The sequence below is a fragment of the Mesocricetus auratus genome, unplaced genomic scaffold, assembly GCF_017639785.1.
Source record: "Mesocricetus auratus isolate SY011 unplaced genomic scaffold, BCM_Maur_2.0 Super-Scaffold_100038, whole genome shotgun sequence".
NCBI lineage: Eukaryota > Metazoa > Chordata > Mammalia > Rodentia > Cricetidae > Mesocricetus > Mesocricetus auratus.
This window is the reverse complement of record NW_024429216.1, coordinates 3,964,976-4,037,064: the sequence shown is the minus strand read 5'-3', so window position 1 is coordinate 4,037,064 and position 72,089 is coordinate 3,964,976. Positions and strand designations below refer to the sequence as shown.

At 41.8% G+C, this 72,089-nt stretch overlaps 1 pseudogene; it reads left to right on the top strand.

The window, feature by feature from the left end:
* Nucleotides 1–11,767: 11,767 nt before the first annotated feature.
* Nucleotides 11,768–48,127, top strand: LOC101832854 (annotated as a pseudogene).
* The last annotated feature ends 23,962 nt before the right edge of the window (nucleotides 48,128–72,089 follow it).

The window sequence follows — 72,089 nt, the reverse complement described above, 5'->3', positions numbered from 1 at the left end:
GGATAGAGAAAATGTGGTACATCTACACAATGGAGTACTATTCAGCAGAAAAAAATAATGGAATCATGAGATTCGCAGGCAAATGGATGACACTAGAAGAAACCATCCTGAGTGAGGTAACCCAGTCACAAAAAGAGAAACATGGCATGTACTCTCTCATATATGGATTTTAGACATAGATCTGGGGAGTGCCAGCCTACAATCCTATTGCCAGAGAGTCTGGGAAACAGAAACTTCATTTACTGGCTGGTTAAGTACTGAGCTGAACTCAAGAAAGCCAGTATCAGAGAGGGAGGACTGATGATCAAAGGGATTAAGACTGGGCTGGTTGAACCCCCAGAAACAGCTGACCAGACAAAGGTTAACTCTTGAATCCCAGGCATCAGCCTGGGAATCCAGCATGGGACTGATCAAGACCCCCTGAATCTGGGTGTCAGTGAGGAGGCCTAGGTAATCTATTGAGCCTTGGACAGCAGATCAGTACCCATCCCAAGTATACACACGGTCTCTGGACTCCCATAGAACAATGTGAGGTGCACTCTCACCCTGAACTCTTGGGGAAGGGTCTAGGCCCTGCCCTATATGAAATGACAGACTATGGACACCCCCATGGAGGGCCTCACCCTCCCTGGGGGAATGAGGGGATAACGGGGGGGGGATGGGGGGAGGGCACAGGAGGAGGGGAGGGAAAGGGAGAGGGACCTCGTACTGACTTGTGAAGCAACCTTGTTTCTTATCTAAATTTAAAATGGAAAATAAAAAAAAATATTAATATAAAAAAAATAAAAATAAAAATGAAAAAAAAAAAAAAAAAAAAAAGATCATCCACGATGACCTAGTGAGCTTCTTCACAGAGATCCAAGGATGGCTCAAATACAAAAATCTGTCCATGTAATCCCTCAGATAAACAAACTAAAAACAAAAACAACAACAACATAATCCATCTATTAAAAGCTGAAAAGGCTTTTAACAAATCTAACTCTCCTTCATGATAAAAGTCTTGATAAGATCAGGGATACATTAGTTTTCTTATTGTTTTGTGAATATATAGATTCCATGAGCATGGCAACTCTTATAAAGGAAAACCATTTAGTCTGGTGTCCTACATTTTTAGGGCTTTAGTCCAGTATCATCATGGTGCAAACTTGTTTCATTATAGTGCTGGTGTAGGAGCTGGCAGTCCTTCTATTTTGATGGAAAAGCAACAGGAAATCATCTGTCTCACTGGACATGGCTTGAGCATATATGAGACCTCAAAGCTGACCTCCACAGTGGCACACATTCTCCAACAACAGCACACCAACTCCAACTAGGCCACATTGTGAAGTCTCGTGGAGGTGGTGGAGTTTGGAGAAGAAGGAATTCAGTAAAGGAAAGATGCATGGAGAGTACTTGGGGGGAGACAAATGTAATCTGGGGGCACCTCTCAAAGGAGCTAGAAACGTAGTGTAGTGGAAACTCACTGGAATGTACAGAGGTAATTCTAGCTAAAACTAACAGTAGGGATGTAGAACCTGAATAGGCTATCTCTTGTATCCTGGCAAGACTTCCAGTAGAGGGAATGAGACACCTACACATACAATGAACAATTTATACTTTCTAGTAGACATGCTGTGTAGAGTAGCCATAGAAAGTGTGAGAGTGGACAACTAATGACGGGATGAAACTAATGTTTTTATTATATTGTTTTGCTCAGTCTTGACAGTGTCTGTGGTGGAAGTCAGTGTTCCTGAACTCAGGATCTAGGAAGTGAGAAAAGTAAATCCCTGGTTGCATGTCTTTGAGCTGTGCGCTGGCTCTCAAGGTCCCTCTGTGTGGGACAGTGGAGACATGAACATGTGATGAGCACAGCAAAGAGGGGCACACACTTGAAGAATAGGGAACTCCCTTTGAAATCTCCCTGTGGAAGAAGAGGACTAGGAGATTGAATCAGTTTTTGACTTATCACTAGCTGTCATTTCCACACAGTCCAATGTAAACTGGGTGAAAAAAAAAGAAGTCTCAACAAATTAACTACTTAACTCCATTTATCAGATCAGACTATACATGTCTATAAGAGAATGTCTTAATTAATGGGTGTGGGCACATGCCACTGTGTACAACACCATCCCTAGGCAGATGGTCTTGGTTGTATAAGAAACTGTCTAGCCATGAGTCTGATATTGCCAGGGAGTGGTCCTGTAAACATCATGTTTTCTGCCTTGACTTCCTTCAGTGCTACATTTTGATACAGCCCCAGAAGGAAATGCACCCTTACTCTTTTTTCCTCAATATATGTTTGTATTTAAATTAGAAACATGAATGCTTCACATGTCAATCCTAGCTCACTCTCCCACCCCTCCTTCCTTGTCCCCCCACCATCCCCTCCCAGCCCCCACCCCATATCATTCCCCAGGGAGAGTAAGGCCCTCCTTGGGGGGATCTCCAGAATCTGTCATTTCATCCAGGGCAGGACCTAGGCCCTTCCCCATGTGTCCAGGCTGAGAGAGCATCCCTCTATTTGAAATGGGCACCCAAAGATCATTCATACACCATGGTAAACACTGATCTACTACACATGGCCCCAGTGATTTCTGTGGCTTGCTTACTGACACTACGCTGACAGAGCATGGATCAGTTCCCTGTTGGCTTTTCAGGCATCAGTCTGGGATTCAAGAGCCCCCCCTTATCCGGTCAGTTGTCTTTGTGCATTTCACCATCATGCTCTTGACCCTTTTGTTCATCACTCTTCCATCTCTGTCACTAGGTTCCAGGAGTTCAGTTAGGTTTTTAGTTGTGAGTATCTGTCTCTGCTTCCCTCAGTCACTGGATGAAAGTTCTAGGATGGCATATTAGGTAGTCATCAACCTTATCATCAAGGAGGGACTATGAATGTAGTCTATCCACTATTGCTTAGTTTGCCAGTTGGTGGTATCCTTGTAGATCTCTGGAGATCTCACTAGTGTCAGCTCTCTGCTCAAGCCTACGATAACTCGATCTATTAAGTTATCTCTCATCCTGATCTCTATTCTTATCTCAACTCAACCTTCCTGCTCCCCCATGACTTCTTCTCCGCTCCTCTTTTACCCCTCTCTTTTTCCTGGTTCCCTCTCCCCTCCCCTGTTCCCAATCTGCTCAGGAGATCTTGCTTCATTCCAGTCTCTGGGGTATCATGCATCACTCTTGGGAACCTGCCTGTTTCCCAGACTCACTGGCACTGGGATTCTAGGTTGACACTTCCATGATTCATATTTAAAATCCATATATGAGCCGGGCAGTGGTGGCGCACACCTTTAATCCCAGCACTCAGGAGGCAGAGGCAGGCGGATCTCTGTGACTTCGAGGCTGGGCTAGACCGATAGCCTCCAAAACAATACAGAGAAACCCTGTCTCGAAAAACCAAAAAAAATCCATATATGAGTGAGTACATACCATGTTTGTCTTTTTGTGTCTGGGTTACCTCGCTCATTCGCTCATGATAGTTTCCTCTAGTGCCATCCATTTGCCTGCAAATTTCAAAATTCCATTGTTTTTTGTTCCACTGAGTAGTACTCCATTGTGTAAATGTACCACATTTTCTCTATCAACTCTTCAGTTGTGGGGCATCTAGGTTGCTTCCAGGAGCTAGCTATTACATACAATGCTGCTATGAACATAGTGGAATACGCATCCTTGTTGTGTGAATGGGCATCTTTTGGGTATATGCCTGAGAGTGGAATTGCCGGGTCTTGTGGTAGACTGAGTCCCATTTTCCTGAGGAATCTCCATACTGATTTCCATAGTGGCTGTATGAGTTGGCACGCCCACCAGCAGCGGAGGAGTGTTCCCCTTTCTCCACATCCTCTCCAACACAAACTATCATTGGTGTTTTTTATTTTAGTCATTCTGACATGAGAAAGATGATATTTCAGAGTTGCTTTGATTTGCATTTCCCTAATGGATAATGATTTTGAGCACTTTCTCAAATGTCTCTCAGTCATTTTACAGTCCTCTATTGAGAGTTTTCTATTTATTTAAGTCTCCCACTTTTTAATTGGATCCTTTGGTGATATGGAGACTTGTTTCTTGAGTTCTTTGTAAATTTTGGAGAACACTCCGCTGTCAGGTATGGGATTAGTGAATATCTTTTCCCATTCTGTGGGCTGCCTTTTTGTCATGTTGACTGTGTCCTTTGCCTTACAGAAGCTTCTCAATTTCAGGAGGTCCCATTTACTTATTGCCGACCTCAGTGTTTGTGTTACTGGTGTTATGTTCAGGAAGCGGTCTCCTGTACCAATTCATTCAAGGGTACCTCCCACTTTCTCTTCTAACAGGTTCAGTGTGGATGGATTTATGTTGAGGTGTTTGATCCATTTAGCCTTAAGTTTTGTGCATGGATCTATCTGCAGTCTTCTACATCCCAATATCCAGTTAGGCCAGCACCATTTGTTGAAGATGCTATCATTTTTCCATTATATAATTTTAGCTTCTTTGTCTAAAATCAGGTGTTCATAGTTTTGTGGATTAATCTCAGGGTTTTCAATTTGATTCCATTGATCTACCTGTCTATTTTTGTAACAATACCAAGCTGTTTTCAGGGCTATAGCTCTATAATAAAGCTTGAATTCAGGGAAAGTGATGCCACCAGACATTGCTTTGTTGAGCAGGGTTGTCTTGGCTATCCTGGATTTTTAGCTTTTCCATATAAAGCTGAGAATTGTTCTTTCAAGGTCTGTGAAGAATTGTGCTGGGATTTTGATGGGAATTGCACTGAGTCTGTAGATTGCTTTTGGCACTATTGCCATTTTTACTACATTGATCCTACCTATCCAAGAGCATAGGAGATCTTTCCATTTCCTGGTGTCTTCTTTAATTTCTTTCTTTAAAATCAAGGAATTTAATGACAGAGAGGGAGGACTGATGACCAAAGGGGTTAAGACTGGGCTGGTTTAACCCCCAGAAAGAGCCAACCTGAAAAGGGTTAGCTCTTGAATCCCGTTCTGATGGCAGGGAACTGATCAAGACCGCCTGAACATGGGTGCCAGTGAGGATGCTTAGGTAATCTATTGGCCTCGGGTAGTAGATCAGTATTTATCCCAGGTATACAAATGGACACTGGGCACCCATCCAACAATGAGAGATGCACTCTCACCCTGACTCTTGGGGGAGGGTCTAGGCCCTGCCCTGGATGGAATGACAGACTATGGACAGCCCCATGTAGGGCCTCACACTCCCTAGGGATATGAGGGGATATTGGAGGGGTTGGTGGGAGGGCACGGAAGGAGGGGAGGGAAAGGGAGAGGGACCTGGAATTGACATGTGAAGCAACCTTGTTTCTAATTTAAATTTAAAAATAAGTGTTTATCCCTGGCATACAAACAGATGTCGTATGCCCATAACAGAAAGAGGGATGCTCTCTCAGCCTGGACTCTTAGGGGAGTGCCTGGAACCTACCCTGAGTGAAATGACAGACTCTGGATATCCCCTATGTGGAAGGAAGTGGGGATAGGGTGGGAGGCTGGGGGGATCGTGGAGGGAAAGGGAACTGGGATTGACATATTAAGCAATCTATTTAAAATTAAAGTAATAAAAAATAACAAATGGACTTTGGGTGCCCATCACACAATGAGGGATACTCTCTCAGCCTGGAATCTTGGGGGAAAGTCTAGGCCCTGCCCTAAAAGAAATGACAGACTCTTAATAATCCTCATGGAGTACCTCACCCTCCCTGGGGAATGCAATGGGGATTGGGTGGGAGGTTGTGGTTTTGGATGGGTTGGGGAGGTTGGGAGGAGGTGTGGGAGAGGGGAGGGAGTGAAAGCTGGGATTGACATGTGAAGCAACCTTGTTTCCAATTTAAATTTAAAAATCTAAAAAATATATACAATATGTATATAAAAAAGAGGTAGGCTTCTATCTAGTCTGGCTATTGCTCTCTATTCAATCCCCAGTCAGAACAAACTATTGTGTTACTCACATTAAATTGAAAAGTTACAAGAAGCCAGCTACAGTGGTTTCTGGAAAGAACAAAATCAAGAACAGTACCTTGGAGCCTAGAGTTTATTTGCTATAGCATGTTCATTATTATTTTGTGTAAAAGTTACTTAATTTACAAAAAATGGAATGTATGTTTATGAATTAACTTATTGTTTTTTCTACTTTAAGGCCTTTAATAAAGGTATAAACATTTTAAAAAACTCAACTTTATTTTGATACAGGTCTTTCACTTGTTTGGTTAGCGTTCCCTGCAGGTATTTTATGTTGTTTGTGGCAATTGTAAAGGATGATGATTCTCTGATTTCTTTCTTGGCCTTTTTATCATCTGTATACAGTAGAGCTACAGATTTTCTTGAGTTGATCTTGTATCCTGCCACTTTGCTGAACATGATTATCAACTGTAAGTGTTCCCTGGTAGAGTTTTTTGAGTCACTTATGTGAACTATCATATCATCTGCAAATAGTGAAATTTTGAATTATTTCTTTCCAACTTGTATCCCCTTGATCTCCATTTGTAGTCTTATTGCTTTAGTTAGAACTTTGAGTACAATATTGAAGATGTATGGGAAGAGGGGACAGCCTTGTGTTGTTCCTGCCTTGAGTTTCTCTCCATTCAGTTTGATTTTGGCTGTTGGTTTGCTGTATATAGCTTTTATGATGTTTAGGTATGTTCCTATTATCCTGGATCTCTCCAAGACCTTTATCATGAAGGGGTGTTGGATTTTATCAAAGGCTTTTTCAGCATCTAGTGAGATGATCATGTGATTTTTGTTTGTCAGTTTGTTTATATGATGGACTACATTGATGGATTATCGCATGTTTCGCCATCCCTGCATCCCTGCAATGAAGCCTACTTGATCATGGTGGATGAATTTTCTCATGTGTTCTTGGATCTGACTTGCCAGTATTTTATTGAGTATTTTTGCATCAATGTTCATGAGGGATATTGGTCTGAAATTCTCTTTCTTAGTTCTGTCTTTGTGTGGCTTGGGTATCAATATTATTGAATCCTCTTAATAAGTGTTTGGCAAAGGCCCTTCTGCTTCTATTGCATGGAATTCTTTGAAGAGAATTGGTATAATCTGTTCTTTAAATTTCTGGTAGAATTCTGCACTGAATCCATCTGGCCCTGGGCTTTTCTTTGGTTGGGAGACTTTTGATGACTGCTTCTATTTCTTTAGGTATTAAATGACTATTTAAATTGTTTATCTGTTCTTGATTCAATTTTGATATGATATATTTATCCAAAAATTGTCCATTTCCTTTAAATTTTCAAATTTTGTGGAGTACAGCTTTTCAAAATATTACCTGATAATTCTCTAGATTTCCTCTCTGTCCATTGTTATTGTCTCCCTTTTCATTTCTGATTTTCTTAATCTGCATGTTCATACTCTGCCATTTGGTAAGTTTGGTTAAAGGTTTGTCTATCTTGTTGATTTTCTCAAAGAACCAACTCTTGGTTACATTGATTCTTTGTATTTTTCCTAGTTTCTACTTTATTGATTTCAGGCCTCAATTTTATTATTTCTTAGTGTCTGTTCCTCTGGAGTGAGTTTTCTTCCTTTTGTTCTAGAGCTTTCAGTTATGCTGCTAACTCTCTAGTGTGACTATTCTCAAGTTTCTACATGTGGGCATTTAGTGCTATGAACTTTCCTGTTAGCACTGCTTTCAAACTGTCCCATAATTTTGGGAATGTTGTGATGTCATTCTCATTGAATTCTAGGAAGTCTTTAATTTCTTTTTTATTTCTTCTTTGATGCAGGAGTGGTGCAATTGTGTATTATTCAATTTCCATGAGTTTGCAGGGTTTCTGCAATTTGTGTTATTGTTGAATTCTAACTTTAAGGAATGATGGTCTGATAAGATACAAGGAGTTATTCCAATTTTTTGTACCTGTTGAGGTTTGCTATGTTGCCAAGTATGTGGTCAATTTTTGAGAAGGGTCCATGTGGTGGTGAGAAGGTATATTCTTTTGTATTTGGATGGGGTGTTCTTAGATGTCTGTTAAACTCTATTGCATTATAACTTCTATTAGGTCCTCTGTATCCTTGTTAAGTTTCTGTCTTGTGGTCCTGTCTAACAGTGAGTGTTGAAGTCTCCCACTACAAGTGTGTGAGGTTTTATATGTGCTTTGAGTTTTAGTAATGTTTCTTTTATGAACATGGATGGCTTTGTATTTGGGGCATACATTTTCAGAATTGAGACATCATCTTGTATGATTTCTCCTGTGATGAGTGTGAAGGGACCTCCTTCATCTCCTCTGATTGATTTTAGTTTAAAGTCTAGTTTATTAGATATTAGTATTGCTATCCCCACTTGTTTCTTGTGTCCATTTGATTGGAAAATCTTTTCCCAACCCTTAACTCTGAAATAACATCTGTCTTTGAAGCTGAGGTGTGTTTCAGCAGAAGGATGGATCCTGTTTTCGAATCCATTCTGTTAACCTGTGACTTTTTATGGGTGAGTTAAGACCATTAATATTAAGGGAAATTAGTGACCACTGACAGCTCATTCTTGTTTGGTTTGGAATGGTTGTTGGTGGTGGAATTGTATGTGGAATTTCACCACTTTTTCTTTTGCCTGTTTGTAAAGTGGGATTATCTATTGCCTATGTTTTTCTGGTAATAGTTAACTTCCTTGGGTTGGAGTTTTCCTTCCAGAATTTTCTGTAGGGCTGAGTTAGTGGATATGTATTGTTTAAATCTGGCTTTGTCATGGAATATTTTGTTTTCTCCATCTATATTGATTGAAACCTTTGCTGGGTATAGAAGTCTTGGCTAGCATCCGTGGTCTGTTAATGTTGATAGTTTCCATGGCGAAGTCAGGTGTAATTCTGATAGGTTTGCCTTTATATGTAACTTGGCCCTTTTCCCTAGCTTCTCTTAATATTCTTTATTTATTCTGTATGTTTGGGGTCTTGATTATTATGTGTCAAGGGGATTTTTGGGGGTCCACTCTATTTGGTATTCTGTAAGCTTCTTGTACCTTCATTGGCATTAATTTCTTTAGGCTAGCAAAGTTTTCTTCTATTATTTTGTTTAATATATTTTCTGGCCCTTTGAGGTATTTTTATTCACCTTCTTCTAAACCTATTATTTTTAAGTTCGGTCTTTTCACAGTGTCCCATATTTCCTAGATAATTTGTGTTAGGGATTTGTTGGACTTAAAATTTTCTGTGGTCGATCAATCTAGTTCTCCTAATGTATCTTCAACACATGAGTTCTCTCTTCCATCTCTTGGATTCTGTTGGTTATGCTTGCATCTCTAGTACCTGACCATTTTCCCATCTTTTCTATTTCCAGCATTCCTTAACACTGTGTTTTTATTGTTTCTATTTCATATTTCAGCTCTTGCACTGTTTGAATTGTTTCTTGTAATTTTTGTTTTGTCTTTGCTCCATTTCTTGCATTTTTTGGATTGCTTTTTCTTCCATCTCTTTAAGGGATTTTCTTATATCCTCTTTGAGGGCCTCTATCATTTCCATGAAGTTGTTTTTTATGTCATTGTCTTCTGGTTCATTTGTGTTGGGGTGTTCCTATCTTGTTGGTGTAGGGTCTCTGGACTCTGGCAGTGTCATATTGGTTTTTCTGTTGCTCCTTGCATTTTTATATTGTCTCCTTCCCATCTGTTCTTACAGTGGGTTCCAGAGGGTGCTCTTCATCTCCTGGTGGGTGTGGGACTAGGGTTCCCTTCTGGTGGTTATAGGCAAGTCCACTGTTCTGGTAGCTCTCCATTTCCTGGTCTCATGGGTGGAGAAATGGACTAGGATGCTGGGGTATTTTGGATCCCCCAGTGGTATACTCAAGGCACAGGAGTGTGGCCTGGAGACAGGCCCTTTTAGTCTTAGTCACATGGGTGGTGCAGGAGACTAGGATGCTGGGGCGAGTGTGCTCCTGTCTCTGAGATGGAAGCCACCATGGCAGTTCCCAAACACCGGCAGCTGGTCTAGTCCTAGTTCCATGGGTGGAGCAGGAAACTACAGTACCTTGGCTCCTGCTGCCACCACCAGGATGGAAGCCTCAATGGCAGAGCCCAGGCCCAGGCAGGTGACCCGAAAATGGGCTCTCGTTTAACTGGACCTCCACTGGGTGGAGCAGTGTTGGCTCCTGCTGCTGGGATGGAAGATGCAGAGGTAGACCCCAAGCACAGGCAGCCTGTCTAGTCCTAGTTCTGTGGGTGGAGCAGGTAACTATGGTGCATTGGTTCCCGCGGTTGGCATGGAAGACACAGTGGTAGACCCCAAACACAGGCACCCAGCCTAGTCCCATGGGTGGAGCTAGAGATTAGGCTGTTGGGGTGCCTTGCCTCCTGACTCTCGCACCCTTACTCCTTAGTAAGCATTTTCCCCCTCAGGTTATTTTTTTTCAATCAGAGTGAGAGAAATATAGAATAGGGTATAGAGAAGTGAAGATGACACATCCATTTGAATCACTGTTCCCTGTACTCATGAACAGAACCTCTCAGTACACAATAGTCAGAGAGAAGGAATGATTCAGACACAAGTGATTGTCCAGAAGTGCATATGCAGGCCCTCCATTAGTACATTAGTGCCTTCTCTTATTTTTCAAGAATGGGTTTCTCTGAGTAATAGTTATCTGTCCTGGAACTTGCTTTGTAGACTAGGCTAGCCTTTAACTCACAAAGATCCACCTGCTTCTGCCTCCAGGTATTCTTAGAACAATTTTGGAACCTTGTCTAGACCTACCCTAGCTTGGTGATGTTTGGAATTCAAGAGAGGACAATGAATAGGATGACATACCCTGCATCTCATATGTTTACAGGGTTTCAAGGCAGATCACATTTCACTTTGGTTTCATGCATGATGGACATAAGATTGCAATTGTTCCAGTTATATCCATGGGTTGATATCAGGACACCCACCATTAGACAATTGCTTCCCTGAGTCAGGCATGACCTTATCTAGTAGACTTGCTTCCATTTCTGTCCTTACTAGCTGTGAGCCCCCTGCATAGACTTTGCTCAGACCTACGTGCTCTTCTTTTTTTCTGAAAATACCTAACTATAGGAGAATGCTAAGATCCCCTCTCTCATTGCATCTCTAATAGGGGAAGACAAGATTGCCACCAGGAAATCAGTAAGACAAAAGGCAAATATGACACATGAATATCAGAGAGGACATTGGCTCATCCATCACAGTTAATTAACACATAACTTGATACCCTCCATAGTAAGATGGAGCCCACAATGTTTTCAAGGACAATTGCTTGTTTGCTTCACAACACTAAGAATATGAAACTCCTCATAGAACTGCTCTCTCCTAGGACAGAACTTTAATAAAAGATTGATCTTCATTCCTAGTCATCACTCAGCTAATCTCTTTCCAGCCTCCAGACACATCTCCACCACTATGCTCAGTGAATTACAAAAGTACACATTGAGAACACAGGGCAGGAAGGGTGCTCAGCTGGATCTCTGTGTCACAAAGACACATAGGCTTCTTGAAGGCTCCATCTGGTGCTGACAGACCCAAGGCAAGACACAGCAGGTGTCAGCCCTGGGATAAGCCATTGTTCTCTAGGTCATGGGGATGTTTATTGCTCCTGTTGCTCAATGTGCTGCTTGGAGGAGAAACATAAAAGAAGTTGAAATGAGTGTTGGACAGTACTAAGAGTGGGAAGGATTGAGCTGTGCCTTGGACACAGATGCCACCACTACCAACCCATTGGATTCTGGGAAGCGCTCCTGCCTGAAAGCAAACTGAGCTCATAGGAAAGAAAACAGCAGAGACTGAACACCTTGCCGGAGATGAAGTTCTGCTCCTGAAAGGGAGGTCAGCAAGGTGAGAACAGAGATGGCGATGTCCTCCGTGCTTCTCTGCAATGGGTGCCCTCCCTGGCAAGGGCTTCTGCTCACAGGTAAGTGTGCTCACTCTCTGACTGTGAGAGTGGAGAGGAACTTGGAGGCAGACAAGAATCTCCTTAAAAGGACGGAAGTCTGAGAGGAGACTTAAGGTTTCTGTTTGCAGTCATGGGGCAGAAAGTACAGTGCTTCCTACCTTCCTTCCTATTCTCTATCCCTCCCTCCCTCCCTCCCTTCCTGACTTCTTTCTCTTTTTGTTTTATCCACTTATGTCTGAATCCTTTCCCGGACCTATGCTTCCAAATCAGTCACACTAATCCCAGCATCTGTGGAACTGATGACAGGGAATCTGCAAGATGAAGTCATGGGGTTTTTGGAATTACAAAAGGGGCAGAGAAAAAAGTCAGAAAGTGAAGCCACTCTGGAGGAGGAGTTCATATCAAATATGGGGACACTGTTGATGGAGCCAGTCAGACACCAAAGCAGAGTATTTTTTCCTCTGTTTTTTATTGCAAATACAACAATCTTATTTTTATACCAAAAATAAAAAGTCAGAAAGTGAAGCCACTCTGGAGGAGGAGTTCGCATCAAATATGGGGACACTGTTGATGGAGCCAGTCAGACACCAAAGCAGAGTATTTTTTCCTCTGTTTTTTATTGCAAATACAACAATCTTATTTTTATACCAATCCTGGTTCCCTTTCACACCTTTATTTACATGCCTCACACCAACCCCCCATCCCATAATGCATCCCCTTCCCAGGAGGGTGAGGCTTTCCATGGTAGATCATCAAAGTCTGTCACATCATCTGGGGCAGGGCCTAGGTGCTTGCCCATTTATATAGGCTGAGAATATCCCTCCATGCACTATGGATAAATACTGGTTCCTCTGCCAAAGGTCCTATAGACTGCCCTGGCCTCCCAACTGACACCCACATGCAGGGTGGCTCCTTCCATTCTATCCTAGATCCCCAGTTGTCAGACTGGGTCAATGAGCTCAGGCCTGCTCTGGTCAGCTGTTTCTGTGGATTTCCCAAACATGGTCTTGACCCCTTTGCTCATCATTCCTCCCTCTCCACATCTTGATTCCAGGGTTGGACTCAGTGTTTAGCTGTGGATCTCTGTTTCTGCTTCTATAAACTGCTGGGTGAATGTTCTAGGATGGCATTTAAGGTTCATCAATCTCATTATAGGGGAAGGGCATTTAAGATAACCTCTCCACTATTGCATAGATTATTAGTTGGAGTCATTATGTGGATCCCTGGACATTTCCATAGTACCAGATTTCTCTTTAAATCTATATTAGCTCCCTCTATTAAGGTGTCTCCTTTTTTGCTCTCTTTCTCTATTCTTCCCTCAACTCAATCTTCCTGATCCCTCATGATCTCCTCCACCTCTCTTCTTCCTCCTACCTCCTTCCCTTCTCCCCCATTCTCCAAATTTTCTCAGGAGTTCTTTTTTCTTTCCCCTTCCCTGGATGTTCATGTATGTCTCTCTTAGGGTCCTCCTTGCTTCCTAGCTTTTCTGGGATTGTAAATTATAGGCTGTTTATTGTTTGCTCTATATTTAATATACACTTATGAGTGAGTGCATACCATATTTTTCTTTCTGGGTCTGGGTTTAACTCACTCAGTATGGTTTCTTCTAGTTCCACAAATTTGCCTGTGGATTTCAAGATTTCATTGTTTTTTTTTCCGTGAGTAGTACTCCATTGTGTAAATGTACCACATTTTCTTCTGTTGAGTGGCAGCTAGGTGGCTTCCAGGTTCTATTGCAAATAATGTAATGAACATAGTTGGAGCCATGAACATAGTTAAACAGATAGATGTCCTTGTGGTAGAATGTGCATCCTTTGAGTATATACCTAAGAGTGAAATTGGTGGATCTTGAGGTAGACTGATTCCAATTTTTCTGAGAAACCGCCATACTGATTTCCAAAGTGACTGAAAAAGTTTGTACTCCCACTAGCAATAGAAGAGTGTTCCTATTTCTCCACATCTTCTCCATCATAAACTGTCATTGGTATTTATTACATACCACAGGGGTAAGGTGGTATCTCAAAGTTGTTTTGATTTGCATTTCCCTGATGTCTAATGATGCTGAGCAATTTCTTAAGTGTCTTTCAGCCATTTGAGATTCCTCTATTGAGAATTGTCTATGTCTGTACTCTACTTTTTAATTGAATTATTTGATGTTTTAGTGACTAGCTTCTTTAGTTATTTGTACATTTTGGAAACTAGTCATTTGTCTAATGTGAGGTTGGTGAAGAACTTTTCCCATTCTATGGACTGTCATTTTGTCTTGTTGACTGTGTACTTTGCTTTACAGAAGCTTTTCAGTTTCATAAGGTCCTCTTTAGTAATTGTAGATCTCAAAATCTATGCTACTGGTGTTTTGTTCAGGAAGTGGTCTCCTGTACCAATTCATTCAAGGATACTTCCAGATTTCTCCTCTAAGAGGTTCAATGTGGCTAGATTTATGGTGATATCTTTGATCCATTAGGACTTAAGTTTTGTGCATGAGAATACATATGGAAATATTTGCAATCTTCTATGTGTCTACATCCAGTTATGTCAGCATCATTTATTGAAGAGGCTTTCCTTTTTACATTGTATAATTGTAGCTTCTTTGTCAAAAATCAGGTGTTCATAGGACTGTAGATTCCATTCCTCTACCTGTCTCTTTTTATGCCAATACCAAGATGTCTTCATTACTAGAGCTCCACACTAGAGCATGATGTCAGGGATTTTTATGCATCCAAAAGTTGTACAGGGTTGTTTCGGCTATCCTGGGGTTTTTGTTTTTCTATATAAATTTGAGTATTATTCTTTCAAGTTCTGTGAAGAATTGTGCTGAAATTTTGATGGGGATTACATTGAATCTGTAGATTGCTTTTGGTAAGATGGCTATTTTTACTATGTTGATCCTTCCTATCCAAGAGCATGAGAGATCTTCCCGTTTTCTGGTATCTTTTTTATTTCTTTCTTTAAAGACTCAAAGTTCTTGTCATACAAGTCTTTCCCATGTTTGTTTAGAGTTACACCAAGGTATTTTATGTTACTTGTGGCTATTTGGAAGAGTGATGCTTCACTGATTTCCTTCCCTGATCACTTACAGTATAAATATAGGAAAGCTACTGATTTTTTGAGTTATTCTTGTATGATGCCAGTTTTCGAAGGTGTTTCGCAATTGAAGAAGTTCCCAGGTAGAATTTTTTGAATCACTTATGTAAACTATCCTATCATCTGCAAATAGTGAAAGTTTGATTTCTTGCTTTCCAATTTGATCTCCTTTGTTGTCTTACTGCTCTAACTAAAACTTCAAATAAATATTGAAAAGATATGGATAGTGTTGGCAACCTTGCTTTTTTCCTGATTTTAGAGGAATCACATTGAGTTTCTCTCCATTTAGTTTATGTTGGCTTTTGGCTTGCTTTATATTGCCTTTATTATATTTAGGAATGTTCCTGTAATCCTTGATCTCACCAAGACCTTTATCATGAAGGGGTGTTGTACTTTGTTGAAGGAATGACCAGGTGGTTTTCCTTTTTCAGTTTCATTATACAGTGAATTACACTGATGTATTTTTGTATGTTTAACTATCCCTGCATCCATGGGATGAAGCCTACTTGATCATGCTGGATGATTTTTCTTGGATTCTATTTGCCAGTATTTTATTGAGGATTTTTTCATTAATGTTGATGAGGGAGATTTGTTTGTAGTTCTCTTTCTTAATTATTTCTCTGAGTGGTTTGGGTCCCAAGGTAATTGAAGCTTCAGAAAAAGTTTGGCAATGACCCTTCTGCTTGTATTTTGTGGAACAATTTGAGGAATATTGTAATTAGCTGTTCTTTATAGTGGATTACACTGACAGATTTTCATATGTTGAACCATCATTGCTTCTCTGGGATGAAATCTACTTGATCATGGTGGATTACTTTTCTGATGTCTTCTTGGATTCAATTTGCCAGTATTTTCTTTTGTATATTTACATCGATGTTCATGAACAAGATTGGCATGTTGTTCTCTTTCATAGTTGTGTCTTTGTGTGGTTTGGGTGTGAGGGAAATAGTAGCCCTGTAAAAAGAGTTCTGCAATGACCCTTCTACTTCTACTGTAAGGAACAACTGAGTATTAGTATTAGCTCTTCTTTGAGTTTTTCTGTAGAATTCTGCACTGAAGCCATCTGGCCCTGGGCTTTTTTTGGTTGGGAAACTTTTTTTTTAATCATTTTTATTTTAATTTTAAATAGCTTGTTTTACATGTCAATCCCAGGTCCCTCTCCCTCCCCTCCTCGCGCACTCCCCTTCCCCCCCCACCCTCCCACCATATTGCCAAATCCTTCCACATAGGGGATATCTAGAGTCTGTCATTTTACTCTGGGTAGGGTCCAGGCACCCCTCTAAGAGTCCAGGCTGAGAGAGCATCCCTCTTTGTGCTATAGGCTCACGAAGACTGTTTGTATATCAGGGATAGACACTGATCCACAGCTCAGGGCCCCATAGGTTGCCCAGGCCTTCTCGCTGACACTCACATTTGGGGGGTCCAGATCAGTCCCATGCTGGCCTGCCCACTGTCAGTCTGAGGTCCAAGAGCTCTCCCCTGTTCAGATCAGCTGTCTCTGCTGGTTTTGCCAGCCCATTCTTTTGCCAATTTGCTCATCACTCCTCTCTCTCTGTCACTGGGTTCCTTGGGTTCAGTTCAGTGATTGATTGTGTGTTTGCCTCAGCTTCCATCAGTCACAGGATGAAGGCTCCCGGATGGTTATAGACATCAAGTTCATTATCAGGAATGGGCATTCGAGGTGGTCTCTCCACTATTGCTTAGCTTGCCAGTTGGTGTTATCCCTTTAGATCCCTCGAGGTCGCTCTGGTACCTGATCTGTATTCGATCCTATGATTCCTTCTTCCCCCTATTCTACCCCCACCCCATCAACTTCCTGTTCCCCCATGACCTACTCTCTTCCTCTTCACCCCCTCTCTTCTTCCCAGGTCCCACTCCCCCCCACCCTTCGCCGTGTTCCCCATCCATTCAGGGGATCTTGTCTCCATCCTCTTCTCTTGGGTACTATGCATATATGCATATCTTTTAGGTTCTTTCCTGTTTCCCAGACTCTCTATCAGTGGAAGTGCAGACTGGCACTATCCTGATCCATGTCTAAAATCCATATATGAGTGAGTACATACCATGTTTGTCTTTTTGCGACTGGATTACCTCAATCAGGATGGTTTGTTCCAGTGCTATCCATTTCCCTGCGAATTTCAAGATTCCCTTGTTTTTTTCTGCTGAGTAATACTCCATTGTGTGAATGTACCACATTTTCTCTATCCAATCTTCAGTTGAGGGGCATCTAGGCTGCTTCCAGGTTCTGGCTATTACAAATAATGCTGCTATGAACATAGTGGAGCAGATGCCCTTGTTGTATGAACTTGCCTCATTTGGATATATGCCTAAGAGTGGAATTGCTGGGTCTAGTGGTATATTAATTCCCATTTTCCTGAGGAATCTCCATACTGATTTCCAAAGAGGCTGTATGAGTCGGCACTTGCACCAGCAGTGGAGGAGTGTTCCTCTCTCTCCACATCCTCTCCAGCATAAATTGTCTTCAGTGTTTTTGATTTTAGCCATTCTGACAGGAGTAAGATGGTATCTCAGAGTTGTTTTGATTTGCATTTCCCTGATGGCAAAGGATGTTGAGCACTTTCTTAAGTGTCTCTTGGCCATTTTAGCCTCCTCTACTGAGAATTCTCTATTTAGCTCTGCACCCCACCTTTTAATTGGATCCTTTGGTGTTTTGGAGACTTGTTTCTTGAGTTCTTTGTAAATTTTGGAGATTAGCCCTCTGTCAGATGTAGGGTTAGTGAATACCTTTTCCCATTCTGTGGCCTGCCTTTTTGTCTTTTTGACTGTGTCCTTTGCCTTACAGAAGCTTTTTAGTTTCAGAAGGTCCCATTTGTTAATTGTCGATCTCAGTGCCTGTGCCACTGGTGTTATGTTTAGGAAGTAGTCTCCTGTACCAACTCGTTGAAGAGTATCTCCCACCTTCTCTTCTAAAAGTTCAGTGTGGCTGGATTTATATTGAGATCTTTGATCCATTTGGACTTAAGTTTTGTACAAGACAATAAACATGGATCTATCTGCAGTCTTCTGCATACCAGTATCCAGTTATGCCAGCACCATTTGTTGAAGATGCTTTCTTTTTTTTCATTGTACAGTTTTAGCTTCTTTGTCAAAAATCAAGTGTTCATAGGTGTGTGAGTTAAAATTAGAGCTTTCAATTCTGTTCCATTGGTCTACCTGCCTATTTTTGTGCCAATACCAAGCTGTTTTCAGGACTATAGCTCTATAATAGTGCTTGAAGTCAGGTATGGTGATGCCTCCTGAAGTTCCTTTATTGCATAGGGATGTTTTAGCTATCCTGGGCCTTTTGTTTTTCCCTATATAGTTGATTAATGTTCTTTCCAGGTCCTTGAAGAATTGTGATGGAATTTTGATAGGGATTGCATTGAATCTGTAGACTGCTTTTGGCAAGATTGCCATTTTTATTATGTTGATCCTACCAATCCAAGAGCATGGGAGATTTTGACATTTTCTGGTATCTTCTTTGATTTCTTTCTTTAAAGACACAAAGTTCTTGATATACAGGTCTTTACCTTCCTTGGTTAACATTATCCCCAGATATTTGATGCTGTTTTTGGCTATTGTAAAAGGTGATGTTTCTCTGATTTCTTTCTCAGTCACTTCATCATCTGTATATAATAGGGCCACTGATTTTTTTGAGTTTACCTTGTATCCTGCCACATTGCTGAAGGTGTTTATCAGCTCTAGGAGTAAACTTGCGGAGTTTATTGGGTCACCTATGTAAACTATCATATCATCTGCAAATAGTGAAAGTTTGACTTCTTCTTTTCCTATTTGTATCCCCTTGATCTCCTTTTGTTGTCTTATTGCTGTAGCTAGAACTTCAAGTACAATAATGAAGAGATATGGAGAGAGTGGACAGCCTTGTCTTGTTCCTGATTTTAGAGGAATTGCTTTGAGTTTCTCTCCATTTAGTTTGATGTTAGCTGTTGGTTTACTGTATATTGCTTTTATTATATTCAGGTACGTTCCTGTTACCCTGATCTCTCTAGGACCTTTATCATGAAGGGGTGCTGGATTTTGTCAAAAGCTTTTTCAACATCTAGTGAGATGATCATGTGGTTTTTCTTTCGCAGATTGTTAATATGGTGGATTACATTGATAGATTTTCTAATGTTGAACCATCCCTGCATTCCTGGAATGAAGCCTACTTGATCATGGTGGATGATTTTTCTAATGTGTCTTGAATCCGGTTTGCGAGTATTTTATTGAGTATTTTTGCATCAATGTTCATGAGGGAAATTGGTCTATAGTTCTCTTTCTTAGTTGTGTCTTTGTGTGGCTTGGGTATCAAGGTAATTGTAGCCTCGTAGAAAGAGTTTGGCAGTGAGCCTCCTGCTTCTATTGTGTGGAATACTTTGAGGAGTATTGGAATTAGCTCTTCTTTGAATTTCTGATAGAATTCTGCACTGAAGCCATCTGGGCCTGGGCTTTTTTTGTTTGGGAGACTTTTGATGACTGCTTCTGTTTCATTAGGGGTTGTAGGTCTGTTTAGATTGTTTATCTGTTCTTGATTTAGTTTTGGCAATTGATATCTATCCAGGAAATTGTCCATTTCCTTTAAATTTTTAAATTTTGTGGAGTACAGATTTTCAAAGTATGCTCTGATGATTCTCTTGATTTCCTCAGAGTCCGTTGTTATGTCCCATTTTTCATCCCTGATTTTGTTAATTAGCATGCTCTCCCTCTGTCTTTTGGTTTGTTTGGACAGAGGTTTATCTATTTTGTTGATTTTCTCAAAGAACCAACTCTTTGTTTCATTGATTCTTCTCAGTGTTTGTCTGGTTTCTACTTGATTGATTTCAGCCCTCAATTTGATTATTTCCTGGTGTCTGCTCCTCCTGGGGGAGTTTGCTTCTTTTTGTTCTAGAACATTCAGCTGTGCTATTAATTCTCTAGTATGACTATTCTCCAGTTTTTTTCATGTGGGCACTTAGTGCTATAAACTTTCCTCTCAGCACTGCTTTCAAAGTGTCCCATAAGTTTGTGTATGTTGTGTCTTCATTCTCATTGAAATCGAGGAAGTCTTTAATTTCTTTTTTTATTTGTTCCTTTACCCAGGAATGGTGCAATTATGCATTGTTCAATCTCCATGAGTTTGTAGGATTTCTGCGATTTGTGTTATTGTTGAATTCTAATGTTAATGCATGGTGGTCTGGTAAGATGCAGGGGGTTATTCCAATTTTTTGTATCTGTGGAGATTTGCTATATTTCCTATTATGTGGTCAATTTTAGAGAAGGTTCCATGTGGTGCCGAGAAGAAGGTATATCCCTTTGTATTTGGGTGGAATGTTCTATAGATGTCTGTTAAACCCAGTTGGGTCATAACTTCTATTAGTTCTTTTGTTTCTTTGTTAAGTTTCTGTCTGGAGGTCCTGTCTAGCGGTGAGAGTGGAGTGTTGAAGTCTCCTACTATTAGTGTGTGAGATTTTATGTGCATTTTGAGCTTTAGTAATGTTTCTTTCACGAATGTAGGTGCCTTTGTATTTGGGGCATAGATGTTTAAAATTGAGAATTCGTCTTGACGTATTTTTCCTTTGATGAATATGAAGTGGCCTTCTTCATCTCTTTTGATTGATTTTAATTTGAAGTCTAATTTGTTAGATAGTAGGATTGTTACACCCGCTTGTTTCTTGGGACCGTTTGATTGGAAGATCTTTTCCCAACCCTTTACTCTGAGATAACGTCTGTCTTTGATGTTGAGATGTGTTTCTTGTATGCAGCAGAACGAAGGGTTCTGTCTTCATATCCATTCTGCTAGTCTGTGTCTTTTTATAGGCAAGTTGAGGCCGTTGACATTGAGGGATATTAATGACCATTGATTGGTGATCCTTGCTTGTGCTTGATTTATTGTTAGTGAAGTTATTTTGTGTAGTTTCTCCTCCCTTTTTCTTTTGGTGTTTTGTAAAGTGTGATTATATATTGCCTGTGTCTTTGTGAATGTAGTTATCTTCCTTGGCTCTAGGTTTTCCTTCTAGCATTTTCTGTAGAGCTGGATTCATGGATACGTATTGTTTAAATCTGGCTTTGTCATGGAATATTTTGTTTTCTCTATCTATGGTAATTGAGAGCTTTGCTGGATATAGTAGTCTGGGCTGGCATCCTTGTTCCCTTAGCGTTTGTAGGACATCTGTCCAGGATCTTCTGGCTTTCATCGTTTCCATTGAGAAGTCAGGTGTAATTCGGATAGGTCTGCCTTTGTATGTTACTTGGCCTTTTTCTTTAGCTGCTCTTAATATTTTCTCTTTACTCTGTAGGTTTGATGTTTTGATTATTATATGGTGAGGTGACTTCTTTTTCTGGTCGAGCCTATTTTGTGTTCTGTAAGATTCTTGTACTTTCATAGGCATATCTTTCTTTAGGTTAGGGAAGTTTTCTTCTATGATTTTGTTGAATATGTTTTCTGTACATTTAAGTTGAATTTCTTCACCTTCTTCTATACCTATTATTCTCAGGTTTGGTTTCTTCATGGTGTCCCATATTTCCTGGATATTTTGTGTTAAGGATTTGTTGGTTTTGAGATTTTCTTTGGTTGACGACTCTATATCCTCTAATGAGTCTTCAACACCTGAGATTCTCTCTTCTATCTCTTGTATTCTATTGGTGATACTTGCATCTGTAGTTCCTGATCGTTTACCCAGCTTTTCCATTTCCAGCATCCCCTCATTCTGTGTTTTCTTTATTGTTTCTATTTCAGCTTTCAATCCTTCAACTGTTTGAGTTGTTTCCTTCATTTTTTGGTTGTTCTTTCTTGGTGCTCTTTAGATTCTTTGAGAGATTTGTTTATTTCTTGAATTTTTCCCCCATTTCATGGATTTTTTGTTTGTTTTTTCTTCTATTTCTTTAAGGGATTTCCTTGTTTCTTCTTTGAGGGTCTCCATCATCTTCATGAAATAATTTTTAAGGTCTGTCTCCTCTTCTTCGTCTATGTAGTGCTTTTCGAGTCTTGCTGGTGTTGAATCCCTGGATTCTGGTGGGGTCATGTTGGTGTTTCTATTGCTGAGTGATCTCTTATTCTGTCTTCTTCCCATCTCTTCTTTCAGTGGGTGCTGGTGGGGTCTTTCCGTCTCCACTGGTCTCCTTCCTTCCTGCAGCTGAAGCTGGGGATGCTGACATGGAGTTTGGGTCCTGGTAGGGCTGATGACTTTCCTGAAGCTGGTCTCACTGGGGTTGGGGTCTTGGAATTGTTGACTTCTTTGTGGGGTTGAGGTCTTGGAGGGGCTGATGTCTTTCCTGTGTGGGCGGGTCTTCTGGATGCTGGAGCGGCTCTGAAGATCAAGGGGGATGGGGGAAGGGCGGGCGGTCCCAGCCGGAGACCCAGTCTCACCTCGGTTGGGAAACTTTTGATGACTGCTTCTTTTTCATTAGATGTTATAGGTCTATTTAAATTTCTTATCTGTTCTTGATTTAATTTTGGTAAATTATATCTATCCAGAAAATTGTCCATTTCCTTTAAAATTTCCAGTTTTGTGGAGTACAGGTTTTCAAAGTATGGTCTGTTGATTCTCTAAATTTCCTCAGTGTCTGTTGTTATGCCTCAGTTTTCGGTTCTGATTTGTTAATTTGCATGTTTTCTCTCTGCCTTTTGGGTAGTTTGGGTAAAGGTTTGTCTATCTTACTGATTTTCTCAAAGAATGAGCTCTTTGTTTCATTGATTGTCTGTATTGTTTTCTTTGTTTCTACTTCATTGATTTCAACCCTCAATTTGATTATTTCCTGGCATCTACTCCTCCTGGGTGAGTTTGTTTCTCTTTGTTCTAGATCTTTCAGTTGTGTTATTAAGTTTCTACCTTGAATTTTCATCATGTGGGCACTCAGTGCTGTGAGATTTCCTCTTTTTGTTTTTGTTTTTTGAGACAGGGGTTCTCTGTGTATTTGGAGGCTGTCCTGGAATTTGCTCTTGTAACCCCAGCTTGTCTTAAAGTCACAGAGATCTTCCTGCCTCTGCCTCCCCAGTGCTGGGATTAAAGGCGTGTGCAACCAACACCTGGCAGTGAGCTTTCCTATTAGCACTGCTCCCAAAGTGTCCCAAAAGTTTGAGTATGTTGTATTTTCATTTTCATTGAATTCTAGGGAGTATTTAATTTCTCTTTTTTTGTTTCTTCCTTGAGGCAGGAGTGATGCAATTGAGAGTTGTTCAATTACCATAAGTATGAAGGACTTCTGTAATTTGTGTTGTTGTTGAATTCTAACTTTAAAACATGGTGATCCAATAAGATATAGTTGGTTACTCTAATTTTTTTGTGTTCAGGTTTGCTTTCTTGCCATGTATATGGTTGATTTTAGAGAAGGTTCCAAGTGATGCTGAGAAGAAGGTATATTCTTTTGTGTTTGGATAGAATGTAGTATAGATATCTATTAAACTCATTTGGGTCATCACCTCTGTTAGTTCCTTTATTTGTTTGATAAGTTTCTGTCTGGTTGTCCTATCCAGTGATGAGAGTGGGATGCTGAAGTCTTCCACTATAAGTGTGTGAGCATCTATGCATGACTTGTGTTCTAGTAATGTTTCTTTTATGGATGTGTTTACTTTTGTATTTGGTGCATAGGTGTACAGAATTGAGACTTCATCATCCTGGATTTTTCCTGTGATGAATATGAAATGACCTTCTTCATCTCTTTAGATTAATTTTAGTTTGAAGTCTAATTTGTTAGATATTCGGATAGATACTTATTATTTCTTAGGTCCATTTGATTGGAATATCTTTTCCTAACAATTTACTCTGAGGTAAGTCTGTCTCTGAAGTTGATGTATGTTTTTTGTATGCAGCAGAAGGAGGGATTCTGTCTTTATACCCAGCCTCTTAGCCTGTGTCTCTTTCTGGGTGAGTTAAGACCATTGATACTAAGCAACATTAATGACCATTGATTGTTGATTCTTGTTAGTTTGGATTTGTTGGGGGTGATGGTATTGTGTGTGGGTTTCACCAGCTTTTTCTTTTGGATTTTAGTTAGGTGGGATTATCTATTGTCTACGTTTTGTGACTATAGTTAATTTCCTTGTGTTGTACTTTTCCTTCCAATACTTTCTGTAAGCCTGGATTTGCAGAAACGTATTGTTTAAATCTGATTTTGTCATGGAATATCTTATTTTCTCTTTCTATAGTGATGGAAAGCTTTGCTGGGCATTACTAATCTGGGTGGCATCCATGGTCTCTTAGTATTTGAAGAACATATATCCTGAACTTTCTGGTTTTAAGAGTTTCCATTGAAAAGTCAGGTGTAATTCTGATATGCCTGCCTATATATGTTAGTTGGACTTTTTCCTTTTCTGTCCTTAGTATTCCTTTTCATTATGTATGTTTGGGGTTTTGATTATTATGTGACAAGGGGACATTTTGTGTTCTTTGTACATTCTTTGTTTTTTTTTTACTATTTTGTTTTTTATTACATTTTTATTAGAAGTAAACTTACTTCACATGTGGATCCCAGCTCTCTCTCCCTCCCCTCCTCCCATACTTCCCCAGCAGGCCCCCAAACCTCCCACCCTATCCCTACTCCCTTCTCCATAGGGGATATCCAGAGTCTGTCATTTCATTCAGGCCAGGGCCTAGGGCCTCCCCCAAGAGTCCAGACTGAGAGAGCATCCCTCTTTGTGGTATGGAAACACAAAGTCCATTTGTATGCCAGAGATAAATACTGATGTACTGCCCAAGGCCTCATAGGTTGCCCAGGCCACCTCACTGACTCTCACACTCAGGGGGTCTGAGTCAGTCCTATGCTGGCCTCCCAGCTGTCAGTCTGGGGTCTAAAATCTCCCCCTTGTTCAGGCCAGCTGTTTCTGCTGGCCTCTCCAGTCCATTCTTTACCCATTTTCTCATCACTCCTCTCTCTCTCTGCCACTGGGTTCCAGGTGTTCAGTCCAGTGTTCAGCTGTGGGTATCTGCCTCTGCTTCCATCAGTCACTAGATGAAAGTTCTAGGATGGCATATGAGGTAGGCATTACGTTCATTATCAGGGATGGACATTTAAGGGAGTCTCTCAACTATTGCTTAGTTTGCCAGTTGGTGTCATCCTGTACTCTTAGGGAAGGGCCTGGACCCTGCCCTCAATGAAATAACAGACTCTATATATCCCCTATGTGGGAGTGGGGATAGGGTGGGAGGCTGGGGGTATGGTGGGGGAGTGCAGGAGGAGAGGAGGAAGAGGGAGCTGGGATTGACAAGTGAAGCAAGCTCTTTTCTTAAACAACATGTAATAAAAAGATAATGAAAAAAGTTGGCACTCCCACCAGCAGTGGAGAAGTATTCCCCTTTCTCCACATCCTCTCCAGCATAAATTGTCTTTGTGTTTTTGATTTTAGCCTTTCTATGGGAGTGAGATGGTATCTCAGAGTTGTTTAATTTGCATTTCCCTGATGGATAAGGATGTTGAGCACTTTCTCGAGTATCTCTCAGCAATTTTAGATTTCTTTGCTGAGAATTCTCTATTTAGTTCTGTACCCCACTTTTCAATTGGATCCTTTGGTGTTTTGGAGACTTGCTTCATGAGTTCTTTGTAAATTTTGGAGATCAACCCTCTGTTAGGTGTGGGGTTGGTGAATATCTTTTCCAATTCTGTGGGCTGTCGTTTTGTCTCGTTGACTGTGTCCTTTGCCTTGCAAAAGCTTCTCAGTTTCAGGAGGCACTTATTAATTGTCGATATCAGTGTCTGTGCTACTGGTGTTATGTTCAGGAAGTGGTCTCCTGTACCAATTCACTCAAGGGTACTTCACACTTTCTCTTCTAAGAGGTTCAGTGTGACTGGATTTATGTTGAGATATTTGATACCTTTGGACTTAAGTTTTGTGCATGATGATAGATATGGATCTATCTGCTGTCTTTTACATGCCAGCATCCAATTATGCCAGCAGCATTTGTTGAAGATGTTTTCTTTTTTCCATTGTATAGTTTTAGCTTCTTTGTTAAAGATCAGGTGTTCAAAGGAGTGTGGGTTAATATCAGGGTCTTCAATTCCATTCTATTGATCTGCCTGTCTATTTTTGTGCCAATACCAAACTTGGGACTATAGCTCTATAGTAGTGCTTGAAGTCAGGGATGGTGACGCCACTGGCAGTTCCTTTATTACACAGGGTTGATTTGGCAATCCTGGGTCTTTTGTTTTTCCATATAAAATTGATGATTGTCCTTTCAAGGTCCATGAAGAATTGTGCTGGGATTTTGATAAGCATTGCATTGAATCTGTCGATTCCTTTCAGTAAGATGGCCATTTTTACTAGGTTAATCCTACCTATCCAAGAGCATGGGAGATCTTTCCATTTTCTGGTGTGTTCTTTAATTTCTTTCTTTAAATACTGAAAGTTCTTGTCAAACAGGTCTTTCACCTGTTTGGTTAGAGTTACCCCAAGATATTTTATGTTGCTTGTGGCTATTGTAAAGGATAATGTTTCTGTGATTTCTTTCTCAGCCCCTTTATTGCCTGCATATATTAGGGCTACTGGCTTTTTTAAGTTAATTTTGTATCCTGCCACCTTGCTGAAGATGTTTATCAGCTGTAGGAATTCCCTGGTAGAATTCTTTGGGTCACTTATGTAGACTATCATATGATCTGCAAATAGTGAAAGTTTTACTTCTTCCTTTCCAATTTGTATCCCCTTGATCTCCTTTTGTTGTCTTATTGCTATAGCTTGGAGTTCAATATTAAACAGATATGGAGAGAGTGTACACCCTTGTCTTGTTTCTGATTTTAGAGGAATTGCCTTGAGTTTCTCTCTATTTAGTTTGATGTGATAGTTGGTTTACTGTATATTGCTTTTATTATGTCCATGTATCTTCTTGTTATCCCTGATCTCTTCAGAACATTTATCATGAAGTGGTGTAGGATTTTGTCAAAGGATTTTTCAGCATCTAATGAGATGATCTTGTGGTTTTTCTTTTTCAGTTTGTTTATATGGTGGATTACATTGATGGATTTTCATATGTTGAATCATCCATGCTTCCCTGGGATGAAGCCTACTTGATCATGGTGGATGATTTTTCTGATGTGTTCTTGGATTCAATTTGCCAGTATTTTATTGAGTATTTTTGCATCAGTGTTCATGAGGGAAATAGATCTGTAGTTCTCTTTCTTAGTTGTGTCTTTGTGTGGCTTGGATACCACAGTAATTGTAGCCTTGCAAAAAGTTTCACAGAGAACCCCCTGCTTCTATTGTGTGGAACACTTTGAGGAGTATTGGAATTAGCTCTTCTTTGAATTTCTGATAGAATTCTGCACTGAAGCCATCTGGACCTGGGAAGTTTTTGGTTGGGAGACTTTTGATGACTGCTTCTGTTTCCTTAGGGGTTATAGGTCTGTTTAGATTGCTTATCTGTTCTTGATTTAATTTTGGAAAGTGATATCTATCCAGAAAATTGCCCATTTCCTTTAAATTTTCAAATTTTGTGGAGTACAGGTTTTCCAAGTATGACATGATGATTCTCTGGATTTCCTCAGTGTCCATTGTTATGTCCCCATTTACATTTCTGATTTTGTTAATAGCATGCTCTCTCTCTGTCTTTTGGTTAGTTTGGACAGTGGTTTGTCTATTTTGTTGATTTTCTCAAAGAACCAATTATTTGTTTCATTGATTCTTTGCATTGTTTTCCTGGTTTCTACTTTATTGATTTCAGCCCTCAATTTGATTATTTCCTGGCATCTACTCCTCCTGGGTGAATTGGCTTCTTTTTGTTCTAGAGCTTTCAGTTGTGCTATTAATTCTCTAGTGTGACTAGTCTCCAGTTTCTTCATGTGGGCACTTAGTGATATGAACTTTTTTCTCAGCACTGCTTTCAAAGTGTCTGATAAGTTTGGGTATGTTGTGTCTTCATTTCCTTGAATTCCAGGAAGTCTTTAATTTCTTTTTTATTTCTTCCTTGACCCAGGAATGTGGCAATTATGCAATGTTCAATTTCCATGAGTGTGTAGGGTTTCTGAAATTTGTGTTGCTGTTGCGTTCTAATTTTAATGAATGATGGTCTGATAAGATATATGGGGTTATTCCAAAAATTTTGTATCTATGGAGGTTTGCTATGTTTCTGATTATGTGGTCGACTTTAGAGAAGGTTCCATGTGGCGCTGAGAAGAAGGTATATTTTTTAGTGTTTGGATGGAATGTTTTATAAATGTCTATTAATCCCTATTGGGTCATAACTTTTGTTAGTTCTTTTGTTCTCTTGTTTCTTTGTTAAGTTTCTGTCCAGAAGTCCTGTCTAATGGTGAAGGTGGAGTGTTGAAGTCTCCTACTAACTAGTGTGTGAGGTTTTATTTGTGATTTGAGCTTTACTAATGTTTCTTATACAAATGTGGGTGCCTTTGTATTTGGGGCATAGATGTTCAGAATTGAAACTTCATCTTGATGGACTTTTCGTGTGATGAATATGAAATGTCCTTCTTCATGTCTTTTGATTGATTTTATATTGAAGTCTAATTTGATAGATATTGGGATAGCTACACCAGCTTAATTCTTGGGTCTGTTTGATTGGAAAATCTTTTCCCAACCCTTTACTCTGAGGTAACATGTGCCTTTGACATTGAGATGTGTTTCTTGTATGCAGCAGAAGGATGTCTCTCTGTCTCCACTAGTCTCCCTGAAGTTGAGTGTATGGGTATACGGAGGGTCCAGGGCACCTAGAAGGACTCACTTCCTTCCTCTCTGGGCAGATCCACTCAATCTCAGGAACAGGCCCCAGAAGATCAAGGGGGCAGGTGATGGGCGGGGATTGAGTCCCCAGGAGGACTCAAGCTCACCTGAAGCCATGCTTGGATGTGGGGAAGGCCACAGGTAGGATCTGAGAAGACTCATCATTTTCCTGTGTGGGCAGGTCTATTTGATACAAGGAGTGGGCCCCTGGAAGACCAAGGGCGGGTGTGGTGGGTGGGTTTGGGTCCCCAGCAAGACCCAAACTTACCTGAAGCCAGGGCACAGGTTTGGGGAGAGCTGGGGTTGGAGTCTAGGAGGACTCATGTCCTACTTGTGTGGGCAGGTCCACTCGATGCCAAGAATGGGTCCCTGGAAGATTAAGGGAGCTGGTGATGGGCTTGGAATGGGTCCCCAATAAAACCCAAGCTCACCTGAATTCAGGTTCACAGGTGTGGGCAATCTTTTTGTGCTTTAATTGGCATGTCTTTCTTTAGGTTGGGAAAGTTTTCTCCTATGATTTTGTTGAATATATTGTCTGCACCTTTGAGTTGGGCTTCTTCACCTTCTTCTATACCTATTATTCTTTTTTTTTTTTTGGTTTTTTCGAGACAGGGTTTCTCTGTGGCTTTGGAGGCTGTCCTGGAACTAGCTCTTGTAGACCAGGCTGGCCTCGAACTCACAGAGATCCGCCTGCCTCTGCCTCCCAAGTGCTGGGATTAAAGGCGTGCGCCACCAACGCCCAGCTTTATACCTATTATTCTTAGGTTTGGTCTTTTCACTGTGTACAGTTTTTCCTGGATATTTTGTGTTAGGAATTTGTTGGAATTAAGATTTTCCTTGGTTGATGAATCTATTTCCTCTAGTATATCTCCAACACCTGAGATTCTCTCTTCCATCTCTTATATTCTGTTGGTTATGCTTACATCTGCAGTTCTTGATCATTTGCCCAGATTTTCTATTTCCAGAATTTCCTCAGTCTATGTTTTCTTTATTGTCTCTATTTCAGCTTTTAAGTATTGAACTGTTTGAATTGTTTCCTTCACCTGTGTGATTGGTTTTTCTTGCCTTTCCTTGTTTTCTAAGAGATTTGTTTATTTCTTGCATTTTTCGGCTTGTATTTCCTTTCTTTTTTTAACATTTCTTTATTATGTATACAGCATATGTCTGTATGCCCACAGGCCAGAAGAGGGCACCAAATCTCATTACAGATGGTTGTGAGCCATCATGTGGTTACTGGAAATGGAACTCAGGACCTCTGGAAGAGTAGGCAGTGCTCTTAACCACTGAGCCATCTCTCCAGCCCCGGCTTGTATTTCCTAAATTTCTTGCATTTTTGTTTGTTTTTTCTTCCATTTCTTTAATGAAGTTTCTTGTTTCCTCTTTGAGTGTCTCTATCATGTTCACAAAGTTGTTATTAAGGTCATCCTCTTCTGATTCATCTGCTTTGGAATGTTCAGTTATTGCTAGTGTAGAACCCCTATACTCTGGTGGTGTCATATTAGTCTTTCTGTTTTGAATGTTTTCTTATACTGTTGTCTTCCAATCCCTTCTTCTGGTGGGTGCAGGTAGGGCCTCTCCCTCTCCTGTTGGGTATGGGTTCAAGGCTCTCTCTAAGTGGGTACAGGTTTGTCCAAGACTTCAATAGTGGCAGATGCTGGATGGTTTATTCTGGCCCCAGGTCTTTCTTATGGTGGGGTGCAAATTGGCCTAAGCCTCTCCATCTCCCAGTGAGTACAGGTGAGTCTAAGACTGCAATGGCAGCAGACTCTGGATGTCTTGGTCTGCCTGAATGGGACTAGTACACTTGTGGTCCCAGGGTCAGGAGACTCCAAGTCTGAGCAGAGTATTTCTAAGCGAGTTAATGACATAGTCAGAGTATTTGAGTGATGCTCGTATCTCCCAAGGAGGGCGGACACACTCATACCCCCACATATAAGCTAATTGATGATTACATTTGCTCAACATTGATTGTTTCTTTTTTCTGTTCCCTTCTAGCCTCCCTTTTAACATGCTGGCACGTCTCCACCACCACTGCCCATGTCACCATTGAGTCTGTCCCATTGAAAGTGGTTGAAGGAGAAAACGTCCTTCTTCTTGTCCACAATCTGCCAGAGAATCTTGTAGCCCTAGTCTGGTTCAAAGGGGTGGAAATTACAGACAATGTAATTGGATTATATACAGTGAACCAAGATTTAAGTGTTCCAGAGCTTGTATACAGTGGTAGAGAGACAGTGTACTGCAATGGATCTTTGCTGATCAGAAATGTCATGAAGAATGACACGGGATTCTATACCCTATGAACCTTAAATAAACATGTATATATTGCAACAACAACCATGTACCTTTTCGTGCACAGTAAGTGATTCTTTGTGAATCTGGGTTCCAGGTGGGATTCATTCCATTGGACACACACAGTATAATGGTCTATGCCTTCTTCCCCTGTGCAGTGCATTTTTATTTTTGAATATGGTTATTCAGTTTAGGACACTCATGATTTAGAATAATGGCAATAGGTCAGAAATCTTCATTTAATTTCCCTTTGCAGACAGGGGGACAGATAGTGGGTAACTCAGCCAAGGACATCAGCCTCTTTCTAGATTCTTGGACTTCTTATCAGGAATGTGTCCTTGAGAAAGACCCAAAGGGAATCAACATTTGACCTGATGGAGGAAATTTTGGGATCATCACAGAGATGTGAGCAGCAAGATGCCCTGGCTCCAGACCTCTGTTCCAAAATCAACAACAGGTGGCCTTGAGAATCAGTTGGTAAAGATTAAATTTTGACTTCCTGATGGCAGGAAGCAATGCTTTTTTTCTAGTCCAAGTCCTACATCTTTGGAACCAGCCAAAGCATGCCATGAGCTAGATGGTTAGTCTAGGTATCCTGGACATCTTCTTCACAGACTAAACAGGGAGAGCTAAGCCTGATAGGTACTCGGTTCATTACCTATATGTTCTGATGGGCTTATGAGACTTTACAGGAAAGTCAGAGAAAATAAGAACAGGGAGAGGTGACACATATCCTCCTGACAAGTGCCCTCTGTGTCCAGCTCAGGGAATTCTCTCCTGTAGTGAAATGGCTACAGGTTATGCTGATCTGGACAACTCCCAGACATGAGCTTTACTTACCCCAATGATTGCCAAGAATGTCATTGGGATAAGCAATGAACTGGCAGAGAAGATTTAGACTGAACCAGAAATGTACCTAGGAGCCTGGTTCCACTACTGTTTTTACAGACCCATAAATCATGGAAACAGTTGTCTTATACCTACTGCATTCTGAATGTGTGTGCAACACTGCTATAATGTCATGCTTCCATTCCCGCTTTGTGTATTTCCTTTTAGAATTATATGATATCCAAGAGGAACCTATTAGACAGAGATCCAAGACATCTCATAAAGACCATGAAGCCCATGGGAAGACCCATTATTCAGGTCTGCAAACAGTGAAGCATAAGCATTTTTGTCTCAAAATCTTGCCTGGGACAAAGGAGCTCACATCCTTTTTCCAGGAGTCAAGTTACCTCCTCCCACAAACCCAGGATGTGACACTCCTGACACATTCTGAACATTTGTCCTTGGTCAGAAACCTGATTGGTGATTCCACTGAGAATGTATTTGTTCTCTTCCCCACACACAACTGATCTGGTCCCTTTGGAGTCACAAATATATGTCTTTCGCCTTCCTGGTGGGAGCAAATTTCATGATTGCAGAGCATTGAGAACATGATAAAGTCTGGGCGCCAAGCTGGGTTTCTGTCCCATGCAGTTGCATAGACTTTCTTTGTTTGGTACTTTGAGACCAAGGCCAGAAGCAAGCAAAAGGCAGTCCTCAGGGGCAGCTGGTATTTTCTCATGTTAGAGGCTCTCACTGTGTGTTCTTGGGTACCAAAACATAAGGAAAGATGGATAGAGGGACTCGGGGCAACACTGAGAGTGGAGGAGGCAGAGCAGTATTTTGAACACAGACCCATAACAGCCTATGTGGCTCTGGAAGGTGCTCCTTCCTGGGAAGATCCTCAGCTCCAATGCAGGAAGGACAGAAGAGCTTGTGAGTTGTGCTGGAGCCGACATGCCACAGAAGGAATTAAGATCAGGCTACAGAGACTATGGAGTTGCCATCAGTACCCATCTGCAAAGGTCACCTCATCTTTCAGAGGCTTGAGGTCACAGCCAAAAAAACCATGAGTTGACTGTGTTGGAGAGGAGAGGATTAATAAACTTTCTGGATTCTCCCAAGAGGGACAAAGATGTGAGAAGAATCCTAGCGATTGTAGGGGAGTAGACAAATCACATGCCAGAGGCTCAGCAATGTTAACATTAACCCTTAAGGGAGAACTTGAAATAGCAATGGTGGGAGAGACTCTGTATGCTTCTGAAGGAAAAAGCATTCTTCTCTTATACGGGATGTCCTTCTGTATATATGTCTCTTTTATTGGTTGATGAATAAAACACTGTTTGTCCAATGGCCAGTGAAGCAGGAAGATGGGCAGAACTAGGAACGGAGAAGAATTCTGGGAAAGGTAGACAGGAGTATCCACCAGAGTCAGTTGCCAAGCAGCAGGTAAAGGAGTTGCAGGTCCAGGAATTCTCTGGTAAATGAACACTACGTAGATTGTTAGTAGTTATGGGTTAACGATTAAGACACAGCTAGCCAACAAGAAACCCAAGCCAACAGTTTTATAATTAATATATCATCTGTGTATTCACTGGGGGCTCAAATAGCTTCAGGAAACTTTACAACAAAATGGTGCCAGCATTTTCAAAATGGTGGGGCAGGAATTTCTGTGTAAAACGTTACAAAAGCTTAAAAGGGAATTCTAAAGACAAGATAACATTGTCAAGCATGACTTCTTTGCAACACCATTTTCTTCACAAGCAGAAGCTCACAGCTCCTTTATGAGAGGCTTCCTCAGCATAAGTGACAAAAAATGGCATGGCTCTTTTAGTTATGCTGTTCAGCAGATAAAAAACCTATAGCCAGAAAAATATAAAGATTTACAGCAAAAACAGATTCAGATGAAGAAAAACCTCTAAAAGGTTTACAGTGTGTTACAAAATAGGCTTGGAAGAGAAAAGAAAAAACAATAAAGTGGTTAAAAAATAAAGAACTAGAGTGCTCGTGAGGCACAGGCAAGCAGATCTCTGTTATTTCAAGGCCAGCCTGATTTACAGAGTGAATTCTAGGACAAGCAAAAGTACAGAGAGACTCTGTCTCAGAAAATGAAAAAATGAAAATAAATAAAGTAATTAAAAAAGACACTTGGAGATGGAAAATACACAGAGAGTCTGGATAGTATATCTTATTGTGTTTTGTTTTAATTGTTTGATTGCTGAGGAGTTAGCAACTACTAACAGACATTTGATTATAAATGCTGCTGGATTAATACAACTTTATATTTTGAAAATGCCTTAAATTCTAAATTCAAGTCTAAGGACATGCTACTTTGGAAAAGAGGCTTTATTTTTATTTCTGCAGAAATGAAAAGTTGTGGATTCCTTCCAGAATAATATGGTTTAACCAAGCAAGACCCCCTGAAGCAGTGGCCCAGGTGATCCAATATCTAAAAACAGCTGAAATGATGCATCCTCAGACTATTGCATTCAGGATTTGGCCAGAGATCTGTATTTTCTCCATATCCCATGGTATTGACAATGTGGATGACTATCCCATAGAGTGCAGAGTCAATGGTATGAAAGCTATACTTAGGCAGGTCTCCTGTGCATATCGTTCTCCTAAGACTAAGGTCACAAGTGTCTGGGCCATAAGTGTATGGTTCTGATGAGCTTATGAGACTTCATTGGAAGAAACTCAAGGCACCAAGGGAACAAAATGAGGAGGCCCTGAGAATGAATCTGTCCCCCATGCACCACACAACTGGTCCCTTTGAAGCCCCATAGACATCTCTGTCACCTTCCAGCTAAGATGATATTCCATCTTTTTAGAGCAGCTGTGATGGGAGATGTCATTCTGTAAATATGTCTCTCTTATTGGTTGTTAATAAAGCACTGTTGGCCAATAGGGAAGCAAGATAGGTGGGACTAGGAGTCAGTCTAGGAGGACTCTGGGAAATGTAGTCAAGGCTTGGAGTCCCCATGTGATCCCAGGAGGGACGAACACAAGTCTGGCATTCTTGTTAAGATTAGACCTTATAAAAATGTGTACTAGTAGTTATGGGTTAGTAATTAAGTCAGAGCTAGCCATTAAGAAACCATAACAGCCAACAGCTTCATAATCAATATAGTATCTCGTGTGTTATTTGGGGGCTAAAGCAGTGAGGGGACCTAGGTGGGATCCCACAACACAGCTAGAAAGCAGGGCTGACTGGGTGCCAGGCTAGGTTTCTGTGTCCTACAGGGAGTACAGAGGCCCCCACTATGGTGCTGACAGACCAAGGGCCAGGGTACAAAGGAGAGCAGCCCCAGAGTGAGCTGCTGTTCTCTCAGGATGCAGGGATGTTCATCAGCCCTTTTGATCATGTGTGATCTGGAGGAGTGGAGCATAAAGAGAGAAGTTGAGAGGAGCATGGGGAGACACTCAGAGTAAGGGGGCAGAGCAGTGTTTGAAACAGAGAACCCCACAGCACATGGATCTCTGGAAGATGCTCCTGGAAGGAGTCTCAGCTAGTATAAGGGAAACAATAGCAGAGTTGGGGAGTAGATGTACTGCATTAGGAGGGTGTATCAGGTCACAGAGAATGGATATGCAGCCTTGTATCCCTCTGCAATGGATTTCTGACTCTCAGAGACACCTGATCACAGATGAGGACACCATAGGTTGACACTGTGTGAAAGAAGAGGACTGATCTTCAGTTTGGAGTCTCCTAAGGGAGACAAGGACTTAGAGGATACTCCAGTTTGTAGGGGAGAAGACACAGGAGAGGACAGAGGCTCATCAGCAGGAAGTTTATTCTTATTCTTGGTGAATCTGAAAGAGTAATGAAAGTGGGTGGCAGTTCTTATCCAAACTTAATCAGTATGTACACAGTAATCTGAAGTCTGATGTTATAGGCTTGACATCCCAGAGGAAAAACTCAAGATGGTGCTTATCAGGGAAGTGACTCAATAGCTATACATATTTGCTTCATCTTCAGACAATCTTTATTTATCATAAGCAAGGCAACACCACATTATCCAGGCACCATTTCTTTAAAAGAAATATATGACAAATCCAGGTTCTCACGATTCCATAGTCCCAGTGGCTCGAAGGTGAAATCAAATGTTGACTGGAAACACAAGAGTAAAGAACATAAACAACAAAAAGTCATCCAGTCAGGTGTCATGGTCTAGAGGGAAAGATGCCAGGAAGTCATCCCCCCAACACCAATCTACACTGAATGTGAGCAGGGATCTGAGGGTGGTGAGCCAGGGTCATGTTGACACCTGAGCAGAGAGTGCCACACATAGGGAATGACAAGTGTAGGGCACCTGAAGACATGGAAGTCAGTAAATGACAGTAAGACACCCACTCACACACCTAAGCCAAGCTCGGGACACAGGGCCTCACCTTAGCCAAATACAAAGGTCCAGTTATTGATTGATCTCAATCTTACCTTACAGCCTCCCATTGTGGGTGCCCTTCCCCCTGTGCCCAGCTCACTATTGAATCAGTACCATCCAGTGTTGCAGAAGTAGCAAGTGTTCTTCTAGTGGTTCACAATCTCCCAGAGAATCTTCGAGCCTTTTTCTGGTACAAAGGAGCAATTGTTTTCAAGAACCTTGAGGTTTCCCGGCACATAATACCCACAAATTCATCTCTGTTAGGCCCTGCACACAGTGGTAGAGAGATAATGTACAGCAATGGATCCCTGCTGCTCCAGAATGTCACCTGGCATGGCACTGGATTTTATACCCTACGAACTCTGAGTGCAGATCTGAAAACTGAATTAGCACATGTGCAACTCCAGTTGGACGGTAAGTGATTTCTTGTGATCACTCAGTCCTGGGTTATGTGTACACACACAGGATACTCTTGTCTGATCTGTTCATACCTTCATTCTGTACTGTGTCCCATCTTGGTGTTTGATCATTTAGTGCAGAACACATATACTAGAGACAAATGGCCATAGATGAGACTCCTGCCCTGACTCAACCATCAGAGGTAGGTGTGCATGTGTGCGTGCGTGCATGCGTGTGTGTGTGTGTGTGTGTGTGTGTGTGTGTGTGTGTGTGTGGAGAAAGGGTAAGTCATTGCAAGTGTATTAGACTCTGTCTTGTCTTTGGCATTCTCACCATGAATATGGTACTGAAAGGGACCCTGATGGCATCAGGCATACCTTGCGATCCTCAGAGAGAGGTGAGCACCAGGATTCCCTGATTCAATCTCTCTTCAGGCTTGATTACAAGTGACCTTGGAAAGTATTTTGCCAGGTTTGGACTCTTACTTCCTTATGGAGCTGAGAAGGAACAATAGTTTTTGGATTTCCATATTTCACAGCATGTGAACCCAACTAGTGCACTGTTCTGAGTGTCACAATCAAGCTAGATCACCTGGGAACCTCCTTCTGAGACTCAGCATTGAGGGGACAGGTAGACTGGTGCCCAGGCCATCCACCAACTCTTCTGATGAACTTATGAAATTTCACAGGAAGACCATGGTACCCAAGGTGAAGAACAGAGAACACAGGTTCACCTGGTATTTGCTTGTCCTCTGGAGTCTCCCCCAGGGAATTTCCTCATGCAGTCAAATAGTAACAGGCTCTGATGGTCTTTACATTTCCCAGACATAAGCTTCAGTCATCCTATTGATCACCAGGGAGTGATATTACCTCACAGTCAAACCCTGAAGTACTGATTTCCTGGAGAAGATGAAAGAAATTTATGTGATTTCCATTTCAGTCCCAATACACCTGCAGGTCCCTTCCATAGACCAATCTGACCTACTAGTACTTCCTTTGTCTTAGAAAAGTACTATGCTCAGGGACCATGTTCAGCTTTCTAGCATAGGGAAAGAGAGGGTAACCACAGGGGAATTACCAAGGGAAGGATAGAGATGTTCCTAAAACATCAGGGTGGACATGGGCAATCCCAAACCATACCTCAGCCAACAAAAGAGGCTGGAATTCAGGTTTCCATTTGAAACCCTAAACGGCAGGGTGAGTCCACACCTTTCCAGGACACAGGTGACCTTCTCAACAGACAAGACATGGATCTCCTGATACCACTGTTCCTAGATGTCTGTCCTGGATCTGACTTTGAATGGTCACCCTAGTGATAAGCAATGAGTGTCCTTCCCCTGCCATCACTCAGGTGGTGCCTTTCCAGCCATCACAGACATCTGTCACCTTCTTATGAGAGCAAATTCCACCTCACCAGAGCATTGGGGTCACTAGGACCACTGGGTATACAGCAGAAATTTTGGAATCACAGAATGCATAGAGATGAGAGAGTCCCCTCTTTGGTGCTACAGAGCCAAGACCAGGACACAGCAGAGGGTCAGACACAATGTAAGCTGTTGGACTTTGGGACACAGGGTTGATTACTGGCCCATTGGTAACCGTGTGGTCTGAAACATAGAAAGATTTGGGAAGAGAATCACCAAGCAATGTCAAGAAGAAGAGGGAAAGTGCCTTGGACAAGGACCCATCTACAGTCCATGCAGCTCTTTGATGGGCATCTTACTTGTAGTATGCTTAGCCCAGAAGGGGACAGCACACCAGGGCTGACTCAGGTACATCAGAGCTGACCCCAGGAAAGCAGAGCTGACTGCAGGATAGCAGAACTGATTTTGGGACAGCAGAGCTGACTCTAGAACAGTTGATTCTGGGAGGGAGGGAGCAGTACTGGATCCATTGGAGGCCCCACCTTTTCCAAGAAATCAAGATCCCCACATAGTCCAAGGGACAGCATGGGCAAGGGTTAGTCTCAAAGTGAAGAGAGTTCCATGGTCATATATGGAAGGGGGAGTTCAGGCCCTGAGCATAGTCTCTAAGGAGGACAAGAGTCTGAAGGAGAATAAATGTGTCTGCTTGCAACCTTAGTAGAGGTTACATAGAGGGAGATAGCGTTCCAGAATCAAGAAGTTGTCAGTGCACAGGAAATGATAATGGGTAGGGTTGAAAGTCAGATTGGTTTTTATTCAGTGACAATCAGGTTGGCTGCTATATTCTTGAAATTGACATTCCCAAATATGACAGGTGACAAAGAAAAGAATCTAACTTGGGTGGGTCAGTGAGGTGTCTTGTTAAGTGAAGGCAAATTCTGCCATGCCCAGTGATCTGAGTTTAGTCCCCAGCTCCCATGTGGTAGAAGCAGAGAACCCTCCCTCTCACTCCTCAAAGTTGTCCTCTGCCACACACATACTGTGGCATGCAGCCAGTAATATACACATCTATGTTGGAATGCACATGTGTTCACACCTCCATGCATTCATGAACACTTGAAATGGAAATAAATATTAAAAATTAAATAAAACCCAGGACATGATGAACCTTGGAATATTTGTTGCTTATTCTCATGTTCATTCATTCATTCATTAATTCTCCATTCATCCTCCACAGCTGTGGCTTCCAAAAATGAGATTAACCCTGGTCTTCACAACAGTATATTCCAGGTGGAACTGAAGATAGTCCAGTAAAGAAAACTCAAAGGTGAAGTCAGCTGTTGGTTAGAACCACAAGATGAAAAAACATAAACAACATAAAAGTTAGAGAGTCAGGTGTTAGGGTTTATAGGAAAACAAGCCAGGAAGTCATCCCCCTAACACCAATCTAGAGTAAATGTGAGCAGGGGTCTGAGGGCAGTAAGCTGGGGCCATGTTAACAACTGATCAGAGAGTGTAATAAAGAAATAATGAAATGTGCAGAGACACTGAATGCATAGAGGTCATGTCCTGACTCAACTAGTAAGACACCTCTTGGTTGAGCAATAGACACACCTGCTCAGGACACAGGGCCTCAATTTAGGTGAATACAAATCCTACATCTAATGTATCTTTCTTCCCTTCTAGCCTCCCATTGTTGGCACCATCCCATCTCTGATGAGCTCAATATTGAATCAGTTCCACCCAGAGTTGCTGAAGGGGGAAGTGCTCTATTAGTGGCTCACAATCTCCCAGAGAATCTTTGAGCCTTTTTTCTGGTACAAAGGAGAGAATATGTTCAAGAACCATGAGATTGCCCAGCACATAATAGCCACAAATTCAAGTATGCTGGGCCTTGCACACAGTGGTACAGAGACAGTGTACAGCAATGGATCCCTGCTGCTCCAGAATGTCACTAGGAATGACACTGGATTCTATACCCTACGAACTCTAACCACGGATCTGAAAGTTGGAGTAGTGCATGTACAACTCCGGGTAGACAGTAAGTGATTCTCTGTGATCATTCGGTGTTATGTGATATTCAGACACATAGCATTGTCTTTTACAGCCTGTGTATAGTGTCTCCATGTTGGTGTTTGAACACTTACTGGTGGACACACATGATGGAGACAAATGGTGATAGATCATGCTACATCATCTGACTCCCCCTCTGTCAAGAAGGTCCTTGATGCTATGCTCAGGATGTGGTCTTCTATAACAATTTGTTCAAGGGTACTTCCCACCTACTCTTCTAAGAGGTTTAATGTGGCTGAATTTATGTTAAGGTCTTTGATCCATTTGGACTTAAATTTTGTGCATGGAAATAGATATGAATTTATCTACAATCTTCCACAATTCAGCATCCAGTTAATGCCAGCAGCATTTGCTGAAGATACTTTCTTTTTACATTGTATAATTGTAGCTTCTTTGTCATAAAACAGGTATTCATAGATTTGTGGATTAATATCTGGGTCTTCTATTTGATTCCATTGGTCTACTTGTCTATTTTTGTGCTAATACCAAGCTGTTTTCATTACTGTAGCTATAGAGCAGAGCTTGAAATAAGTGATGCTGATTCCTCCAGAAGTTCCTTTATTTTGTCAGGGTTATATTGGCTATCCTAGGTTTTACTGTTTACCATATAAAGTTGAGTATTGTTCTTTCAAGGTCTGTGAGAATAATTGTGCTGGGATTTTTATAGGGATTGCATTGAATCTGTAGATTGCTTTGGTAAGATTGTCATTTTTACTATGCTGATCCTAGCTATCCAAGAGCATGGGAGACCTTTCCATTCTCTGATATCTTCTTTAATTTCTTTCTTTAAAGACTTTTCATTATTGTAATACAGTTCTTTCTCTTGTGTGAAAATGTGGGATCAGGAAGATCAAGTTGGGGGGAGAATAGAGAAGGAGAGCAAGAAAAGAGATACCTTAATAGTGAGAGACATTATAGGTTTAAACAGAAATCTGGCACTATGGAAATATCCAGGGATCCAGAAGAACCTAACCAATAGTGTAGAGGATACCTTAAATACCCTTCCCCTATAATGAGATTGATGACTCCCTTAAATACCATCCTAGAGCATTCATCCAGTTGTTCATGGAAGCAGAAGTAGATATTCACAGCCAAGCACTAACCCAAGCTGCAGGATTCCAGTCATAGAGAGAGGAGTGATAAGCAAAAGGGTTAAAACCATGATGTGGAAATCCACAAAAACTGCTGACTTGATCACAAACCCAAGTCTGACATCTTGGGAACCAACATAGTACCAAACCAGGCGCCCTGAACATAGTGTCAGTTGAAAGTCTTGAGCTGTTTATGAAGCCTCTGCCAGTGGAACCAATATTTATGCCTAGGGCACACATGGGTTTTGGAAGCCCATTTGCTATGGAGGGATACAGTCTCAGCATAGATACACAGGGGAGGGCCTAGGTCCTTCCCCAAATGAGGTGTCAGACTTTGATGATTCCTCATGAGAAGCCTCACCCTCCCTGGGGAGTGAATGGGTGTGGGAAGGGAATTTGATGGAAGGCATGTGGGGATGGGAGGAAGAGGGTACTGGAATTGGTATGATTTGTATGTAAAATAAGATTGTTTTAATTTATATGAAATTAAGAAAGAAAGTCCTTGATGCAAAATAACTAAGCCTAAAATGTCAGATTATGCTCAGTATCATGGGGATCTCAATTCACATTTCAGTAAGAAAGACCATGTCGACATTAGGAAGGGCTGCTTGAGGTAGCCATGGCATCTTAACATAGAAGCAATCACAAGGAAATCTTGACCACACTCAATTGTCCTAGGCTCAACTGCTGGTGCCTATAGGGGACATTTTGCCAAGGTTAGACTATTAATTCCTCTTAGTGCTGAATGGGAGCAATGGTTTTGGTTGTCCATGTCAAAGTGGGGCATTTATTTTCTCCAAACATGAGTTTCATAAATAAAATCTAGGAACAGATACAGAGACAGTGGAGGAGTGATGCCTATTAGTTTGTTCTTCATTGCTTGCTCAGTCTTGTCTCTTATGTCACCCTGGATCTCTTAGGATAGGAGCAGAACTGCTTTCAGTGGGCCAGGCCCTCTCACATCAATCATTAGTTTAAAACTTAGTACTAGAGATTTGCCCACAGACCATATGGTGATGGCATTTTCAATTGTATCCTAATCTTTCAAATTGGGTGTAGCTTGCGTGATATTGACACAAAACCAGTCATCCTAGAATGTAAGTCTTTTCTAAACCTGATCTTGCCAAGACTATCAGATTTCTGGCCCTTATCCAGTCCTCGATTTGTGCGATTCAGAGCAGAGCAGCAAGAATATGTAGAAGTTGAAGTCAGAGGTTGACTGGAGGCACAAAGGAAACTGAGACAAAATAGGTATAGAATGAAGATGTCTGCTTTGTGAAGATAAAGTTCAGAGGAGGCCTCATTCCAACTTCAGTGTGCAGTGTTTGACTGAGGGCAGTGAGGGGTAGCTGTATAGACACACCAGGAGAGAGTTCCATGTAGAGGAAATGATATATTCATGGGAACTGAGGAAATGAAGGTCATGTTGTTGACATCGAATATGTTGGTCAGAAACACATCTTTAGACTGAGTGATGAACCCATCTATTTAGGATGAAGGTTGCTATCTTTCCACCAAGTACAATGATCCTTGTGATAACTGTTTTTCCTTTTGTCTTTCAGCCTCACTTTCTGGGTGCTGTAACCTTCTCACTTCTGTCCAACTTATGATAGAGCCAGTGCCACAGAATGCTGTTAAAGGGGAAAGCATTCTTCTCCTTGTTCACAATCTGCCAGAAGATCTGCTAGCCTTTGCCTGGTACAAATCATTGTATAGCACCCAGGGTTTTAAAATTGCAGAATACAGCAGAGTCGTGGATTACATCACCCAGGGGCCTGCCTACAGCAGAAGAACTATGATGTACCCCAATGGATCCCTTCTGCTCCAGGATATCATGGAGAGAGATGTAGGAATCTATACACTACAACTTTAAACAGAGATTTCAAAACTGAAAAAGCACATGTACAACTCCATGTCTCCAGTAAGTGTTTCTCTATGGACTCCAGCTGCTGGGTGTGGCTTATCCTACACTGAACTTCTAGGATTGGGCTGTGACTGCTAATACCCCCCCAATTGTTTCCCCACTCAGAGTTTTGGACACATACTGCAGGACACACATGGAACAGACAAACTGTAATGTATCAGAACCCTACACCTGTCTTTACCTGTAGAGTTGAGGTCCTGTACTTGGTAAACTCAACCCCAGGATGCCAACTGCAGCCAAAACACCTGGATCCCTCACCATACACAATCCCCAGAAAGATACTGTGGGATTCAGTAAGGTCATGGGAGATGAAGTCATGGGATCATCACAGAGAACACCAGGAAGCCCTGACTGCAAAATTCTATCTCTGACTAGACTCCAGGTGATACTCAGGAGCTTTAAGTTATTGCTTGATTTTGAGCTAACAGGAACAAGGCTATACTTGTGTGTGAAACCAGCTAGTGCAGAGTCATGGAAGCTATAGTTAGCTTAGGTCACCTGAATTTCTTACACAGAGATAGCGCATGAAGAGAATAGCCAGCCAGGTTCCCAGACAGCTGAGTAACTGTGCTGATGGAATTATTAGACCTTACAGGAAGGTCATGAACCCCAAGGGGAGTAACAAGGGGCAGAATCCTTTTTGCAAACAATTGTCCTCTAGGGTCCAATTCTGGAATTCTCTCCTGCAGGTAAACAGTAACAAAGGTACTGATCTGCACAGCTCCCACACAGGAGGGACAGTTCCTCTAGTAATCATTAGGTGGCTATAGAAGAACATAAAATCAATACCTAGAAAAATATTTTCAGGAGCCATAAGCTTAATTGTAGCCTACCTTCCATCCATGTCCCTATAGATCTGGAGGTCACTTGCAGTCTTCTTAGACATCCTGGTTGCTTCCTGTGTTTCTAAGCACACTTCTCTGCCAGAGGACCCTATGTTACCACCCACTACCTCCGGATATGTCCCATGAGGACTTCAACTAGACAGATGTCAGTTGCATCCCAATGAGGACATGCAGAGACCTATGGCATAGATCAACCATCACAGGAAGATAGAGGGTCCCTCTGAAACTCTTCCCAGGTTAATGGAGCCACCAATGTCTCTCCAGGACACAGGTCACCTCCTGCCTCATATACTCATGAATCTCCTCCTGGGTTTCATGCCCCTGACTGGTGACTTCATTGAGAGTGGATCTGTCCTCTTTCCCAGGCATCACTCATCTGGTCCCTTTCCAGCCCTCATAGACATCAATGACACCTTTCTGTGGGGATTGAATCCCAACTTCCTAGATCATTGAGAACAAAGGCAGGCTAGGTGCTCTGTTAGATTCCATGTCATAAAGGATACATTGAGAGAACATAACAAAAGGCAGCCCTGGGGGGGAGCTGTTGTTGTCCTAGGTCACAGAGATGATCCTCAGCCTTGTTGCTCATTGCATGGTCTGCAGGACTAAAAAAAATATACATAGAGAACCTGACTGAGAGTTGTAAGGACAGAGAATGCCCTTGGACCCCATTCTTGACAACATTCACATTAACCTCAGAAGTGCTCCTGCCTGTCAAGTGCAGAGCTCAGAGCGTAGAAATCTACAAAGATTGGGGAAGTGCTGGAGGAAAAGCTGTTCTCCACAGAGGGAGGCATAACACATGGCAGGCCCTGTGGAGGCCCACTGTGAACTTCTCTGCAAATGGAGCAGCCCCTACTAGTGACTCCTGTTCAAAGGAGAGGAGAACACTATCTGATAGTGCAAGTGGAAGGGCTAGAGCCTGGCTAGAATCTTCTAAAGGATAGGAAAGGCTGCATTCTAGGTACTGTTACCTGCATTCAGACACACATGCAGGATGGCATACACATGATCATGCACAATGTGTTCACACCCACCAACACCTACACACCCACTCCACACAAATGCATAAGTTAATGTAACCTGGAATTGTAACTCGTGTCAGTAACGCCACACATGAGAATTTCATAAATACCAGGACATAAAAATCCATGGACATTCATTCCTCCATCCATCCATGTGTATCTCAGCCTATTCATGTATTGGGCTTTCCAGAAAGATCAGATGGCTTTTTCTTTTTTTAGCATTTTTTTATTTTCCAGTTTAAATTTAGATTAGAAACAAAGTTGCTTCACAAGTCAGTTCCAGGTCCCTCTCCCTTTCCCTCCCCTCCTCCTGTGCCCTTCCCCCAAGCCCCCCATTATTCCCTCTTTTCCCCAGGGAGAGTGAGGCCCTCCATGGAGGTGTCCATAGTCTGTCATTTCACACAGGGCAGGGCCTAGACCCTCCCCCAAGAGTTCAGGGTGAGAGTGCATCTCACATTGTTGGATGGGAGTCCAAAGTCCATATGTATAATCGGGATGAGTACTGATCTGCTGCCCAAGGCTCAATAGATTACCTAGGCCTCCTCACTGACACCCACATTCAAGGGGTCTTGGTCAGTCCCATGCTGGATTCCCAGGCTGATGCCTGGGATTCAAGACTTAACCTTTGTCAGGTCAGCTGTTTCTGGGGTTTAAACCAGCCCAGTCTTAATCCCTTTGGTCATCAGTCCTCCCTCTCTGTTACTGGCTTTCTTGAGTTCAGCTCAGTACTTAGCCGTGGGAGTCTGCCTCTTCTTCCATCAGCCACTGAATGAAGTTACTGTTTTCCAGACTCTCTGGCCATGGGATTGTAGGCTGGCACTCCCCAGATTTATGTCTAAAATCCATATATAAGAGAGTACATGCCATGTTTCTCTTTTTGTGACTGTGTTACCTCACTCAGGATGGTTTCTTCTAGTGCCATCCATTTGCCTGTAAATCTCAGGATTCCATTAAAACACCAACGACAATTTATGCTGGAGAGGATGTGGTGAAAGGGGAACATTCCTCCATTGCTGGTGGGAGTGCCAACTGGTTCAGCCACTTTGAAAATCAGTATGGAGACTCCTCAGAAAAATGGGAATAAACCTGCCATATGACCCAGCAACTCCACTCTTAGGCATATATCCAAAAGATGCCCATTCATACAACAAAGATGTCTGTTCCACTATGTTCATAGCAGCATTATTTGTAATAGCCAGAACTTGGAAGCAACCTAGATGCCCCTCAACCGAAGAGTGGATAGAGAAAATGTGGTACATTTACACAATGGAGTACTATTCAGGAGATGACTTTTTCTAATAAGGCCCCAGCTCTAGTGGACTGGAAGACAGACTAAGAAGCCATCTCAGAGTGAAGTCAGGGGTTGAATGTACATAGAGAGATAAAAGAGATCAAAGAGGTCAGAATGGGAAGACTGAGGTCTGCAGAGGAAAAAGTGTGGGAAGACACCCACATTTTCTGAGTGTGAGCACACATGTGAGAACAGCGAGTGTATAAACACAGGAGGAAACAGCTCTCCACACGGGAAGTGACACAGTCAGGTGCACAGAGGTCACAGAGGTCATTTGTTTATTTCCTTACTCTGAGTTTGATAGCTGCTCCCACTCACCTCACCTGAATGATAGTGTAAGCGTATCAGTAATCAGGACTCAACTTTTCATCAAACACCAAAGTATTGGTATTGATGGATTTGTTTCTCTTTCCTTCTACCCTTCATTTAGCCTGCAGGCTTCCTCCCAGTGCTGGCCAGCTCTCTGTTGAGTAGTACCACCCAATGTTGTTGAAGGGGAAAATGCTCTCCTGCTGGCTCATAATATCCCAGACAACCTTCGAGCCTTTTCCTGGTACAAAGGGGTAACCATTGTCAGCAGACATGAAATTGCATGGAAGGTGGTAACTGCTGATAAAAGTTTGCTGGGACCTGCACACAGTGGTAGAGAGACTCTGTGCCCCAATGGATCCCTACTGCTCCAAAACACCACCCAGAAGGACACTGGATTCTACACCCTTCGAACCTTAAATACACAGTTTGAAACTCAAGAAGCACATGTGTACCTCCACATATTCAGTAAGTGATTCTTTATGGCCTCTGGACTCTGGTGGGGTTCATTTCCCTTTACACACGCAGGACTTATTGTTGTGGACTGATTGTGTCCCCTCTACATTCTGTCTCCATATTGGGGTTTTGGTACTTAGTGCAGGACACACATTGGGTAGACTTACTAAAACAGACCAGAATCTCTCACCTGACTCTACCTGTGGAGAAGGCTTTGTGCTGAGTAACTCAGCCCAAAGATGTCTGTCAACCTCAAAATATTGGGATTCTCATTATAACCATGTCCTTGAGCAAGACTTCATGGGAATCAGGCATGGTCTATTAGCGAAACTATGTTTTCATCATGGTGAGGTGAACATCAGGAAGCCCTGGATCCAGACCTCTGTTCCTGACTCAACTCCAGCTGACCATGGAGAGCTTGTCTGCAGGGCTGGAATTTGACTTCCTGTCAGCACTGACATGGAACAAGGCTTTACCTGACTAACACCCATAGAATGTGGAACCAAATGTGTACTGCCATCACAGCTACAATTAACTAGGTTACCTGGGCATCTTGTACACCTCAATGGACAGGTGCCTGGAAAAAACCAACCCTTCTTATGGGGTTAGGAGACTTTTGAGGAAGGCCAGGCTGCCCAAGGGAGGGACAGATGAGACAGGTCCCAGGAAGCTCCTTGTCCTTAGGGGTCCAGCCTAGGGAATTCTCTTCTACGGGTAAATAGTAAAAGATAATGCTGATTTGGGCAGCTCTCCATCCCAAGGTCAGATCATTGCTCATATCTAAGATTAATTCAGAGCCCTGACAATGATCATGCACTGTGCGCACTGGTGAAGGGAAACAGACCAGGAAACACAGAGGCCAAACTAGGGTCACACAGGCCATGGGTGACAGACCTAAACCACAAAAAAATCTCTTTATTGTCATAACCCCAATGTCTTCACCCTGGAGGGTTTATTAAGTGTCCAATGACTACAGAGGAGCTGGTCAAGATCTTTTAAGAATTATTATCATTTCCTCTCCCTCTTTTGCTTCACAGAGCCTGTGACCCAGCCGTTTATCCGAATCACCAGCACCACAGTTACAGCACAGAACTCTGTGGTCCTCACCTGCCTCTCAGGTGATACTGGCATCTCCATCCCTTGGATCTTCAATAACAGAACTCTGCAGCTCACAGAGGATAACGCTGTCCCGAACAAAGTGCCGACTCAGCATAGATCCTGTCAAGAAGGGGGATGCTGGAGAGTATCAGTGTGAGGTGTTTAATCCAGTCAGTTCAAAGACCAGTCTCCATGTCAGCCTGGTTGTGAAGAATGCATGACCTTTCTGCTCTCATCCTACAGCAGATTTAGAGCAATTCTTTTTTTTTCAATTTTTTTTATTTTAAATAGCTTGTTTTACATGTCAATCCCAGTTCCCTCTCCCTCCCCTCCTCCCCCACTCCCCTTTCCCCCCACCCTCCCACCCTATTGCCAAATCCTTCCACATAGGGGATATCAGAGTCTGTCATTTTACTCTGGGTAGGGTCCAGGCACTTCCCTAAGAGTCCAGGGTGAGAGAGCATCCCTCTTTGTGCTATAGGCTCACGAAGACTGTTTGTATATCAGGGATAGACACTGATCCACAGCTCAGGGCCCCATAGGTTGCCCAGGCCTTCTCGCTGACACTCACATTTGGGGGGGTCGAGATCAGTCCCATGCTGGCCTACCCACTATCAGTCTGGGATCCAAGAGCTCTCCCATGTTCAGATCAGCTGTCTCTGCTGGTTTTGCCGGCCCATTCTTTGCCAATTTGCTCATCACTCCTCTCTCTCTGTCACTGGGTTCCTTGGGTTCAGTTCAGTGATTAATTGTGTGTTTGCCTCTGCTTCCATCAGTCACAGGATGAAGGCTCCCGGGTGGTTATAGACATCAAGTTCATTATCAGGAATGGGCATTCGAGGTGGTCCCTCCACTATTGCTTAGCTTGCCAATTGGTGTTATCCCTTTAGATCACTCGAGGTCACTCTGGTGCCTGATCTGTCTTCGAACCTATGATTCCCTCTTCCCCCTATTCTACCCCCACCCCCTCAACTTCCTGTTCCCCCATGACCAACTCTCTTCCTTTTCACCCCCTCTCTTCTTCCCAGGTCCCACTCCCCCACACTCCTCGCCATGTTCCCCATCCATTCAGAGGATCTTGTCTCCATCCTCTTCTCTTGGGTACTATGCATATATGCATATCTTTTAGGTTCTTTCCTGTTTCCCAGACTCTCTATCAGTGGAAGTGCAGACTGGCACTATCCTGATCCATGTCTAAAATCCATATATGAATGAGTACATACCATGTTTGTGTTTTTGCGACTAGGTTACCTCACTCAGGATGGTTTCTTTCAGTGCAATCCATTTCCCTGCGAATTTCAAATTCCATTATTTTTTTCTGCTGAGTAATACTCCATTATGTAAATGTACCACATTTTCTCTATCCACTCTTCAGTTGAGGGGCATCTAGGTTGCTTCCAGGTTCTGGCTATTACAAATAATGCAGCTATGAACATAGTGGAGCAGATGCCCTTGTTGTGTGAACTTGTCTCATTTGGATATATGCCTAAGAGTGGAATTGCTGGGTCTAGTGGTAGATTAATTCCCATTTTCCTGAGGAATCTCCATACTGATTTCCAAAGAGGCTGTATGAGTCGGCACTCCAACCAGCAGTGGAGGAGTGTCCCTCTCTCTCCACATCCTCTCCAGCATAAATTGTCTTCGTTGTTTTTGATTTTAGCCATTCTGACAGGAGTAAGATGATATCTCAGAGTTGTTTTATTTGCATTTCCCTGATGGCTAAAGATGTTGAGCACTTTCTTAAGTGTCTCTTGGCCATTTTAGCCTCCTCTTACTGAGAATTCTCTATTTAGATCTGTACCCCACCTATTAATTGGATCCTTTGGTGTTTTGGAGACTTGTTTCTTGAGTTCTTTGTAAATTTTGGAGATTAGCCCTCTGTCAGATGTAGGGTTAGTGAATATCTTTTCCCATTCTGTGGCCTGCCTTTTTGTCTTTTTGACTGTGTCCTTTGCCTTACAGAAGCTTTTTAGTTTCAGAAGGTCCCATTTGTTAATTGTCGATCTCAGTGCCTGTGCCACTGCTGTTATGTTTAGGAAGTGGTCTCCTGTACCAACTCGTTGAAGAGTATCTCCCACTTTTTCTTCTAAAAGGTTCAGTGTGGCTGGATTTATGTTGAGATCTTTGATCCATTTGGACTTAAGTTTTGTACAAGGCGATAAACATGGATCTATCTGCAGTCTTCTGCATACCAGTACCCAGTTGTGCCAGCACCATTTGTTGACGATGCTTTCTTTTTTCCATTGTACAGTTTTAGCTTCTTTGTCAAAAATCAAGTGTTCATAGGTGTGTGGGTTAAAATTAGAGCTTTCGATTTGGTTCCATTGGTCTACCTGCCTATTTTTGTGCCAATACCAAGCTGTTTTCAGGACTATAGCTCTATAATAGAGCTTGAAGTCAGGTATGGTGATGCCTCCTGAAGTTCCTTTATTGTATAGGGATGTTTTGGCTATCCTGGGCCTTTTGTTTTTCCATATAAAGTTGATTAATGTTCTTTCCAGGTCCTTGGAGAATTGTGATGGAATTTTGATAGGGATTGCATTGAATCTGTAGACTGCTTTTGGCAAGATTGCCATTTTTATTATGTTGATCCTACCAATCCAAGAGCATGGGAGATCTTTCCATTTTCTCGTATCTTCTTTGATTTCTTTCTTTAAAGACACAAAGTTCTTGATATACAGGTCTTTAATTTCCTTGGTTAACATTATCCCCAGATATTTGATGCTGTTTTTGGCCATTGTAAAGGGTGATGTTTCTCTGATTTCTTTCTCAGTCACTTCATCATCTGTATATAATAGGGTCACTGATTTTTTTGAGTTTACCTTGTATCCTGCCACATTGCTGAAGGTGTTTATCAGCTCTAGGAGTAACCTTGCGGAGTTTTTTGGGTCACTTATGTAAACCATCATATCATCGGCAAATAGTGAAAGTTTGACTTCTTCTTTTCCTTTTTTTATCCCCTTTATCTCCTTTTGTTGTCTTATTGCTGTAGCTAGAACTTCAAGTACAATATTTCAGAGATATGGAGAGAGTGGACAGCCTTGTCTTGTTCCTGATTTTAGAGGAATTGTGTTGAGTTTCTCTCCATTTAGTTTGATGTTAGCTGTTGGTTTACTGTATATTGCTTTTATTATATTCAGGTACGTTCCTGTTATCCCTGATCTCTCTAGGACCTTTATCATGAAGGGGTGCTGGATTTTTTCAAAGGCTTTTTCAGCATCTAGTGAGATGATCATGTGGTTTTTCTTTCACAGATTGTTAATATGGTGGATTACATTGATAGATTTTTCTAATGTTGAACCATCCCTGCATTCCTGGGATGAAGCCTAGTTGATCATGGTGGATGATTTTTCTGATGTGTTCTTGAATCCGGTTTGCAAGTGTTTTATTGAGTATTTTTGCATCAATGTTCATGAGGGAAATTGGTCTATAGTTCTCTTTCTTAGTTGTGTCTTTGTGTAGCTTGGGTATCAAGGTAATTGTAGCCTCGTAGAAAGAGTATGGCAGTGAGCCTCCTGCTTCTATTGTGTGGAATAATTTGAGGAGTATTGGAATTAGTTCTTCTTTGAATTTCTGGTAGAATTCTGCACTGAAGCCATCTGGGCCTGGGCTTTTTTTTTGTTTGGGAGACTTTTGATGATTGCTTCTGTTTCATTAGGGGTTATAGGTCTGTTTAGATTGTTTATCTGTTCTTGATTTAGTTTTGGCAAGTGATATCTATCCAGGAAATTGTCGATTTCCTTTAAATTTTCAAATTTTGTGGAGTGCAGATTTTCAAAGTATGCCCTGATGATTCTCTGGATTTCCTCAGAGTCTGTTGTTATGTCCCCTTTTTCATCCCTGATTTTGTTAATTAGCATGCTCTCCCTCTGTCTTTTGGTTAGTTTGGACAGAGGTTTATCTATTTTGCTGATTTTCTCAAAGAACCAACTCTTTGTTTCATTGATTCTTTTCAGTGTTTTTCTGGTTTCTACTTGATTGATTTCAGCCCTATATTTGGTTATTTCCTGGCGTCTGCTCCTCCTGGGGGGAGTTTGCTTCTTTTTGTTCTAGAACATTCAGCTGTTCTATCAATTCTCTAGTATGACAGTTCTCCAGCTTTTTCATGTGGGCACTTAGTGCTATAAACTTTCCTCTCAGCACTGCTTTCAAAGTGTCCCATAAGTTTTTGTATGTTGTGTCTTCATTCTCATTGAAGTCGAGGAAGTCTTTAATTTCTTTTTTATTTGTTCCTTTACCCAGGGATGGTGCAATTGTGCATTGTTCAATCTCCATGAGTTTGTAGGGTTTCTGCGATTTGTGTTATTGTTGAATTCTAATGTTAATGCATGGTGGTCTGATAAGATACAGGGGGTTATTCCAATTTTTTTGTATCTGTGGAGATTTGCTATGTTTCCTATTATGTGGCCAATTTTAGAGAAGGTTCCATGTGGTGCCGAGAAGAAGGTATATCCCTTTGTATTTGGGTGGAATGTTCTATAGATGTCTGTTAAACCCAGTTGGGTCATAACTTCTATTAGTTCTTTTGTTTCTTTGTTAAGTTTCTGTCTGGAGGTCCTGTCTAGCGGTGAGAGCAGAGTGTTAAAGTCTCCTACTATTAGTGTGTGAGATTTTATGTGCATTTTGAGCTTTAGTATTGTTTCTTTCACAAATGTAGGTGCCTTTGTATTTGGGGCGTAGATGTTTAAAATTGAGACTTCGTCTTGATGTATTTTTCCTTCGATGAATATGAAGTGTCCTTCTTCATGTCTTTTGATTGATTTTAATTTGAAGTCTAATTTGTTAGATATTAGGATTGCTACATCCGCTTGTTTCTTGGGACCGTTTGATTGGAAGATCTTTTCCCAAACCTTTACTCTGAGATAACGTCTGTCTTTGATGTTGAGATGTGTTTCTTGTATGCAGCAGAACGAAGGGTTCTGTCTTCGTATCCATTCTGCTAGTCTGTGTCTTTTTATAGGCAAGTTAAGGCCGTTGACATTGAGGGATATTAATGACCATTGATTGGTGATCCTTGCTTGTGCTTGATTTATTGTTAGTGAAGTTATTTTGTGTAGTTTCTCCTCCCTTTTTCTTTTGGTGTTTTGTAAAGTGTCATTATATATTGCCTGTGTCTTTGTGAATGTAATTATCTTCCTTGGCTCTAGGTTTTCCTTCTAGCATTTTCTGTAGAGCTGGATTCATGGATACGTATTATTTAAATCTGGCTTTGTCATAGAATATTTTGTTTTCTCCATCTATGGTAATTGAGAGCTTTGCTGGATATAGTAGTCTGGGCTTACATCCTTGTTCCCTTAACGTTTGTAGGACATCTGTCCAGGATCTTCTGGCTTTCATCGTTTCCATTGAGAAGTCAGGTGTAATTCGGATAGGTCTGCCTTTGTATGTTACTTGGCCTTTTTCTTTAGCTGCTCTTAATATTTTCTCTTTACTCTGTAGGTTTGATGTTTTGATTATTATATGGTGAGGTGACTTCTTTTTCTGGTCGAGCCTATTTTGTGTTCTGTAAGATTCTTGTACTTTCATAGGCATATCTTTCTTTAGGTTAGGGAAGTTTTCTTCTATGATTTTGTTGAATATGTTTTCTGTACCTTTAAGTTGAATTTCTTCACCTTCTTCTATACCTATTATTCTCAGGTTTGGCTTCTTCACGGTGTCCCATATTTCCTGGATATTTTGTGTTAAGGATTTGTTGGTTTTGAGATTTTCTTTGGTTGACGACTCTATATCCTCTAATGAGTCTTCAACACCTGAGATTCTCTCTTCTATCTCTTGTATTCTGTTGGTGATACTTGCATCTGTAGTTCCTGATCATTTACCCAGCTTTTCTATTTCCAGCATCCCTTCATTCTGTGTTTTCTTTATCGTTTCTATTTCAGCTTTCAATCCTTCAACTGTTTGAGTTGTTTCCTTCATTTTTTTGGTTGTTCTTTCTTGGTGCTCTTTAGATTCTTTGAGAGATTTGTTTATGTCTTGAATTTTCCTCCCATTTCATGGATTTTTTGTTTGTTTTTTCTTCTATTTCTTTAAGGGATTTCCTTGTTTCTTCTTTGAGGGTCTCCATCATCTTCATGAAATAATTTTTAAGGTTTGTCTCCTCTTCTTCGTCTATGTAGTGCTTTTCGGGTCTTGCTGGTGTTGAATCCCTGGATTCTGGTGGGGTCATGTTGGTGTTTCTAATGCTGAGTGATCTCTTATTCTGTCTTCTTCCCATCTCTTCTTTCAGTGGGTGCTGTTGGGGTCTTTCCGTCTCCACTGGCCTCCTTCCTTCCTGCAGCTGGAGCTGGGGATGCTGACACAGAGTTTGGGTCCTGGTAGGGCTGATGACTTTCCTGAAGCTGGTCTCACTGGGGTTGGGGTCTTGGAATTGTTGACTTCTTTGTGGGGTTGGGGTCTTGGAAGGGCTGATGTCTTTCCTGAAGCTGGACTTGCTGGGGTTGGGGTCTTGGAGGGGCTGATATCTTTCCTGTGTGGGCGGGTCTTCTGGATGCTGGGCGGCCCCGAAGATCAAGGGGGATGGGGGAAGGGTGGGCGGTCCCCGCTGGGGACCCAATCTCACCTGAAGCTGGACTAGCTGGGGTTGGGGTCTTGGAGGGGCTGATGTCTTTCCTGTGTGGGCGGGTCTTCTGGATGCCGGGCGGCCCTGAAGATCAAGGGGGATGGGGGAAGGGCGGGCGGTCCCTGCCGGAGACCCACTCTCACCTGAAGCTGGACTAGCTGGGTTTGGGGTCTTGGAGGGACTAGAGCAATTCTTTATTGATCAGATACAACAAGGAGAAAAGTTATGAAGTGAAAATGATTGGTCACCACTCAGGTATATCCAGCATGGTGACTCATGACTGTAATCCTGGGATAAAATGTGTCCCAGGATATGTCAGGACTTAAATAGAGACTTGGTTTCCAAAAAGGAAAATAAGAAACCAGTGACAGAGAGGAGCAGTGAGCAAAGTGGCAAAGAATGGGCTGGCAAAACCAGCAGAGACAGCTGATCTGAACAGGGAAGAGCTCTTGGACGCCAGACTGACAGCTGGGAGGCCAGCATGGGACTGATCCGGACCCCCTGAATGTGAGAGTCAGTGAGGAGGCCTGGGAAACCTATGGGGCCCTGAGCAGTGGATCAGTGTTTATCCCTGGAATACAAACAGACATCATGTGTCCATAACACAAAGAGGGATGCTCTCTCAGCCTGGACTCTTAGGAAAGTGCCTGGACCCTGCCCTGAGTGAAATGACAGACTCTAGATATCCTCTATATGGAAGGAATTGGCAATAGGGTGGGAGGCTGGGGGGGATAGTGGGGAGGGGTACGGGAGTAGGGGAGGGAGAGGGAACTGGGATTGACATGTAAAACAAGCTATTTAAAATTAAAATAATAAAAAGGATAAACAAGGCAAAAAAGGAGAAACTAATATAGTAAACTGAATTGCTAGCATTAAGAGCTTAGTTTGTGGATCAAATATGTAGATACTTCTCAGAATTCATGGAAACAAATTTCATGAGACCCCAAAGTTCTGGATGGTCTGAGTCCCCTGTTAACATGGGGGCAGTGTTTGCATGGAGATAAATGCATCCTCTCAGATACTCTGATGTATTGCATTTATAACAGATTGGTGTAACCCCAATGTTGCCTAGGCATAAGTAATCCATGTGAAGGGAGTAAGAGTGACAGAAAAGGTGACCGCTCTCTTTCTCTGTGCATAAAACAGTTTACTAAATAGTCTTGATGCATAGTTTGTTTGAGGCACACATGTGGAAAACCATGGTAAAAGGCTGACTTGTGCTGTTTCTATCCTGAGAGTGGCATTAACAGGGGGACCTCACATATGATTCCTTTTCTTGTTAACATTTTTGAAACATACATGGAATTTCCCATTTGGCCATTTTGAAGTGGGAAAGTAAGTGGCAGGAACACATTCATATTTGCATGTGGTCATCACCACTGTCGATTTCCAAATCATTTTCAATCCAGTCCATTCCCTCCAGTCCTGTGCAACCCCATCTTTTTCTTTCTCTGTGCATGTGACAAAACAGGACATCTAATTGTTTGTGGTCATTATTCATTTACAGAAGAACCGCTCAAGCGGGTTTGTTTGCTCACCAGTTTCAGTTTCAGAAATTTCGGTAGAATTTTTAGGATTTTCTACAGATAAGTTCGTGTCATCTGCAGACATATTTTACTGCTGATTGGCCACCTTTGATTTCTTTGTCTTGCCTAGTTGTTCTGTCTAGGACTCTAAGGGAATACTGCTCAGAATTGTCCACAGCAGCAGCCTTTGTTGATCCTGGTTCAAGAGGGAAAGCTGTCAGCGTCCCCACTGAGCACTGAGTTGGCTGGGTTTCCACGTGTATGCCTAATGCACTGGCCTATACTCTCTGTCCTGTTTGGCTGGTTTCATCATTAAAAACTGTTCACTTTGTTAAATGCCTTCATTGATTCATAATATCAAAACTGGTCACCCTCAGCTTCAACCACCAGGAAGCTCTACTGTGCTGTCTTGGTGAGGTTCAGGGCCTATTTCTTGTAGTGCTGTAGATGGTAAAGGAGACAGTCGTCTCTCGCATTTGTTGAACACATGTGACCACAGTAGCATCCTTGTGCTGATCCAGGTCTTAGACAGAATTTTCAGTGTCCCCAATGAATTTAGTTGACTCTGTGTTTCCTCCACTGCACTGGAATAGTATTCTATTCCTAGTTTGCCTCTTTTTTATCCTTAATAACTGTTCATTTTATGTAGGTGGAAGGCATAAGTATGTAAATCTCTGTGAGGCTGAGGCCAGCCAGGACTACATATGGAGTCCCAGGGTGGCCACGTTTATAGGGAGAAAGTCTGGCTTGAGAAACAAAACAAAAAGAGTTTTAATTTTGTAAAGTCACATTGGTTTTGTGATTCTTCATGCTTCTATTTCTGTATGTGATGGGCTTCTTGGAAGGTGTCTGTTTTATCTGGGCCACTCAACAGTTGGCAAACAAGTATTGAGTAATCATGGATGTCCTAGAACTCTGAAAATGGACTACAAGGTGTCAAATTTCATTTCTAATGGTAATAATGTTAATCTTTCTTATAAAAAACAATTTTCCTTCTGCAGCTTATACAAATTTCCATGTTTACTCTGGCACTGTTCCCACATCCCTGAACAGCAAATCAGAGTGCAGCACAGCATTGCTGCATTCATTCCTCCTTTTCTACACTTATAGTTTACAAACATCCATCTTTACCAGCCACACTTAGGAACGTAGTTTAACACATGAACTTGCCCTCTCACTTCTTAGAAATTATACTCCCCTCCTCAATTTACCCCTTTGCCTCTTAGAAATGCCTGGGCATCTCACAAGTCATGCCCCTTCTGAGACACAAAGGAAGCTGAGAGTTATCACCTCTGTGTAGCCCTTATCTGTTTTTATGACCCTCAGAAATGCAAGTCTTATTACTTCCTATTGCTAGAGAATAGCCTTGTGTGTGTGTGTGTGTGTGTGTGTGTGTGTGTGTGTTTGTGTGTGTGTACATGCTCAAAACGTTGCAGGTTGGCAGAACAATAAAGAAACTGATGTGGAAAAGCACATAGTGGAGAATTTATTTCACCCTTAGAGATTTCTAGTCCCGTGCTTGCCATAGCACTCTCTATGAACCCTGAGTTTTAACTGAGGCTGGTACACAAAGGCCCCTGATACATTCCTAGATCATTCCTAGATTCATGCTTCATCCTTTGGTAACCAGTGGCTCATGTCAGTCATGAACTACCTAAGACGAACTCCCATTTTGTGGTCCAGCTGGACCACTGAGTTGGAAGCAGGCCTGCTCCTGACATCCTGGTGAGGTTTCTGTTCAGACATCAAGTCCTGAGGACAGGTTGTCAGAAAACTCAGGGAAGCAACAGGGCAATTCTCATCACCACCTATCTGTAGGACAGCCTTAGACAGCAAAGTTTTGGAGGGCACTGGTCCAGGCTGAGCAGTGGTGGTCAGTGCATTTGGAGGGACACAGCACTCTGGGCTACACGGCCATCCTAGGCCTGTTTACCATTAAGTTCTGTATCTCAGCTCACATGTAACAAAGTCTGTAATTCTTCCTCTTAGCGCAGGAGGCCCCACCATCTCTGAGCGCTTGGATACCATCCATCTGATTCACCTTACTTCGTACTCTGGTGAGCAAGGGGGTGGTGAGAGGCCAACACTAGTCAAATGAGCTCCTCGTGTGTGTCAGAGGTCCCAGAGCCATATCTTCTCTGGTGTCTGTACAGCATTACTATATACAACCATAAGGAATTACTCCCACTCAGTGGAGGTTGACAACTTGGTAGCATTAACATGTGAACCTTATTCGCAGTATATAACCTACCCTGTGGTGTACAAATGGTCAGAGTCTCTCGTAAGGTATCAGGGTGAAGCTGTCCAGGATCAACAGACTACCACTTTTCTCAGTGTCATTAGGACTGGCTCAGAATGCCATGGGTGTGTAAACTAAGACCCAGTGAGTGCAACATAATATGACCCAGTCAACATAAATGTTACCTGTGAGTAACTTTTATTCCTTCATGGCTTCAACTGTGCAATCACACAGGACCAGGACAGACTCCTCAGTCCCTTTTGGTTTCAGGACATGAAACCACCTATACTAACACTTGGGTTGGCGAAGCCATCCTGTGCTTGATAATGAACATCTATCCAGGTCCATGCAGGAGCCTTGTATGACATGGGGGAACATGCAACTGGCAAAGCTCAGCATTACCACGTGATGGAGAAATGTGACATCTCAGACACAGGATCTATTTACACATGTGTAGTTGGGGGTTTTCTGTATGTATGATGCAGTGGCGTTGGAACCCAGGATGTTGTGCTTGGCACAGAAAGACCTGCCTGCTGCAATACACTCCTAGCCATTGAAGTGGCTCTCAGGACTACAGCGGCCTTCTAAAGGCATGAACTTCCATTTCTCTCTGGTGATTACAAATTTGGATTTGTTCTATTTGCCCTATAAACGTTCTACCTCCTAAAATATTAATTCAGGCATGTATTAGTTTTGGGGGTTTTGTTTCCTTTTTAAATTAATTTTTATTTAAATTGGAAATAATCTTAGTTTACGTACAAATCACAGTTCCCTCTACTTCCTGTCCATTCCCACCACGAGCCCTCCAGCCCACACCCTATCCACTTTGAGAAGAATTGGTATAAGCTGTTCTTTGAACTTCTGGTAGAATTCTGCACTGAGGCCATCTGGACCTGGGCTTTTTTTGGTTGGGAGAATTTTGATGACTGCTTCTATTTCCATAGGGGTTATAGGTCTATTTAAATTCCTTATCTGTTCTTGATTTAATTTTGGCAAGTGATAGCTACCCAGGAAGTCATCCATTTCCTTTAAATTTTCGAATTTTGTGGAGTACAGGTTTTCAAAGTATGACCTGATGATTCTCTGGATGTCCTCAGAAGAAGGTATATTCTTTTTTATGTGGATGAAATGTTCTATGGGTGTCTGTTAATCCCAGTTGGGCCATTACTTCTATTAGACCCTTTGCTTCTTTGTTGAGCTTCTGTCTGGTATTCCTGTCTAGTGGTGAGAGTGGTGTGTTGAAATCTCCCACTATAAGTGTGTGGGGCTTTATATGTGATTTAAGTTTTAGTAATGTTTCTTTTACTAATGTGGATGCCTTTGTATTTGAGGCATAGACACTTCATCTTAGTGGATTTCGCCTGTGATGAGTATGTAATGACCTCCTTCATCTCTTTTGATTGATTTTATTTTAAAGTCTAATTTGTTAGATATTAGGATTGCTACCCCCTACTTGTTTCTTGGGTCCATTTGATTGGAAAATTTTTCCCAACCTTTTACTCACAGGTAATGCCTGTCTTTGAGGGTGAGGTGTGTTTCTTGTATGCAGCAGAAGGATGGGTTCTGTCTTCAAATCCATTCTGCTAGCCTGTGTCTTTTTATGGGTGAGTTAAGGCCATTAATGTTGAGGGATATTAATGACCATTGATTGATCATTCTTCTTTGATTTGGAATGGGTAGTGGTGGTGGAATTATGTGTAGAATTTCACCGCTTTGTTCTTTTGGCTGTTGGTAGTGAGGGATTCTCTAATGCATATGTTTTTCTGGTTGTAGTTAACTTCCTTGGGTTGGAGTTTTCCTTCCAAACTTTCTGTAGGGCTGGGTTAGTGGATATGTATTACTTGAATCTAGTTTTGTCATGGAATATCTTTTTTCTCCATGTATAGTGATTGAGAGCTTTGCTAGGTATAGTAGTCTGGGCTGGCATCCATGGACTCTTAGTGTTGGTAGGATATCTATCCAGGACCTTCTGGCTTTCAGAGTTTTCATGGAGAAGTCAGGTGTAATTCTGATAGGTTTGCCTTTATATGTTACTTGGCCTTTTTCCTTAGCTGCTCTTAATATTCTTTCTTTATTCTGTATATTTGGGGTCTTGATTATTATGTGACAAGAGGACTTTTGTGGTCCACTCTATTTGGTGTTCTGTTAGCCTCTTGTACCTTCATTGGCATGTCTTTCTTAAGGTTGTGAAAGTTTTCTTCTATGATTTTGTTGAATATATTTTCTGCCCCTCTGAGTTGGTTTTCTTCACCTTCTTCTATACCTATTATTCTTAGGTTTGTTCTTTTCATGGTGTCCCATATTTCCTGTATGTTTTGTGTTAGGGAATTGTTGGAATTAAGATTTTCATTGGTCGATGAGTCAATTTCTCCTAGTGTATCTTCAAGACTTGAGATTCTCTTTTCCATCTCTTGTATTCTGTTGGTTGTTGGACTAATAGTGCCAGGGAAGGCCAGCACTTCAAGCAATCTGTTCATATTGGTGTATCCTTGCTCACAAATGAACATGCACATTCTGGGAAATGTGCAGAGATCATGAACATGACCAAACACATTCATGGATTTTCAAATGTAAAATCCTCAAATATTGCAGAAAAAATTCTCAAATGTCCTACCTCATTGGTTTATTCTCATTTTTTATTTTCATTTTTATCATATGGCTTTATCACCTGAATAGACAGGACTTAAGATCCTGCCATCTAACCAAGGAAATCCTGGAAATCCTAGTGTGCATCCTGTGGGCTGGCTTTTCACATGTTTTTAAAGTATTTGTTGATTTTTTTCTTGTCTGGCATTAGTCTAAATCTCTTCTTGAATGAGACCTCAAGCCAAATTGCAAAGCTCTTCTAAATTGGACACAGGTGAGAGTCAGCATTTCCTAGCTGTGAGCCTGTGCATTCATCAATGCACACATTTCCAGATGCAGATGAGACTGTCAGTCTTAGACAGCCTTGAGCCTGTGGACTCAGCAATCTACACTTCTGCATAATATAAAACAGGAGCAGGAGTAAGTTGTTCTGTTCCTATGGGACTGTAGAAATAATCTGGAAAGAGTGAATGGTCCCAGCTATTTTGAGAAACCTGTTCCTGTATCTTTGCTGGGGTTGGTGCACCAAAATTACTCACAGAGATTAGTGATGCAACATTTCTAGGTTGTATGTGCACAGGGATGGCTGAAGTTGGTGAGTGTAGTTATATCACTAGATCCAAGATAAATGACAAATGGGTGCCTATTGGGGAACAATTATAGAGAAAAATACAAACATCTGCTGCATTGTTTCCTGTTCATCCTACTGCATCCACTGATCCTCTGGAAAAAAGTGCACAAAGGAAACCCATGCCTCAGGTTCCTCTCTTTCCTCTTCCATCTGCCTGAATCCACACCCAAATGGTGTGGCCACCTTTATAGGTCAACAGACTAGTCACCTACAGATAGCCATGAAGTACTATGGTCTCAAGGGTCTCCCATATCCATACAACATGCCCTCTTAGGGACTGTTTACATGACCTTGAGAAAGAATCTGTATATGTTTCCATGTAAATGCAACTTCTCAAAATTTGATTGTTATGGAAGATTCTTCTCCCAAGCCTGGTCCCATAGTCACCTTGCCCCAAATAAACACATAAAGATTTATATTAATTATAATACAGATGGCCAATGAGTAGGGCTTCTTATTTGCTAGCTCTGGTTTAATTATTAGTCAATAACCACTAGTCTATGTATTTTATATGCTCTTTTCTTACTATAGAAGGCCTGACTCATGTCTTCTCTTCCTGGAATGATATGGAGACTGCACTCTACCTACATTTGATGGTGTTTCTATGGCCTCACAGCTTTTTGGGGACTTGGACAACATCATTTAGTATGCCCACAATAGGCTTTCATCAAGTTTGAACCTTTGGTGTACCAGTAGATAGGCTCAGTCTGTGTCTGAAAGTCACAGGCCATGGGAGCCACTCTTGTGAGAAGCAGTCTCCAGATACGTGAGAACCTCTGAGAGTCCTGATTCCAGCAGACCTGGAGATCTAAACCATGGACAAAGAAGACATATCTGTCCCAGGAGAGACACATCGGGAGTTTATGTTTTCTCTTCTGTTTATCCTGTTAAGATATCAAAGGGCTTTGTGTTGCTCATGAATGTGGGCTTTGCACACTGAGCTTGTGAATCCACATAGAAATTTCTTTACAGCCATTTCACAGTCACACCCAGAAATATGTAGTTCCATCTACTCAAGCTGACAGTGAAGTCCATTCTCACAGCTACCACTCAGTTGTGGTCAAAGCTTGAAGAAGAAAGTCCCTACCTGCTTTGTGGTTCCATTATATGGTGGGAGTTTCTGGAGAGATTCCCACTGACTTTTTGTTTTTTCACCAGGTTACCAGGCTGAGTTCTACTCAGGCACACAATACCCTTGTTGGGGTTCCCCAAATTGAGGAGGGGTCCCCAAGCTGTATTCATCGCCCCAAGAATCAAGAGTCCATGCGCCAATTGATGCAACATGCAAGAGGCTTTAATTAGGCATCTGCAGATGGGCCTCTTGGTCAGCTTTTAGACCGATTGGCCCCAAGGTTCAGTTACAATCAGATTTTAAAGACAAAAACCACAAGCCTTTGGGAGGGGTCCCTGTCTTGTGACTGGGGGTACATGACTACTGACCAGGGGAAATAGGTGTCTTCCTGTTGTAAATTCCTCAGACCTTGGTATGAATTAATCATCTCTCCCTAAGTAAATGGTGGTTACCATCTCCTTGTTTCCCACGAGTCTTGTTTGCCCATCTCTGATGCCCTGGTTGGTTCATCACAGGTGGTCAGCAGCCAAGAATTGGCCTTTTGTGAGTTTACAGCCCTTATGCAATTAAGGTTGCTAAACCATAGATCCCATTCTGTGGTCTTTCACCCTATAACCTCAGATTTCTCCCTCTTTTCCATTATAGGTCAGAACTCCAAAGGCCTCCACTGTGTGGTCCTTCCAAAGGATCTTTGTGAACAATTCCTCCATTCTGCATGGAAGAACACCAAGAAAGGCATAGAGACATGTGGTGTACTATGCGGAACTTTGGTAAAGATCAGAAAATTTCTTCCTGATTTGAGTCTGTTTCTTCCCTTTGGCTGCCTGTGTCTCTCAGAAGATATCCATAGGTTGTGTCCATACATATCACTCCACAGAAGGAACTTTTGATGAAAAGGCCTGAGCTACCTTGAATTTGACGACTGTATTAGGTTGCTTTTCAGAGTCCCTCTTTAGTGTCATGTTAGATATTTTCATTCTAGTCAGAGTTAATGCCTGTAATCCCAGTCATTGAAAAACTTATACTGGAGGCTTCCTACAAGTTCTAGCCAGGATTACACACACAATGAGACAGTGAAGTAAAAGCATCCAGCCTGGCAGACAGAAATGTGGAAATGAGACATAAAACAGCACATTGTCTCGTTCTAAAAGGAGGATGAGTCAATAATTTATGTGGCCTGGTCTTAGCACCCACTCTGTGCTGATACTTGGAATACAAATTAAATGCCTCAAGACCTCAAGACCTCCAAGTAGACTATTAAACTTCAGTATTATTGCTTTCCTTTGTATTTTCCTCTCAAGTTCCTGCTTATCTTTCCCAAGTTTGCTTCTAAGAGAATTCCCTTAGTTGTGTTGTGTCTTGAAGATCTTCTCCCTTTGTAACCAAGTATTATTGGTGCTCATGTTGGAGTGCTTTTGGTGTGGAGTGGGAAGTCTTCACCATGTAATTGTTATCCCAGAAACTTTTTACTCCCAGCAGGGATGACCACTTCATCCACTGCTTCCTGTAATTCCTGTTCTTGTCATTGTTTGCTCCCCAAGGCCCCTGGTACCAGAGCAGAGCTTGGCTCTACTTCTCTGACTTTCAGCCCTGAGTGTGCTGGTGTGTGCTGTGACCTCAGTGCTCTGTGGCTCAGGAAAAACCATTTGTTCATAATTTTCTCTCATATCTGCTTGAAATATGCGAGTGACAGAGCACCAGCTTTTATTATGTATCTGAAACCAGAAATCCCAGCCATGACTTTTTAATTTCTTGCATAAAACAAAGCAACAAAAGGGGAATATTCCTTCATTGACACTCTTACTTTTGTTTATTTGTCTGCTTAGGCCTGTCTGTTACTCTCAACTCTTATATAACCCTTCATCCTTCATTTTACCCACTGGAATGTTGCTCAGTGGCATCATCAGTTTATTCAAAACTACTATGGCCAGCTCAGTGTCCCTTTGTATATACATGCATTTTAAGAAAATTTAAAAAGTATCTATTTTATTGTATGTGTTTTGCCTGTGTGTATTTACATCATGTGTCTTCACTCCTCACAAGAAATAGAAGAGTGTATCATATCCCTGGGAACTGGACTTACAGATGTCTGTGTGTCATCTTGTGGCTACTGGGAATAAAACACAGCCATTGTTCTTAACAGTTGGGTCATCTCGCTGACTCCAAAATTCTGGTAAATTTCTTCTTACCATGTTAGGATTTTACCACAATTTAATATCAAATTAAGCTAAATGTTAGTAGAATATTTAAAATAACTTCTTGAAATGACAAAACCCATGCTTCCTTCTTTCTAATTTTTTTTGCCATTCAGCTCTATGGCTGCTCTAGTCTTCCTTCAGGTGTTCACTTTGCCCCTTTATCAAATGGCTTCTTGGGTACCTACTGGCATCACCTGCTTGATGACATCATTCCACCTCAGCCAATCAGCACCAGATAGAGTTTTGAGGTTACCTTGGAAATAACTGACAAAACATTCCTCAGTGCTGAGCATCTTTGATTCTGCACAGACGTTGATCTTTTACTGTGAAACCCAACAACTCATGTTCTCATTCCTTTATTCACTCCTACTCCTTTTTGAAACCAACAACCTGTTCTCTCATCCCTTTATCCAGATCTACTCCTTCTGTTCATTGTTCCTGACTTGAAGATGTCAAGTAGGAAAAGAAACTTTAATGTTTGTTTAATTGGACAGCTCCACAAATTGGGAAGAATCAAACAATGTGGAATGGAAGGGAAAGTGCTGAACATCTGGCTGGTGGCCTAACTGTAGTGTTGGATTGGACATTTCCTAGTGTTGTGAATTTGGACATTCTGTTTCACTCCCCCACCCCAACCATCACCAAATGTGCCTTTACTTTCCTTGGTGAGATAATAGGATGGCCAGACTCAGGGCCTTCTGAGATATTGAGTCTTTAGGATCATGGTATAGGGAAGGAAACCAGAAAATTCCTGGGACTGTTTCAGTTGAAGCAGAGAAAGAGCTGGGTATGTAGTCTGGACAAGTAAGGGCCATGAAACTTCCTTCTACCCTGTTTTCCACATTAACATTTCCATTTTAGTGCTGTGGAGCAGTAGTATTGAGATGTCAGGGGAACTGCCTGCCACATCCACCACTGCTCCATGATTGCCTCCAAGGTTGCCTTGGCTGACTTGGCTGAATAGACAGCTGTGTCCAGGTCAGAGATCAGTGAGCAACCTTCTTGGACATGGGGGATGACAGTTAGGCCTAGACATTCATGGGAGAGATGGGGATTGTGTTTCATGTCTAAGGCACAGGAGAAACTGTCTTCCCTACTGTAATCTTCCAAACCAACTAACTACATGTAGTGTTAGTTTCAGAACTTCTGTTTAGGTGTGTTCCATGAGCACTTGGGAGCTGAGATAGCTGAGTTACCACCAGTTCAAGTCTAGCACCCTCTGGTACACAATTAATTCCCAGGGAACAAATTTGGGGATTTTTATCCAATGCATCTAATCACACTACCTTGTTATTTCTCCCAAATCCACCATCCCATACATTCGGTCATCCAAAAGGAAAAAAGAAAAGGACTAAAACAAGTCTAATTTGTGTTGTCCATGTACTCCCTGGAGCATGGTCAAAGTCTCAATGACCACCCCATAAATATAAATGAGTCTTTCCCTACTCTCAAAAGTCTCCCCTCTTGCAGGAGTCATCAAGAGTTTAGAATAACACTTTAGGATCTTTTTCACAATTTATGAGCTCTCTTCTGTGGCTTCTGGTCTTGACTCATTTATTTATTTGGAGGAAGGGGAAGTCTGTTATAAGTTTCTCATTTTCAATGTTGAGTCTTCAGTCAAAGTCACCATTGAAAAGGGACTTTCCTAGCTCATACCAGCCAGTGACAACACAGATCAGGGAGTTCCACATGGTTTTAGGGGGTAGCCTGGACTATGGACACCTGCATGGCCTCCAGATACAGGTGTCCAGAGGTCTTTTAAAGAGGTCCAATCCACATAAAGTACAATTCTCCATCTCCATTAGTGTGAGCTTCCTAGGCTGTGTTTGGTTTGTTCACTAAATTTACTGAGCTGAATCACTACATGTGGTTATTTATTTACTCTAATTTCTTTAGTGAAAGCTCTCTCTCTCTCTCTCTCTCTCTCACACACACACACACTCACACACACACACACTCACACACAAGCACAGACACACACAATATGTGTTTCTGTTATTGACAGCTAGAATGACCAGATGGCAGGACAGCAGAAGACATCTTCTGATGTTCCCCATCTTCTCTTTTCTGTCTTAGAAAAGGAACACCATCAGAACATACAGAGATTTTACACTTCCACTCCAAGAACGTTTCCAAATTTTAATTCATGCGGGGATGACTGTTGAGGTCAGCAAGAAAGTTCCCTGAAAACATAAATAGAAATGAAGGATTACCTCATAAAGGTGGCAGCTGACCTCCAAAGCAAAGACCTGGAAGAGGAAGCATTTGTGGAGTACCACAAATTTTTAATGTGAGAGCTTGCTGTTCCCATCTCCTTTCTTGTGACTGACCTCTCACTACTTCTGTCCACCTCTTCATGCTTCTAACCCGTGCTGACCTTATGAAACTGGACAAAGACATCTGTTAGTCAGATTTCTGGCAACTTGCACCCATGTTTTTCCTTACTATTCAAAGACATGAGGATCAAAGGTGGTGGTATCATAAGGCATTTCAAGAGTAGTTCATAAGCTTGTGCCCTCATGGCCCAGATTTTAGATGAAAGGGTTGTCAGGTAAACAGGATGTATCTGCATATGTGAGTGTGTTCACTGCTCTATCTCCACCAAGGCATCCAGCCACAGTCTTATTGATATGTGTTGCAGAGCCCAGAATCCTCTTCTCTTAATCCTGTAGCCTCTTTATTAGTATAAGAAACAGCTTAGCCTTTCCTGTTGCTACAAATCACCAGAGGACTGTAGACAATCTGGGGTCTAAGTGGCTCAACACAGTCCCTGTGCTGTTGATTGTACTTGGGTAGGCAGAATAAATACAAGATGGCAGAGGTGTCACATGAAATGACACTTATATCCTCAGTGAAAAGAATGTTCTGTGTTTGAGGAAGGAATGATGGTAAAGGTCTCAACACTCATGCTTTGCCCTGAGTTTGATGAAAGAGAACCTAAGGAGATATATGCAGGTGACTCTAAGGTGCCAGGCACTGGGGAGTAATGTGTGGGCATGACATAATTGATCTTCAGAAAACTGTGTATGCTGAGTAGGCACATTGCCATCATTTTCTACAGAGGAAAAAAAAGCTCAGATTTAGACATGAAGTCAGATACCACAATTTACAACTCCAAGAACATGATTTCTTTAGATTTCCATTGTTGATATTCTGCAAGGAAAAGGCAAAATCTTGTCATTACACTAAATATTGATCTCACTTCCTCTCCCTCCCAAAGTCAAAAAACTTTTACTAGGGTACTTATGTGTCCTCCCCAGACATTAGTTTGTCACACTGATTTTCAGGCCCACCCTCCACTCAAGAATATTTCCTGTTTCTTGAACTGACAAGAGTGTTGCCACAGTTTACCAGTCTCTCTGGGTGCATTATCTCACTATGCTCCACTACACAGCTCCCCACAGCTCTATGTACCCCCAGGATCTCCTTTCACTATCTATTGCTCTCAGAGGTGAGGTTTGCCCTGCTGGGGAAAAATACACTATGCTGCTGTAGGAGCAAACATTGATATACATATTGGGAGTGGAAGAATGAGAACACCGTCTGCATTCTGCATGATGTTCAGGAGGATGGTCTGTTTCATCACAGTTCTGTAAGTTCATTAACTCTATCTGCTCTCTCCTGAGTATTGGGATGACAAGCAAGCACATGTTGGTTTTCATGTACTTCTTGATGCCTGATGTTTACTAAATGTACCAGCTGATAGAAGAGTGAGGGCAATTCTTTCTCCAGACACTAGGAGGGAAATGGATGTGGGACTTCAGGGTGTGCCTCTCCTCTTCTCACACCAGGAACTTCTGAAGCTATGCATAGAGAGGTCAAATTTCTTCATGGCCCCGTTTAGACATTTGGAAATTTTCTACACACCATAATCACTCTGCTTTATTCCTTTAGACTCTTTGTGAAGAAACTCAGAAAAGGCCCAGAATACCTCAACTGCCTTTCCAAGGGAACAAGATCCAAAATCAACGAGGTAGGTCTTCATTATCTATGTGGCAGACCTAAAATCTCTAGAGCAACAGGGAGCTTCTCAGGTGGGTGGGGAGTTGATGCTGCCTCAGCATCACAGTACAGATTAAAGGGATTACAGGTAAGGGGATTCAAGTCATGCATGGGATATTAGTGCCTCTCCCCACTTGTTTTCTCTCCCTCTTTTCTGACTTTAAGACTGTTATAATTTCTTTTCGGGTTTTGTGTTGCAGACTATATATAGAGTCTTTGATATTGCTGAGATGCTGAAGAGCAAACTGCTGAGACAATACAAAAAGGAGTATGCAGTTTACCTGGCAGATAAGGTTAGTGTGTGAGCAGGAAGACAGAATGTTTGTGTGTCATCTAGTCAGCCTGTGACCTGTGACCTGTGACTGTGTTGTGCTGTTTTGGTGGAATCTGTGTTCAATAGATGTGGTCCACACTCACTTGAACACACATGCACCAGTATCCATAAAATCCAACACATCACACACACACACACACACACACACACACACACACACACACACACATGGACACACAGACACAGCAAACTAGAGTACTCAGAACATTGAGACAGACCTGTTACTTAAGACAGCTATACAGCAACTGCATAAGGCAGTGTTGGTTTTTTTCTTAGTATCAGGGTTATGAAGGAGGAGCGTGGACACTATGATGAGATGAAAGAACTGATTACATCTACACTTTGTTTGTCTCTTTGCTGACGATTCTTTTTCTCCTGAGATTTGAAGTATGAGAATACTCCTATTTCTCTTTCTAAAGAAACAAAGAGAAGAGGAAGAGGCAGAAAATGAGGCCATTTGGCAAGACATGAGGAATACAATCAAAAACTCCAAAGAGTTTGCCAAATGGAGCTCTCTGGTGGAGAGACTGGTGGAAGGAGCTGAGAAAGATAGGGGAGAGGTCAGTTCTAGCCTAGCATCAGCTTCAAAAAATGCTGAAGAGTCTTTAGCAGAAAGCACTCCACAGGAAGCCTATGAAGAGGTCACCCCCAACACATCATCAGACAAGCAGGGTGGAGAGACTAAGATGATGGAAAGCACAGGTAAGTCCCCACAGGTTCAGGACTTGGAAAGACTCATGTGAAGTGGACTCCATTGCATCTGGTCAGCCACACACACTTGAGACTGCAGCTCAGCAGGAAAGGAAGGAGCCACTAGTGACCAGGTGTATGAAGTCTGGAGCACTGAGCAGCACAGAGCAAGATTCATCCCTTTTTCCATGTCTTCAGTCTTTCGCTTCCCCGGATCCACTTTGCTGTGGCAACAGAACCTAATGTGATTAGTGTTGTCACTCTCCTTCCTGCCACCCTGACTATCTTGCAATAATAGACTTTAAATTAGTTTAAGTCACATGAGTTTCTTCAAAACTTGTTAGGTTCATGTCCTCATTTTTTCAGTGCTCTGTAGAGATTAGAGGAAGCACAATAAGAAATACTGAATCATCTCCCATTGTAAGGAATGTACTGTGAATTGTTAATTTCTAAATGTTGGATTCTCAGTTGATATTATGACATAATGGAGAGATGTGACTACAAGAGAATTTCGGTTGTAGGATATTATGTTTTCAGCATTAGGGAGACCTTCATAGGAAATCCTCAAGTTGATCAGGGAGATAATGACACTGTGACTGAACTGCTAGCAGTGACAGTGTTAGAAGCTGGAATGGAATAAACAGAGAGCACCTGACAACTGGATATGGTTGGCTACCTCTCTATTCAAAGTTCTCTTTGGGTGACATGAGACATGTAGAAAGGAGAAGACCTGATTTCTCACAGCACAGGTAACTGTGTAGACACAGAGCACACAGAGAGTCTGTTGGACTAATAGTGTCAGGGAGGGTCAGAACTTCAGGTAGTCTCTTCACATCTGCAGATGTGCTGAAGCAACTCTGTATCCATGCTCACACATGAACATGCACATTCTGAGAAATGCACAGAGATCATGGACATGACCAAACAAACTCATTGTTCATACGTGAAGGATTTCAAATGGGAAATCCACAAAAAAGCCCTAAAATGTCTTAGCTCATTAGTTTATTCTTATTTTTTATTTTCATTTGTGTCATCTAAATTTATAGCCTTAAAAGGCCTGACTTGAGATCCATCCATCTCACCAAGTAAACCTTGAAATTCCTAGTGTGCATCCTGTGGCTTTTCACAAGTTTCTAAAGTATTTTTGAGTCTTTTCTTGTCTGGCATGAGTCTAAATCTCTTCTTGAATGAGACCTTAAGCCAAATTGCAAAGCTCTTCTAAATTGGGCACAGGTGAGAGTCAGCCTTTCCCAGATGTGAGCCTGTGCATTCATCAATGCACACATTTGCAGATGCAGGTGAGAGTGTCAGTCTTAGCCAGGCTTGAGCCTGTGCACTCAACAATATACACATCTGAATAATCTAACACAGGAGCAGGAGTAAGCTCTAATGTTCCTGTGGGACAGTAGAAATCATCAGGAAAGAGTGAGTGGTCCCAGCTAAGTCGAGAAACCTCTCCCTGGAACTTTGCTGGGATTGGTTTAACATCTTCACTTACAGTTAGAATCTAGTGATGCAACATTTCTAGTTTGCATGAGCTCCTGGATGACTGAAGTGAAGTATTATAATTATATCACTAGACCCAAGGAAATGATAAATGAGAGTCTATTGGGGAACAATTATTCAGAAAAATACAAAGAACCACTGAAGCAGTTCCCTGTTCTTCCTACTGGATTCACTGACCCTTGGGGAAAAGAGCATGAAGGAAATACATGCCTCAAGCTCCTCTTCCATCTGGCTGAAACCACTCCCCAAAATGGTGTGGCCATCAATGCAGGTTCACAGACCAGTAGCCTACAGATGGTCATGCAGTTCTAGGGTTGCAAGGGTCTCCTCCAACCATACAACATGCCTTATTGGGGAATGTCTTTGGTGGTGTGGTCTTGAAAAAGAATATGTATATGTTTCCAAGTAACTGCAACTTCTTAATATTTGATTGTTATGGATGATTCCTCCCCCCAACTTGGTCTCATACCCACCTTGCCACAAATGCACACACAAATATTTATGTGGATATGTTGATTATAATTCTGTTGGCCTATGCCTAGGACTTCTTACTGGCTTGTTCTAATTTATTAACAAATAACTACTAATCTATGCATATTTACATGCACTTATCTTACTGGAGAATGCCTGAGTCATGTCTTCTCTTCCTGGGATGACATGGAGACTGCACTCTGCCTACATTTGATGGGGTTCCTATGACCTCACAGCTTTTGGTGAAATGGACAACATGAATTAGTATGCCCAAAACAGGCTTTCTTCAAGGTTGACCATTGGGAATAGTAGTAGGTAGGCATAGTCTATGTCTGAAAGTCTCAGGCCATGGAAACCTCTCTTGTGAGA